This window comes from Mycetomoellerius zeteki, unplaced genomic scaffold (genome assembly GCF_001594055.1).
Source record: "Mycetomoellerius zeteki isolate Tzet28-1 unplaced genomic scaffold, Tzet1.0 scaffold58, whole genome shotgun sequence".
Lineage (NCBI taxonomy): Eukaryota > Metazoa > Arthropoda > Insecta > Hymenoptera > Formicidae > Mycetomoellerius > Mycetomoellerius zeteki.
The window spans coordinates 2,031,142-2,103,230 of record NW_017257588.1 but is presented as its reverse complement, the minus strand read 5'-3'; the positions used below and the strand labels follow the sequence as shown (position 1 = coordinate 2,103,230).

General features: G+C 30.6%; 5 protein-coding genes across 8 annotated transcripts; all 5 read left to right on the top strand.

Annotated features, from left to right (window-relative positions):
* Positions 1-10,572: 10,572 nt before the first annotated feature.
* LOC108728056 (uncharacterized) lies at positions 10,573-15,735 on the top strand (the record flags this gene model as incomplete). Its single annotated transcript, XM_018456405.1, has 9 exons — positions 10,573-11,892; positions 13,067-13,120; positions 13,196-13,423; positions 13,575-13,643; positions 13,730-13,795; positions 13,858-13,980; positions 14,873-14,932; positions 15,045-15,113; positions 15,598-15,735. Coding segments are annotated over exons 1-9 (2,127 nt in total), but the record flags the coding sequence as incomplete, so codon positions are not given.
* A 15,854-nt stretch (positions 15,736-31,589) lies between these two features.
* LOC108728167 (uncharacterized PE-PGRS family protein PE_PGRS10) lies at positions 31,590-39,653 on the top strand. Of its 4 annotated transcripts, XM_018456590.1 has the most exons (7): positions 31,609-31,701; positions 32,552-32,697; positions 34,507-34,620; positions 35,626-35,929; positions 36,199-36,443; positions 38,773-38,907; positions 39,215-39,653. In XM_018456590.1, exons 2-7 carry the CDS (start codon positions 32,590-32,592, stop codon positions 39,311-39,313), a joined length of 1,005 nt encoding a protein of 334 aa, XP_018312092.1. In that variant the 5' UTR covers positions 31,609-31,701; positions 32,552-32,589; the 3' UTR covers positions 39,314-39,653. The 4 variants fall into 4 exon arrangements, with proteins under 4 accessions (XP_018312091.1, XP_018312092.1, XP_018312089.1 ...); XM_018456589.1 differs by lacking the exons at positions 38,773-38,907; positions 39,215-39,653 and adding an exon at positions 37,474-38,242 and having other exon boundaries at positions 31,590-31,649; XM_018456587.1 differs by lacking the exons at positions 38,773-38,907; positions 39,215-39,653 and adding an exon at positions 37,474-38,242 and having other exon boundaries at positions 31,613-31,701.
* A 3,628-nt stretch (positions 39,654-43,281) lies between these two features.
* Positions 43,282-50,264, top strand: LOC108728083 (uncharacterized). Its single transcript, XM_073512047.1, is given in 5 exon segments — positions 43,282-43,418; positions 43,850-43,929; positions 48,186-48,812; positions 49,657-49,968; positions 50,084-50,264. Coding segments are annotated over 4 exon segments (1,095 nt in total). The 5' UTR covers positions 43,282-43,418; positions 43,850-43,860; the 3' UTR covers positions 50,171-50,264.
* A 342-nt stretch (positions 50,265-50,606) lies between these two features.
* On the top strand, positions 50,607-54,395 carry LOC108728092 (uncharacterized). Its single transcript, XM_018456449.1, has 5 exons — positions 50,607-51,158; positions 52,271-52,345; positions 52,585-52,671; positions 52,753-53,113; positions 54,014-54,395. The coding sequence occupies exons 1-5, from the start codon at positions 51,105-51,107 to the stop codon at positions 54,271-54,273; spliced, it is 837 nt and encodes a 278-aa protein (XP_018311951.1). The 5' UTR covers positions 50,607-51,104; the 3' UTR covers positions 54,274-54,395.
* Positions 54,396-58,388: 3,993 nt separating this feature from the next.
* Positions 58,389-63,205, top strand: LOC108728071 (elastin). Its single transcript, XM_018456427.1, has 7 exons — positions 58,389-58,511; positions 60,566-60,749; positions 60,958-61,319; positions 61,626-61,700; positions 62,220-62,391; positions 62,463-62,698; positions 62,790-63,205. The coding sequence occupies exons 1-7, from the start codon at positions 58,410-58,412 to the stop codon at positions 62,886-62,888; spliced, it is 1,230 nt and encodes a 409-aa protein (XP_018311929.1). The 5' UTR covers positions 58,389-58,409; the 3' UTR covers positions 62,889-63,205.
* The last annotated feature ends 8,884 nt before the right edge of the window (positions 63,206-72,089 follow it).

The following is a 72,089-nucleotide window of genomic DNA, read 5'->3' as shown; positions in this document are numbered from 1 at the left end:
CTATATATAATTAAATTTTTCTTTGTTGTATCGCGGAAGTACTAGAATAGTACAACCATTCTTCCACAATATAATCCGAATTCGATTTTCTATTTTCGAGTCATTGTTCGACGCCGTTTAGAATATTTTTATAGCTTAAATGACTTTAATATTTTTATTCTTTATCAAATTTATATATTGTTATCTCTATCTATTTTGGCTCTTTAATTATGTATTTATTAAATCGCATTTTACAACATAGCAATTTTCCGTTATTTTAAAGATTGCGAATTTGTTGACGAATTAATTTTTCCCTCTCGACATTTCCGTCCGTTTCTTGTCAGTAAGTTGGAATGACAGCAAGAAAGGACAGATGAAGCAATTATTTTTCCTTCATGATGAAAGAAAATGATTGTCTTGGATAGTACATATTTAATAGTATTATTGCTACATACACTGTGCATACTTATAATTAATTACTTATCGCGAATTAGGGAATTATTATATAATTATTATTCACCGTTTATTCTAATTAGCAAGCAGGAATCATTGCAATTTTTATGAAAGTCCATGAATTGATCCTTCTTTTTCATTCTGCCTCATTTATGACGGTTATAATTTCTATGGAATTGTACAGCTCATTTGTAGGTTCATTTTTCATTTTATCGAACTACACATATAGTGAGAGATATAATGCGAACGCATTTCCGATGACGATGTAACTTGTATCACGTAACACGGAAGTTTTAAAGATTGACATACATGAGATACCTAGGAAATTATATTTAGATCAAATAGCGGAGAAAATCAATGAAGAACAAGACGTAATGTTGACGTAACTTCTGCATCGATTAAAGACTTTTTATTTTTTCCGAAGTGTTACATAAAATGAGAATCGGAAAAAAAATTTATAATCAAAAGAAAGGGGTTATAAGTCATAATTATGACTTTGTAATGTAGATAAGAAATGCTTGAAATATTGCAGATTTAATTAGAGCGTACGTAACTTATTACGCATTAGTATTCGCAGTGTAATACAAAAATAATGAAATAAAAATATCGCGCATTTTTAAATATTAAACAACTGACTGTGTGCAAAGAAGTCTTTTTATAATTTTTTTTCTACAGCTAACACTTTTATATTAAATATTTTAGGTTCTTTCGGAGTATTGTAATTATCAACAAATATCTAAAGTAACTGTCATTACCTTATCTCTCTAGTCTTCTATTATATTTTTGCGTGTTAAAATGAATATATCTATGAAGGCAATCGTAGGTCGAAAGAAACGAAGCGATGATTTCGCGTTACCGTTTTTGAGGGATTTCTGAATGTTTTTGAGGGAGGCCAAGGCTCTCCTACAATATTCTTACAAAACCACATTCACTTTTGGTCATTACCTTGTGAGTCACCTTCGTATTTCTTTATTTCTTCCTCGCATTTATTTTGACGCATTTATTAAATTCGATGCGCATTAGCGAATCTTCAACAGTTTCAATTACATCTAAAATAAGACTTTGATTATTTCGAAGTAAACGATTTCACTGATTTTGTCAAACTGAGATAACTTGGACTATTTATTGTACATTATTTAGAATAAAAAAATTTACATAAAAATATATACAAAAATATATATAAGAATTACATTTGTGCATCACCTTGTAAGTCACTTTTATATTTTCTTATTTCTTTCATTTTTGATACAATGTGTTTAAATCAACACGCATTAACGAATCTTTGATAATTCTGATTATATTTACAATAAGACTTCGTCCAGAGCCACCGCAAGCATGTTGCGCAAGTTGTGCACTGTACAAAGACATATTAACAAGGGAGGCACCAAATTAAGTTTTAATTCTGTAATCGTATTTTTACTCTTTCCGTCTACAATCTGAATTTTTTGTCCAGCCCAATTTTTTTTAATGTTTTAGGCTTTCAAAAATGTGGAAAATTTCAGTGTTATTTGTTAATATTTTTTCCCCAACAAAAGATCCTTAATAACAAGATATTTTAGGAAGAGAAACCGGAATCCGCTTTCTTTTCTTTCAGAGAAATTTGAGAGTGAAATTTTACTTAAATATATGAACAAAGATTCAAATGGCAAAAGAAGAGTTTAAAATATGAATTTTCCATTTCTAACACCAATTGCGTGTGCACGTTTCTGTCAAATTTCATTTTTTTTGAAACTTGTACTGTATATTAATTTAGAGAACCCAAAATCTAATCGCAAAATTAAAAACCATCAGTCGGAATGGATAATTGTTTATTGCCGACGCTACTAAAATTTTTCAATATATATAGTGCCATATATGGTACATACGAGTACGTATAAAACCATAAAAGATATCGATTATTTCTCTAGAGCGGAAATGTGAAAAGTAAAAAGTTTTTCCATTAATTTCAATAGTAAAAATTATCACTTTTAACGTTTGTTCAGAAAAAATGAATTATTTAAAAACATATCTTATTTAAAAGATTGGTAAATAAAAATTAAGAGAGGCGACAAAATCCCCTTTGCCTATATAATAAGGTTAAAAACACTTTATGTGTCAGAGGCAATTCTGACTTTGCCTATTTCAAAATAAATGATTTCATCAATTTTAAACTGAATACTTTGGACAATCTGTCGCACATTATTTTGAATGCCAACACGAAAACAAAAATTACGCAATGATACATGCAAGAATATACATCAAAATTATATTTTAATATTAAAGAAAATAATTAATTATTACAAAATATTAAAAATATAAAAAAGTTTTAGATACAAAGTGGAAAATAACGTATTTAAGAAATGACATGAATAATTTGAAAGCGTAAATAATTTGATATATTTAATCATTTTGATAGAAACAGCCATCAATATTTCAGCGAAAGATATTTTGATCATTCCAAACGTCTTTCAATCGTTCTACATGTCTGTAGTAATGTTATTACATTCTTTGATAAATACTGAGTTACAAATATATACTTACAAGTATAAATGTCTGTAATCTCGTAGAAAGATAGCTTCTACATTTGTGAACATTTTATAGCTACTAATGCTCGTCTTAGATCAGCTAATATTAGATGTAACAAAATAAATAACAATCTCAATAGCTAAATGAATTTTTAATCATCACTTCTGATACGTTTCGTTGTGATTCTTAAGTATTAATTACGATTGGAAAGGCTCCCATACACATCCCTTTCATTACTTTACGGTATTGCACGTTTCACCTTTCGCATAATGCAATATAGTTTAACGAGCACTTTTATGATATTTTTGATTGTTGATCCGGAAACGGATTCTCCCTTCGCCAGTGAAAGTGTGACGTGGCACGATTTTGTTCTCTGCAAACCGGAGATTGTAATGGCAGGTAATTTCGAGCTTGGTACAATCAAGTGAACCTTCGCGATATATTTCATAAATCGTTTAACAAAAGCGAACATGGATAATAATGAATGAATGAATTTCTCTCTTTCCTGTCCCACGTCTTGCAAATGATTTTTGTCTCTTCTTTCCCACGTTGCAAAAGATAAATTCATAAGTGGAATCGAATAATATAATCCGTTTCGTCACATAGAAATTAGGAATTAAAGAGTAATTCTTTACAACTATAACATAGCTCATAAACGCGTAATAATGAAAAGTTATTACACTTTGATCTAAACTGGATCTAATTAATATTATCATAGATGCCCAAGTAGAACATAGTCATCATGAAGTCAAAATGTGCCATCAAAATGACTCCAAAACAATCATTAAAAGTCACTCTTCAATCATTTGCGATTCATTTTAACGTCATTTTGATGTTATTGTGACTCGTTCTACTTGAGTGCTTTCCTCTCAGCGTCTTTTCACGCGCTATCGTTTTTCTTTTACTTTGTGAACTCAAAATAACACGCAACTAATTATTCTGCAAAGAATTACCTATCTATGTTACTATCGTCGTCCGAAAGAATAGTCTATAGCACGAATGTTGTTAACCTTGCAGTTACTGAGATTTGCATGAAAGTGGGACCATTCGATCAAGAGGCCCGGGTACATGCAACGGTGTTCCATGCGCTACTTGATTGCATCTAAAATACAAGTTTCACGCATTATACGTGACATGCGTTCGTACGACGTTAGATGCCAGTTCAACGTTTTTTTTATCGTTCGGGGTAAAAGTGAAAATGATCATTGATTGGCACAGCGGTGCAAAGGTTTCTCTCTCGAACGGATGTTTCGACGTTGTTGCCGTTCGTTCGATCCTTCAAATCGATTACAGCCGCATTTGCGAAAGGGTGAAAAGAACGGTCATTGAGCTTTGCGTTTTTCACCTGTATTTCTGCAAGAATCGTTATTGCTGAAATGAGTAATGAGTCTGCATGATTACACAGGTTTAGAACAAAGTTATAGAAATTAACGTTATTGATCTACGTTTTTGGTCAGCTCACTTAACTTTATTCGCAGCCTCGACATACAGCGGTTATGCTTAGAATAGTAACAGGATACTCGAAAATATTATATTAATTTTACTTAAGGTTTGACGTCATCGAGACATATATGACAGACACATGTACGTTATTTAAATACATGATGCCGTAATGTAATTTACATTAGCCACACACTCATATATGTATACATACGCGCAAGCATGTACGTATTCCTACATGTTATATGTCAATTGTGTATTGACTTATCGCTAAAGTCGCAATAAATAAATAAATATTTCTTTCATCTCCATATTTTTTAGAATTTTTATCTTTTTTAGATGTGTAGATTTCGCATTCGCGCTGATTTGATTAACGCATAATAAATCTTTAATTATTATCATATTTTACTCAACGAAATTAAAGGATTATTTAAAATCAGCGCTAAAATGGCCGAATTTAAAGTTATTTTTGCAAAAATTAGTTGCAAAGCAATGTTTAAAAAAGTGTTTTAAAGCTTAAAATTTCAATTATTGTAGTTGAATAATAAAATAATCTACAACATATCATAAATCGCGCGAAATAATTAATAAATATTGTTCAAGGCATTACATACAGAAAGAATTGGACGTTTCGGCTCCGTTCAAGCTATCTTCATCGATGTCATAATGTAGATTCAAAAATCAAAAAATTAAAAAAAAATTAATCGTGTCTAGGTCTATTAATCGTGAATAGGTCTAAAGATCAGCTGAGGATTCTCTTCAATTCCATATTTGAGAAAACATCTCTATCAATTAGCTGTTTGGCAAAATGAGCGCAGCTGCTAATTATAATCAATATGTTAAAATATGAATTATTTTCAAAGGACGGATACAACAAACACGTTAGAGTACCTACTGGTTCGTATCGACTGAATTATTGAAATGAGAAACAGCTTTAAGATATTTCATAAAGAACTCTGAAAGATGTCTTAAAGTTGTCTTATTCGTCAATTTTAGATATTCTGCTCATTGAGTTGCGTAATCAAACAAATATTTTATCATGGCGTAGAACGACCGGTTTTTTCAGGATTAAAATGCGTTGATGAACTCAAAATCATTGGATGATGCCGGCGATTTTACCGACGGCTACGTACCTTATTAAGACAACCGTGAAACACAGACTTCGATTAGTGCTAAGGCTTTGGTGAACGTTCACCAGACGGAGACACCTTTATCTACATCAATACTAATTTAAATTTTAATTGCTGTCTGATAAATTTTAACGTACTTGCAATATTTTTCGTTTTTACTTGGTCCCCTCGATACACCCGTAAAATGTTACGCTAAAAGAAGCCAATTACTTTGTCCAAGTGTTATACAAACCTTACTTCTGATCTCTGCGATAAACGTTTTGTTAAATTAAATCGCTGTTAGATTTTTTGGCAAATTTAAGGATCTTTTTTAAGCGATGTTCTAGGCAGGCGACATGGTGGAGTTCTTCGAAGAGGCAACCGATGCATATTGGTTAGAAGCTAAGAACAGTCTGCTTGCAGTCTAGACTGAATAGATCATGTTAGTCGCAGCGATTGCTAGAGAATGAATGGTAGATGGTGATTGGCGAAAACTATATAGCGATGATAAATTTACGTAGACTTTATAGAGAAACCAGTTTTTAATTTATCGTTAACTGATCTCACTTCCTCTCCGAGTGTGGCGATTTACTTCTATCGTTCTCTAATAAGTTTATTTTTTCTTAACTTATTTACCAATAGTTCGTCACTAATAAATGACAGTAGAAGCAAAATGTAGCGCATAAAAATGGTCTTTTTGTTTCATGTTCCATTTTTTTCAAAGCATTAATGTCTACGTTGATTTGCATAAATATTAATGCTTTAAATAAAAGTAAACATACCAAATAAAACACAACTATGAAACTATTTTACGTCTGTAGTCATTTATTGTGAATTTTCTTAACTTACTTATCAATAGTGAACTATTGATAAATAAGTTAAGAAAATCTGAACTTTAAGTTAATAAACTAAATTTTAAATTAACAAACTTAGTTAATAAATTATTTTTATACTTCCCAATTGAAAAATTATATAATTTAATATTAAAAAGCGATTATGAAATCATCTTCACTCATTTACAATTTTTTAATACATATGTTTTATTCATATTTCATATTTTAATTACTCTTATAACCTTTTTCTAATTATTTGTACAATTGTGTTCAGACAAATATCTTTGTTTCTCTTTCTAAAATTGTAAAAATTGTTGTAGTTTTACCAGAACTGGGCGGAAGAACACATTGCGAACACGATATTGCGAATCGCGCGTTCGACAGCACAGTGCACACTGATCGTGCATTTGTGCAATGGAAAGTCCATCGATCTCGTGTGTTCTTTTTTCCGCGTCGATTTTATCGCGCTCGATTGAACAACTTCGAGTCCTGCTATTAGTTCATACAGTTAATTAAATATTGCTAGGAAATGTTTTGCTAAAAATACAAATTTCATAATTCGCAGATAATTAATGCAATCTTCTAAAAATAAGATAATAATTTTTTTTTAATTAAAAAGAATCTACATGTAATAGACATGTACACACAAAAAAATATTCTGCCATTTAGCGGTTCCGTGTTAATGTCAAAGGATTTTCCATTTATATGCGACCTCAAGGGGATACTCTACAAGTTATAAATTCAGTTTCTAAGAAATTTGTTTTATAACTAAAATAAGAAGTTAATGTATACAAAAATGTATACTCGTTTTATTGAATTGCCCACATATATATAACTACAAAATAAAAATAATTATAATTTAGAAATGTCCACTTCTGCTTTCACAAATTTTTTTAAACGGTCGGGCGAAAGGCGAAACTTCAATTAGTATATTGATGCTGCTTTCATTAAATTAATCTTTAGAAATTTAATATATATTTTGTTGATATTTAAAACAAGTCTTTTTAACTAAAATATAAAATAGGTCCTCAACTTTAAATATCAAGGTTCTTAGAATTGATTTGGTAAAGCATCAAGACTCTGTGTGCTGCAAGAGTTTGAAGGCCCATTTATATTTAAAGAAACTTATTATTTTAAGTTCATCAGAAAATGGACATTTTTAATTATGATTATTTCTGTATTATAATAGATCAATTCAATAAAACATGTATATATTTCATACCGCTTTTTATTTTAATAAAATAAATCCATTTCTTTAAAAAACAATTTATGGCATTTGTATACTATTTTTCTTAATACTATAGACGTATATACGAGTATTATAATCCTTACAATAGTGTTTATCCCAAATAATGGACCTCTTTGTGTACTTTTTTTTACGTGTCGAGTACAATTATGATCCAATTACAGATTGTGATACTTGGAAGCTTTATATAAACCTTTCTTCTTCGAAAAAGTGAAAGGTTACCGAATGTAACCGGATGACCTTCTCATTGCTAAAGAAATATCTCGAATTGACATTTTAAATTCGCTTTTTTATTGCATATCGTATTCTCATATTTCACAAATAATTTCTACAAGTCAAAGTATCGTGACTAACTTTAAATATTTTACTCATTAATTTATTTCTTAAACAATCAAATTTTTTTATGAAAATGTTTATAAATGATTATAAATTCAATTTTGATATTTTCAAAATATTTTATTTTTATGTGAGCGCTTATTATTCTGATGTTCATACTTATAAATAACAATTTATCATTTAAATGAATTAAAATCTATATAATACATCCTCGAATCAAAATTTAAATGAAATATATTAAGACTGATCAGTAAGTAATGATTTGACAGCGACTGTTATGAAATATTTTAACTAACTATATAACGTAAATTGTTTAAAGAGAGCTCGTAAAGTAGATTCTGTGATTTGGGTTTTTACTGACTTTCTACCTTGTATACCCTAAGTTAAATCAGCCACTTTCAACTTGACTCGGTCGTGAGAGCCGTCATTAGCGTGAGCGGGTGTAAACGCGTCCTTGCTTTGTGCTTATAAGAAATGGGATGCCATCGCTCATTATAGAGACTCGTTCTTATTGTTACCAGTTAGAACCCAAGATCACGTTCACGGTCGTGATATACTTCCAAGATATACTTCTGAATATATTACTGTTACAGTTTTATTTTAATTGATTCTGCTTCGTAAAGAGGTAAAGAAAAATTGAGAGATGTGGTTTTTCCCATAAAATCGAAAACAAATGTGGATCTTAAGATTACATTTTTCTTCAAAAATTAAGTTATCTTTCATTTATAATAAAACTGCTATGTTTATATAAGAAAACTGCTTTAACAAATTCTTATTACAACACACACTGACAATGGAAGTGTTCCTCACTGATTTCCATAAAATTTGATAGTATTATAGAGTGTGTTCTCTTGAATATAATTATACCCCTATTTGGGCGTAGACGGTTAACTGTTTCCGATATATATAATATATATATATATATGTACCTATTTTGATATTAAATTTAGTAGCGGCAGTTCATTAGACTTTATTATGCTCTAGTTCATGATATTTTAAATATTTATGTTTTATTTATTTTTATCAAAACGTTTATATATTAAAATTTGTAAAGTTAGTAATCCGTAATAAAAATCTAATAAAAATAATTAATTTTTTATATTAATAGTTATTCTTATCATGAAACATAATTATCATTATAGAAAAAATTTAATTGCGTGTGAGATTTAAACTCGAGTCTTTAAGTTAAGGTTAATAAAATTAATAAATCAAAACAAATTTGATATTTGTGACTACTATAATGTAAAAAAATACTGTTAGTAGCTCCATTTTTATAGTTATTACTGCTATAATGTTAGTAATAATAATTATTTTTATAGTTTAAATATACTAAAGAATACATAGAACTATAACTATTATTATTACCAACATATTATAGCAGTAATAACTATAAAAATGGAGCTTTTAATTATGATTATTTTATCATGCAGTTAAAGCCACAAGTACCAGAAGCTTTTCTCTCAGTGCATAATACAATTGCTAACGATACAAATTAGTAAATGACTAGTCTGAAGTTATGTCTAGTTTAACAATTGGTTTAATAAAGCTAAGTATTATGAAATAACATTCGATATTGATGAGGTTGCTGCACCCGGAAGAAAAGGATGCATAAACGGTGAACTCATAAACTCGTTTCAACGCTCAATCGTTTAATCACGCGATAATCAATCCAATGTGCGGTCATTCATCATCTATGTTGTCATCTAACGTAATGTCCATCTACTCCAAATAAGCAATTTCGCCATTTACTACGTTACAAAATTGCTACGCGTTCTTACAAGATTAAGCACTTCGCATCCCTTACGAAAGTCACTCTGGCCTGTCATCACATACGTTTCGCATTACATACTCGCTCGCCAGTGCGCGTAATTATTCAAATGCTGGAGAGAGGAAGACCTCGTCGGTAGAAACGTAACGACGGAAGTAAGCGTGACCGCCCCCGATTCGACGTACTATGATTAGCGGAGCCGATATCCTGATGGTGCATGGAAAAAAGTGCATGCTTCCGCGACCAGGGAAAAAACAGACCTCTGATTAGGCCCAGCCTATAAAGCAACCATTTTCCTATTCAACTGTCCAGTTCCTCAAGTACGATTCTCGTGTCCTATGAGCTCTTTCTTTCAAGAATGACACGCGTCTAGCTTTTTTTCAGTAAAATCGAATGATAGTTTATATTAATTAATCTGACATGTAAATTGTTATTTGTAAATAATAAGTAATTGTTCGTGATAGTGAGTGAAGTGTGAGATCAAGAGTACAAGTGCTCTATTATATTGAAACTACATAACTTAATTCAATTGTATTTAACCGTTAAACATCCTCGACTATAGCTGCCTTCTCGCTGTAGATTCCTCAACATCACTTCGCACATCGAGGTACTCGAATAATGCAAAAGAAGAGTAACCAGGATTAACAATTAATTCCGACAAAAAATTTCTTCTTTACTTATTTTTTTTTAATAATTTAGTCACGTTATTTCAAAGTTTGTATTATCAAGTTTGTCAGACGAATCGATAAAATTTGTCAAGAATTCAAGAAATATAAGAAAGAAAATGTGACGTTAACTTCTATCGAAAATCATGATATCACAATCATCTGCCAATTGTATTTAAGTCTTTAAAGCCTTTCGAACGAAATAATAACTTTCGAAGTAGAAATATTGATTTTCAAGATGTTCCTCATGTTATCGAGGATACTGTCTCGTTCGAACTGCATCCTGATTTTGATAATATTTAACCTTGCATCCTCGGCGCCTTTGAAATCTCAAAGAAACTCGCCGTTCCAAAATGAACAAGGTTTCTCGGCTTCCCCAAAAATCTTGGAGATCCAGCTGCCGCTTAAAATCACTTCGAAAGAAGATTTAGTAGCTTGGTCTAAATACGTAATGAGTTTAATGACGTCAAAGATAAATTTACCATCTATCTTCAAGAATTCGCCATCAATCGAGAAACGGTTTCCCTTTACGAGCAATTCGGGCTCGAAATCAAAGGAGATAATGAAGAAGGCATCTCTCAATGAGAAACGACAGGGCCTGAACTATCCGGCGCGAAGACTTAAGGAGCCTCCTGTTCAAAGACCGGATGATAAAGTGGTCGCTTATCCTTTGCCCATGGGAGCGATGCAAACGACATCGTCCGATTCACAGGACCCGTCTAGTCTTTCTACTTCGAATATCAATGGACCAACTGATTTTGGACAATACATGGATTTCAACATCGGGAATCCTTTTCAGCAAAGTGAAATTGATACCTTCGGAAATTTTAATGCTTTCTTGCAGCCGCCCGCCAACACGTATCTTCCATTATCCCCAATCAATATCGCTCAATCATATCAGAACGTTATCGATAAAAATGTTTCTGACTTCGAGGAACCGTTGAAGCTTCAGACTACGAGGAATTCCTTGAATCTTCACATCCACAATAATGAGCTACAGCAGACATTACCGACTGCCGTGAATAATGGGTTAACTAGGTTGAATTTGTCGCATAATATAGGTGAACCTCTGTTGACTTTTCCATTCCAAGCAGTAATTACAATCGCTAAAGAACTTCCGCTAGCTACTATGATTCCGAAGATAGAACCGAAAGATTACACCGCAGTTAGAGATTTTCCGAATGAGTTTCTGCCATACTTCGAAAATGACTATACACTTACGAATAATTCCGAACGAGTAAACGTCGTCTTCAATGATTTCGTCACAGAAACGAGTGAAACAAAAACAGAAGGAAAAGTAAAAAAGGGGAAACAGAAAGAAGAACAGAAACAGCAGAATATGAATGAGCAAAAAAAGCAAAACCAGAAGAAAATGAAAAGTACGAAGAAGCAGAAATCGTCTATAAAGCGACAATCGGTAATACTCGGGGATTTGCTGAGGATGTTTGGTATTCTGAGGAAACTGCCGAAAAATAGCACTGAGATTAACATCGCGAAGCCTGTACTTTCTATTTTGAAAGGAACAAACACACAGAAGATACAAGTAGCCTTCGAGGAGGTGAGTAGATAATCGCAAGTAACATAATTTTGAATGCACATAAATCTAATATTAATTTAAACAACTTATGCTCTTATTAGGCGAATATTACATAAAAGATGCTCTGTGAAATAAATTTATTGTATTTAAAAAAAAGAACTATATGTCGCTGAATTAAAAAAAGTAGTAGTTACATAATGATTATAAAAAATTATAGTTGTCGCAATGATAAAAGATTTGCTTTTTGTCTTCATTTAAGAGACAATTACAAACAATTCTTACATTATTTATTTGCAATTTTAATTTTAAGATAATACTTTTAATTTTATTATTTATACTTTTCTCTTATACTTAAAGATTTTTTTATATTTTACGTTAACATACAATTTAGATAATTGCTTTACACGGAAAAAATAGAAATATTATACATAGACAAAACGATAATTGTAAAAATAAAAATTTGAAATTACAGTAAATGCACTTAATATTAAAAAGATATAAGTAGAGAGAAGAGAACGACGACTACCATAAATAAAAATTGTGAAATTTGAAATTTACAATCAATAATTTCATTGACCGCAATATTGTCAACCTGTGACGACACGTTCTAACTCATAAATATGTATAAAAGTGTCACGTTGGTGACCCATTACACAAATGGGGGCCAATGATGAATTCTCTCTTGTTCAATCTATCTTAGATAGATTTAATGACGAAATGGATGGAACGGCCTTTGCATGTCAATAAGAATGCAATACTCACGTGCTAAATTAATGATTGTGACTTTTTTGCACTTATAATACCAACAGTATTATGAATAATTACATTTATATCTCGCCTATCACACGCTTACAAAATAATTGATGTAACAATATTTATTTGCGAAGAACGTCGCTAATTAATTACCTAAATGTATTTCAAATAAGTTACGCGATTTATGGGTTATCTCCGTGTCTTATTAAATACCAACGTTTCGTGGATATTGTAGTTCAATTTATCATGGCGAAAAACAACTTGATATTATATCAAGTAACATCTCGTCCGGATGAAGTAAACTGCAATGTTCACGAAACATTGATATTTAACGACGTATCAAGACGTGGGGATAACCCGTAAACTGCATAACTTCCTTGAAGGAAATACCCGTGGAAGCCTTAAAAAGCCTTATAATTAAATGTAATTGTTTATTTATTAGACGCCGCCTAATCGTGGGAGACCCAATGAAACATTTCAAGCGCAGCAACTGAGCGTATGCAGTTCATAATTTTTTATTTATTACAAAAACACGCTTTCTATAATTATTATAATGTAAAGTGTCACATAGGAAGACGATGATGAGAACGACGATAATGGGAACGGCGCTAATGGAAACGGCGATAACGGAAACGGTGATAATGAGAACGACGATATTGAAAATAACGATGATGATGATAATGGACCTCAAACAGAAGCACAGGAGGAAGATGAAGATGAAGAAGAAAAGGGTGGATCTATACAAGCTCTGATCGAATTATTACCATTAGCTGCGCCGATTCTCGAAGAACTTAGTGATGTAAGAAAACACAAACTTGTACACATTGACAAGTGTATAGCTGAAACATTTATAGCTTTTTCATATTTGTGTTCTATATTCTGATTGCACAACATTTTATGGTATCAATATTAGAGATAAAATCAGCATGAAAAACAATGATTATTTTTAGCCGGAGTCGGATGTTGATATAGCAGAGGTGCTTCAAGGTGCAATTCCTCTTCTCGAAGGACTCTCTGATGTAAGATTAAAATACTTTTCTCTGCTCTTTCTAAATTATTCTTAGAGATTTAGTTATATAATGATAAAATATGCTTTGTCTTCTAGCCAGAGGAGGAGGACGGAGTCGATATTCCAGCAGTCCTACTGCCACTCTCTCAAAAGCTCAGTGAGGTAAATTTGTCGAGTAATACTTTCCAAAATTTATACAGTAAACGTCAAAACAATCTCTTCAGGGCCCAGAAGGACAAGGCAGCGATTCTGGAGCTATTTTAGGACCTATTATACAGCTGATAGCGCCGTTGAGCGGACCTCTTTCAGGCCCCCTGATCGGTCCGCTGAGTCGTAGCAGTAGTGGCGTAAGAATTTTACTTATAAAATTGTACACAGTAAAAAACATTCTGTATTTTTATTAAAACTGGTCCTTGTTAAAATTTTTTTGTTGAATTTTTAACATGTAAAGTGTAAATTTATATAATATATAATATGATTTTTTATTATTTAAATATTTAATTATTTAAATATTTTGTATTGAATTGATATTTAACATTTCTTAGTATTAAACTCTCTCTCTCTCTCTCTCTCTCTCTCTCTCTCTCTCTCTCTCTCTCTCTCTAATACAATTTATGATTTATTAAGTGAACAAATTATAATACATAAAATAGTATAGTTTTATAACATAACATTCTGAATAAATGAATAGAAAGTAAATATAGTATTAATTTAACATATTATAAATGTTAATTTTATTGAAAGAATTCCACATAATTTGTTTTCAACTTGTGTCAAAGTGTTTTGTGTTAATTTTTACATAACGTTTGTGTTATTTTATGTTATATTTATTTTGCGTTAAATTAGCACAAAAATTCAGGTGAATAGTGAAAAAAATTTAGGACACGTGAAATGTATTAAATTTAACATGAATTCTCTAAGTATGTAGAACTATAAACAAACTTTCTAACTATGTAGATATGTAGATCATGAATAGAAAGAAGAATTGTATGATTATGCGAATATAAAAGTAGATATAAACGAATAGTACGAGTATATGGAAAGAAATGATGTTGTATTAACAGCAGTTTAATTGGAAATAATTTTGTTAATTCAATAACAGTATACTAATGAAACAAACGTCATGCTCTTGTTTTAATGAAATGTTATTTGTTTCTTTAATATTGCTATACAAGTTTATTTTCGATTAGTCTAATGCTATTAATACATAACATTTTTTAATATTAATTTGATTTTCAGCCTGAAGGCGTACAGGGATCAGCGTCCGTATTTGCGGCATCGGGTGAACCTTTAAGCAAGGTAAGTCTTTTTAATTTTTATGTACGTATATTTATACTGCAATTGTAATTTTGTATTATTGTTTTATTATCGCCTTAATGCTTTGTATTATCTATTCATGCATTGATTTTAGCCACAAGGGCCATATGGACAATCAGTGTTATCGAGCTTTATCGCCGGTATTACCGCTAAGCTAAGTAAAGTACGCATCATGGAACTATCCTCTATACAATTATTTAACAATCTTTATTAATGATAATAGTAATATTAATAACTTTATTAATGTGCATTAATTAAAAAGAATGTGAACACAGCAAAAGTATAAGACACAATACATATAACGCTGTAGAAACAATGCAAAATGGACGAAGTATATATTTGCAATAATGCTGCCTTGAAATTAGTTTTTAGATTCAGATTAAAAACTAAAAGCTAAAAACTAATTACAGTTTGCAAGTTAAAGATTATATTTTAAAATGAAAGTACATAATAAGCTAACAAAATGAATATAGATAATATACATAAAAGGAATAATGGTAATAATAACACAAAAATTTGATAAAGCTTAAGAGTAAAGTAATTAAGAGTAAAGTTATTAAAGTAATCTTGATTAATTTCTTCTTTTTCTTATTTATTCTATTTTACAAAACTAAATTAACGCTTTTTTTATTATTTTTAAATTTCAGGAAAGCGCCGCTTCAGCAAGTGAATCGGATGTGAAATCTCTAGTAAGTTCGATTGTATCAGGCGTGCTCGCTGGTGCTAGCGCAGGTTCCAAAGGTCACAAAAGTGGCTATGGTCAAAATCAATATGGTCAATATGGTAACACTGGAAATCGTCAGAATGGTTACAGTGGTAACAGAGACACGTCCCACGCATCCACAACTTATGGCGGTTATAATTCTTACGGCAAACCCGTAAGCAATTTTCCTCTTACATACACATACGTTCACAATTTTGGATTTAAGATAATTATGAATTTAATTTGCACTCGTTGAATAATTGTGAAAAAAATTTGAATTAAGATTAAAAATAGTGTTTCCTATTTTATTTTTATTGTTGTTGTGTAAAAAAAATAGCTTTTCCCCAATTTTCCTCTCAGATATTTGAGATTTCTCAATCGGCTTTACAGGAAGCTCCGAGTGGTAGCGATCTAACCGGACCGCTGAAGGAAGTCCTCGGCGCTTTCTTGAAATTATCGGCTACGTCGGCGACTTCCAGCGCAAATCTGTCCGGCACATCATCGAGCTCTAGCACTGGTCTGTCAGCCAGTTCTTCACAGTCGTCAGAGGAACCGGAAAAACCCACATATGGTCCACCCACAGATTCGCCTTATCCACCGTCGTCCAGACCTTCTTACGCTGCACCTCCATCTACGAACTCTCCTTATGTGTCATTCACGCGAAGACAAGCCTTGCGGCAGCCAATAAAGAAATTTTAAATTACACATTTTGCCTGCAATTTATTACTTTATTGTTTCTTAAAGGATTACTTTCATGATGAATCGTATTTCTGTTCGATATAACTATAAACGTTATTAATATTATTCCTTGATTTTTCTTATATATAATTTCTCTTTGGAAAGACTTTGTTCAACGCAAATGTCATGGCCATAGAATCGGCTCATGACCTCTTTGATAAATCTTAGTAGTCATTTTGCAACAACAAACTCATTACAATTAAAATTATGTGGGTATACTACCTTCTATGTAATAATTACAGGATAATCTAGTCGCGCAAGGACAGGTATTACGTCATTGTTTAAACTTTCATTTTTGCTTCATTTAAATTATTATTTCCTGTAAACAATCTTATGGATAAACTGTGAGTAATTCTGCGCAAAAAGCATGAATACATCATCGCTTGTACTTTTGACGATAGAATATTGTAAGAACATCGATTATAAATTATTATTATTCAATCAAAATTTTTTGCAACTATTTTTTACTATTGTTAGTAATTATTATCAATACAAAAATTTTAGATTTGATTTCGTTTTAACTGAATTTAAAATGTATTCAATTAGAAAACACTGCGACGATGTACTCGTAATATTTTATATTCATTGAGAAGGAAATCGCAGCTCTTTTATGCGGAAAGAGACTCTGTATTTATTTCATTCGGAGCATATACAAGGTATCTATAAAAGCATATAAAAGAGCACTTAAAAAACTTATTGCTTGCAAATACGAGCGGTATTTACGCATTACTCGGATCTATCGCATATCAGGATCTACGCATGTCTGGATCATATGCACAAGAGCTGGATATCCGAAAGAAAGGGACAAAAAGGAGCATCTTGCAATCTTGAATTTTAATATCGCAATATCTCAATTTTATGATATCTTGCAGGACTAACAAAGGAAGGGCCAAGGAGTAGATATATCAGATAGCACAGAGAGTTCAAAAAGCATTTAAAAAGAATTCAGTTGTTATGTCATTAATTTAGAATTCGGACACAAAAAGAATTCTTTTTCTAAATAATTCTGAAAAGAATTTTTTTGCATCTAAAAATGAACTCAGAATTGACACACTACTGAATTCTTTTTGTGCTATCTGGGTAGCTTACTCTTTATCTGTTTTTAGTTCTAAAGATTAGAAAAAGATGAAGAGTAAGTTGAACCGATTAGAATTAATCTACACACTGATAAAACGTGTATTAACGAGTATTAATCTCACATATTGTAGAAATAAGCATAAAGAAAAGATACGAGTAACTTTCGATACAATTTCTCGCGAATACTTGAATATTGCGTTGTGCTACTTGCTCATGAATTAGGGGAGGGGGGGGGACGGAATAAGTACTAAACATTTAAAAAATAGGTGAAATCTGTGTATACAGAAAAGTCGTCGATACCGACATACTTTCGTTTTTGAACAATATTTTTTAATCAAAAATTAAAAATAAAATTTTAGAAACATAAATAAAACTAGAAAGTGTCTTCTATCATTAAATAATATAGTTTTTATTTATAATTCTGTTTACAATTTTACAACAATTAACTTTTTCGTATACAAGATGAGTAAAAATGAGCGTCTGACAAAATTGATCCCAAAACAGTAAATAGTAATATCACGTATTCCTATTCTTTTTCCTTCACGGGAGTCATCTGTAAAAATACCTACACACAAGTGAACATATATAAGATTTTCTAGAATTTTTTTACTTTGATATAAAACCTTTTTTTGTTGATTTATATGTATACTTTATGTTGTTCTGCAATCATGTTACGCAACAGTTTTGTTTTTTGCCATAAGTACACAATTCCAGTTCCGATATTTGATTACTATAACGCAGCACTATAAAGATTAAGTTAGCTCATGGTCTATCTTACAGACATACGTCAATTTACGTTGAACCCTGATTTTATATTTATAACCGTATTATATGAATAAAAGAAGAGAAAAAATGTATAAATAAAACTGATTTAGGGAACTACAAACATATAAAACGCTGCAATATTATGAATAATATAGCTACTATTATTTAAACTACACAAAAGAAAATTGTAAGAATTTTTTTCGCATTTGTAGAATTCGTTTTTTGCTGATTTTGTACAGAAACAAGTCATAAATATAATATATGAATTATGAGTTTTTACTTTTCTAATCATTTAAACAAATTATGTTTCTTTATTATTGTTTATAAAATGCAATAGTTTCTGAGAACTGAGAACTAAGAGAATATTTATTTAGGAAACCTATGCCAGTATCGGCAACTTTTTTTTCTACAATACTTGACCCCTTGTAATACTTGATTAAGCAACGTACACGTATAGCTAATGGAGAAAAAATTAGACCAAACCTGTATGAAGCATGATTATATAGTGAGATTATATAGGCAGGCTTTATGACGAATCGATAAGCATTAAATATATCCATCCCGGATATACGATGAATTACGTGATTGCTTTAAACGATGTCATTAACAATTTATTTTTACTAGGAAGCCATGTTCATAGTTTGTACTTGCATCCCTTTCACATTGTTGACATGGCCATTAATCGTAACCGAGACAATAATTTGGCGATCCCTGTAAGCGACTCGAACTCTATATTGCGCAGGAGATCAATTTCGCGAAAACATCGATCTTCAGAATTTTACTCGTTCTCATAAAAAGCCTGTCGAGAAACTAATAATTTGCATAATCCGAGACACTTTCAACGAGGCGTTTTACGACATTAGAACACGATTTCTTCAAGATTGTCTACTCTTTTTCGTTTCCTGGCTCTGTCTTTGTCATCTCTAAAATATAACCAACAGGTCAAACATCTCCCTGGCGTTATTATGAATGGACAAGTTTACATAATTCGCTTAAACTCAGTATTCTGTTCTCCTATTTGTCCACCTTATTTTCTCTATAACTCTACTTTACATTCCTTTAACGATTCAACGAGTCATATGAGAAAATAGCATAATAGCTGTTTTAATGGTTCGTGAAATTCACTAATAGTATATAGCATATCATGCAGCCGAGATGCGGACCTGTGCTCGTAACATTGCGTAAATGGCGTTTTAATTGCTTGCAGCTAGTAACAAATCGACACTTGACTTTTTCGAAATGGCCGGTGAAAGTCTTCGTGTGTGATACTAAAATCTCTCGCTCATCACATTCAAAAGATTCGGCCTTTGTCCCTCAAATCAACCTCTCGATCAGGGTCCCTAAAGCCGACACGCTTCCAACAGAAGTTTCGCAACATTTCTTTTGATCTGCATAGAATCATATTTGCATCATGCAATAATCGCGCAAATTCTGCTAATCGATACGTCTGCGTCCGACGATTTCACTTCAATACTGGTTGTATGTAAATTATAAAATGCAAGATCCGACCGAAGCCGTTATATCAACGGAAGTGAAAATTCTTAATCAGCCTATTCGTTTCCTGAATATTACGTATATCATTAACATATATTTGGAAAATCGTAAACAGGATGATGCGATAAGCTCAAGGTAGTTCGTTAGCTGTTTAATAATTCTTTTAATAAAATAATTCTCCATCATTTATTTTATATAATATTTAAATAATTTTTTCTTTTATTGATGTACGTATACTATAATCTTGTAGAGACTTTCGTTATCAAGACATAGTTTGTTTCAATTGCGCAATTTAATAATGCACTGAAAAAAATTTATTAAATCTTAATGTATATTTCTTTAAATATTAATAATAACTAAAAAAAACACTAAATAAATATTTACTCGATAAAAAAATTTATGGTTAAATCAAATTAATAATTCTTAATGTAATAAAAAAATATATGTTTACAAAAATATATGTTTAATAAATATTTACTGAAAATTATTTCAACAAATTTAATACTTAAATTTTAATAAAAGTATTTATTAAAATTTAATACACTTTTCTTAGTGTATAAGTGGAAAAAGATAAGCCACGCTCGCAGTAACTTGAGACGTATTTTACAAGCACATCACAATTAACGAGTGAAAAAAGTCGCGATTCTAGAAAAAGAGAGATCTATTATTGCCTTTAATTTTATTAAGCTTTCATTTTGTTCCGAAAGATCGTGTCGCATTAATTCTCTCGATTGCTGCTTCAAGTGAAAGCACGTTTCACTTTATCTGACCTATGAATCCTTCCAGGATTATACGGAAGATCATTTTCTTCCGGCAATGCCAAAGAGTTCGAGGCTGTCATGCTTCTTCGCTATGGTAATATTATTGTAACATTGACAAATGATCATAAAAATCTCAGCTTTCAATGAAACGGCAGCTTTTAGGAAATGTAATGTAGCAATGAACTGAATACCAACGCATATGAATTATAACAATCAAGATACAAATTGGAAACTGTAAAATTTTTATGTATTCACATAAAAATTATTAAATATCACGACCTGCTTTGCTCGAATAAAATCTTTACTACTTCGCTTTTGTATATATAGAACAAGATTTAAAAAAAGAAGGCGCAAGAAAGAAATTTAAATAAATTAATTTGTGAAAATAGTAGAAAAAAAGCATAAGTAAGGATATAAAATAATTTTCTAGTTTTCTATTAGTTTGCAAAAATATGTTAAATATGTAAAGTTCAGCAGTCAGCTGAGGATTGCAAGATAGCGCCGAAGGCCATAGCCACTTTCTATCGTCAAAGAAAGTGAAACTTTTCGTAGACTCGAGGTCGTTAGTTGACCCTCGATGCTTTGTTAAAATATGGCAGACAAGTAATATGCAGACGTGCTCATTTACATTATGCAATACTCAATAGATTTCGTTTAATCAATTACTTCAATAAAGTTCTTATTTAAATAAAACATTTAACACAACATTATAAAAAAATCTGTTTTCTATACAAATATATATATATATATTTATTCTATTTTATATATATATATTTTTTTAATTATTGTATTTATTTAAATTGTTCGTTTTTATTTCAATTTTGAATTGTGTAATCAATTGTATAATAAATCATAAAAAAAATTGCATGTGGTTTCCATTTCGATGCAATTTCCTTTTCGCAAGTGCAAATAATTAGGTATAAACGTCAGTCAATAGAATTAGGTCATATATTTCTATCGAGTTAAGATTGAGCTTACATCATGCTGCCGTTTCACATATAAAATCAAAATGGGAACCACTTTCATCGTCATTAGAGGTCGTTGACACGACGTGTGATCAACAGCTAAGCTTGATTAATAGCTAGTGGCTATCGACCAAAAACCTGATGCTGCTTTTGTGCTGGTAGATATACGTTGCTGAATAATTCGCAGTAACTAGAACACAATTTATTGCTCTGGAGAAACGTTAAATTAAGCGATTATACGCTGAGCACGTTCAACGTTCAATTAAGTAGCTAGAATATCGATATATTCTAACTTGCATTAAATATATTATTAATATAAAAAATAGATGCTGAATAGCGTCATTATTCTAAACATTCTGTTCATTATGATTGATGAGCATGACATTTACGCTTGCAATTTGTAGTATCACGTTAATTTACGTTATGATAATTTATAGCTTATGTGATTGTCTATCTAGGGTAAATCTGGATTACAAAGAGATCGTGATCTCTATTCTGACGCCGCGAAGCTTCCAAGATCATCCGATCTTTCCTAAGAGTCCTTCAAGTAGATCACCGTGCTCTAGAATGTTAGGATTGTAAAAAAAAGAAAAAAAACGATCCCGATATCGTCCCGTGTATTCATTAATAATCAGAAATGAAATACCATAGAATACCTAATGACGACGGCAGAGGTATTATGTATATATCAGCGCGATTTACGTTTAATTTATATCTGTATATGCAATCACCTTTTGCACTTTCTCCAACGAAAATTCTTAATTAATATTTCTTAACAAGAAGTCGATCGATCTGTATCTTTGCCCGATGATTTTTATTTACTAATCGTTCGCAATTGAGAATGATAGGCACTTGGCGAGTGAACCTTCGGGGCAATCGGTGAGAAATCTCGTCACGTCTTGAAACGATCCGACGCGACAGGTTACGAATAGCCGCGTTTGCGAAACTGCGAACTGGAACAAATACAGTTCAATAGATGCACCTCGTTGCAATGGGGCATTCCGGGTCGCCCCGAGACACGAATGTGTGTCTGCGCGCGCGTAATTGCACGTGGCGCAATTTCGCCATATGAAATTAACTCGGTATAGTGTCAACTGTCACGGTTAAAACGATTCTTTTTAATAATAATTACAGGTAGGTCTTACAACGTCGTGATTCGCTTTGCAACGTCTGTTACAATAATTATACAGACAAGCAACTCGCGTAATATACATGCTTTATGACTTGTGATAAAGATTTAAATCGCATAAAAGCATGTCATGAAAACGGCAAATGTTCCATTAAACATTTTATAAAATATTTCTCTGATTCATAAACAAAAGAGCACTAATGTCTGTTTAAGTCTGCTCTCTCTCTCTCTCTCTCTCTCTCTCTCTCTCTCTCTCTCTCTCTCTAAAGCCTGTTTTTTTATAGAATACTATCAGTTTGATGCGTTATTAAAATTTATCACATGCGATTAACTTATTTGTTTATATTATATTGATAAGTAAAATATAAATTGATAAGAATAAATCAAATAATAGAAATAAATCAATTTTCAGTCAAAATAGATTTTGGTGTTTGATAATGTTCTACAAATTTGCATTATACACATTTCTCAGTTTTATGAACTGCGTGTGCTGATTCGGTTTGTAGGACTTGAAACGCAATCATAAACTGAAGCTTGAAATAACATCACAAATTACATTGATCGTTAATTGAATAATGCTAATAAACATCTTAAAACACTATAAAGAACTTATTGCAAAGAATATTATTTGAGCTAGGATTCGAATATGGGTCTCCTTCATTCCGCACATCTTATTAATTCCTTTACCGAGGAATATGGAGATATTTGTCGTCATTCGATAATTTGATAGATGCATAGTTTATAGAACCGAAAATTGTGTTTGCAAATTTGATTATGAATATTATCAAATACTAATTGTAAGATCCACTTTAACCCCGAAAATATATGATTATTTCTCTTATTTGATCTATTTATATGTTTTGATCTATTGATCTATTATATTTATATGTAATTGTATATAAATTTCTAAACATACAAATTTGAGAATTTTAAAGAAAAACATATTAATAGATACATTAATTACATTTATTGACCGGTCACAGAAAGATTGCAACACTTTTTTTTCGAAGGGTTTCGGAATGCTTGCTCACCGAGTTTGGTTCTTACTTATGGATCTAACCATTTACGTTCTGTGAATATTTTGTTATATTCAATAACTATAAAATTACATTATGGATAAAATTATTTCTAATATCATGTGATTTTTCAAATTATATCATTTAAAAAATCACGTACTGATTTGGAACAAACCGTTACGTGATTTATATGTTTCAATTACATGATTTCATCATGTAACGTTGTGACATGATTTTTTTCAGTAGGGACGCCTTTTCCATTCGTCTGCTGGTCCAATACTTTAACCACAGTGATAAGATCATTTGTCGAAACATTAATTATTGAAAACCTTGTTCACATTAAAGCTCTTGTCATTTTAAACCTTCATGTATGTAGATTCCTCGATAATGCTCTTTCTGAGGAACGCATATGTTGTACAAACATTTTGACTTACTTCGCATTTGTAAATTGCATCACTATCACTACTGGAAAGTTATCCGAGGTCTATCGGCATAACGTACAATCAGCTTAAATATGTATATGCAACAATTGCTTGGCTTATCACATAATCACCTTGTTCTGGAAAAATATATTCTACGAAGGAAACGTTCTGATCGATATAAGTTCATCACAAGGTATTTAGACAACTTTTCTTGGTTTTTTAACTTTTCGTATATACACACGCACACGCACACGCACACAATGTTTTGTAAATTATAAGATGTATAAAGAAAATTGTTAAAATGTGATGAAATTAAAATTGAAATTTGATTTGGAATAAAAAAATCAAGTTTAGTAAATATTGCTTTGATTAATCAAATCCCAATCCAATCTCAATTTTAATTTATAGTCTGATATAAGTTCTATCACATCATCCAACCTTTTGGCTTTATATGTTTTTCTCCGGCACATAATGATACATTCCAGTATTGATCGCCGCAGTAACTAACAATATTTTTCGACTCGCTAATGTCTTTCTGATGCAGAACTACATTAGCTTTACGATAATTCACGGAAATTGTGTGTTGCATATCGAAAATATGTTAAAATTATCACCTCTGTTACGAAATAGTAATAGGTAACATATCTTGCTAACGTATAGATTACGCAAATCTAGTAGATTTCTACAACGGTACGATGATCTAAATTTGATTAAAGCCTACTATTATTTGCATTGCATGTTTCGATTAATATCTTTCTTTATCCCTATTAGCTGCATATCTAGTTTATTGCGGACTATATACACTCGTTTCTTGCACAAAGTAGAAAATGTTCAAGATTGAATCTCCGTTATGCACTCTCACCTCGCTTAATATACGCGCTTGTTCAAACATAGTTATGAAATGAACTTCCGGAGCAAAACATGCGACACAGACTCTCTCCTCGGCGTATCCATATTATTTGATGCGAATAGATTTAATCTACGTTCTTACGTTAAAACTTATTATGTATTGACAATGATTATTGTGTCATTAATCGCCAAAGATAAGTAATCGATCGAGTTTCTATTGAGAAAGTTGACGCTGACGGAAGAATAAAGACAGGCGCATTGCAAGATAGATGCGATCGACTTTTACTCTCGTTTACGTGAAGACTGCTCGAGACACGTCACGTCCATTATAATAAATTTCTCAGTGCATGCCCGATACGGCTGGCGACGACAGTAGAGGAAGTTTCGTAGGCACAGTCGGTCGGAGAAAGTAAAGAACGATATTTATTCGGGTTGCACGACCGGGATTAAACAACGGATGTCGCGTCATCGGACGCGCGTTCATGTCAAACGCACGAACGATCCGGACACGTGCTACCGGCGCCATTACGTAAAACCGAAGAAATAAATTCACGCGGCTTTAAATAAAACACCGCAATAATGTTGCAATGCAATAGCGTATTCTTTCGATGTATTTGAAAATAACAAATCCATAATAAAGGAGGAAATATTCCCTGAAATGATAAAACATATGTTTGTTGAAAATTTATGTGACATATGTTTGTTAAAAATTGCATAATGTGACAGTATTGCGTAAGCACGAAGATACAATTATCTACTTATTATAATTTGCTCGTTATATCATCTTATTAGCACTTCATAGAATAGAATAATAAGCGCGCTCTTTAAGAACATAACGTTTTTACGTAACGCTTTTACTTTCTTCTCTCTGCATTTCACTCTCGCGGGGCGTCTACAAAATTTCTATAAAATAAAATATCAGAACAAAAGGATAAATGAGAATCAAGCTGTAGTTGGTACGTATAAGTTAGCAAACTCAATATAGTGTCATTGTTAAAATAAATTACAAGTAAATTTTATTCGAGAATAAATTATAAGTAAAATGTGTCACAATATACATAGAAAAAAATTTTGTCGAAGTATTTAAATATTTAGTTATAGATACAAATCTGAAAATAATTTTGTTGGACAAAGTAATTATATAGGACGCTCAAACTGGTTGTTAGAATATAAAATATTTTGCAGCATTATTCATCATGCTTGAAATTCTAATTATTATCCAACAAAATTATGTTTTGCATGTGGCTACGTTTTTAGATGCTTCAGAAAAATTGATTCTTCCTTGTACTTTCATTCGGTATTCCCCAAGTATAATATCCATTTCGTCATATATAATTTCTAAGAAACATACCCACATACGTCAGAGGTACAAGATTGTCGTATGGAAAATCGCTCGGATAATCGCTACCTCGCGTCGCATCGTTACTTCCGGTCGATGAGCCAATTGATCCAGCAATCCTATCATCGATCTGTCAACGTGTGACAGGTCTGTCACACGTGCGTGTCATGCGACGTAGAAATCTCTTCGTCGTAAATCTTCTCGCCCACCTCGTCATCGTCATTCGCGTCGCCACGGTGACGCGTTCGTTTCGTGCGGCCAATTTCCCCATTGCAACTTTCTTCGCGAACGGCGAACGCATGACCGCTCCTCGCCTTCGTTCCGGCGGATAGTCGCAGCCGTGTATCAAAGTCCCGATCGATCGGCCGCGTTGCGAATAACGGCTTCTTCATTTGTTTCGTTTCGGGAGTTTCTCCCACGAGACGTCCACTTCGCCCACCTTCGTATCGCGATCGATGATCGAGAGGACGTTCGTGGTAAAGGTCGCGATTGCGCGAGTGAACGATCGCTTGGAACGATCACAGGTGACACCATCGAGTGGTGCACGTCACCAGTGAATCATTGCGACAGTTTCTTCACGAGTGTATCTTGCGGTTTTGGATCCGGCAGAACCGAAAATTGCTGTCTGCGAGAAGAAACTGACTTTGTGAGACGAAGGTATGTGGAATTGCGGAGATAGACGTAAAGCGAAATGAATGAATAAACAATTATTGCAAGGAAATTAATGTGTAAAGTTAATTAGACAGCTCGATGTGCTTCTGTGACAATAATGGTGCTAAATGCTGGGTAATAAATGCACCTAAACATTTTTATAAGCGGTACTACTGATGAAATCTACGTTAATGTCATCCTTGTGATGTGCATTTAAATTCAATTTTGCAAGAAATGTTTTATTTACATATTTCAATTGGTCTTATAACAATTTTCGTTAATTGATTAGTTAAATACTAATGTAAATTATTCTTGTTGATTTGTATATAAAGTAAGTGAAAATTAGAAATCGCTGATCGGTTAAATTCCTCGATTGAATTGCAAGAAAAATTAGGTACGTGAGCCGAGTTAATCAAACACGAAACTTAGTCACGTCTTGACATATTTATTGCGAGAAATATTGTAAATTTATACTTAATTAAGAAGAAGCTTGATAAACGTGAAGCTTGACAAAAAGGATATCGTGAAAGTCGACATCCAAGTGCATTTGAGTCTCGTGTTTTCGTAACTCGTAACTGTGAATAGATTATTCTTAGAACAATTTGAAATTATTGCACTCTTCTGCCAGCAAAGTGCAGAGGATGATCACAAAGTTAAATAAATGTATAGATAAATAGTTACAATATATTAGCATTACTTTTGAAATATGTGCATTGTTGTTGAAAGCGCGTGTATGGCGCAAGTTACTTTGTCTCATTCGTATGCGACATCACTAGAACGTTCTCGATGCAATGTTTAACACGTATCTGACACTCTCATAATCATATCCTGGATCTCATAGATTAATTACGTACAAAAAATAATTGCGTACACAAGGATTGCTATATTATCTCCTTTTACTTCTTGGCAATTGACCTCGTTTGAACTTTTTCTTAAGGAATTGTTGCACGGTGCGTTACGAGAGAAATTCTATTATAGAAATAAAATTTCAAAGAAAGAAGAATCGCGCATATGACAATTCATATTGGCAGCGCTTCCGACAAGATTTCGATTCTACTTTTAGAAAATGAGTTGTACACATGTAACTTTTTATGTAAGCCGAAACGTGAATAACGCGTGGGATTTTCTGCTCCCCTTTTTACTTTCCTCCTGCAGGATTATCGAGGTGCATTACTCTCTCTTCCATTGGAAAGTCATTCGATGTTTCTTCGGTTGCGGTTGAGATGCCGTATTCGTCTGAGCGCGTGTTCGCCGCGTGGCGCCACTTCATGATCGGCTGGACAGTCTGACCACAGAATAGTCTTACTACTTAGGCAACTAATAAAGCTCCATCGTACATCCAAAATAATTGATTTCAATCGAATACTCTCTCGAACTCTCGAATAAAATATTACAGTAGGAAAATGATTTAATGCTTTTCTCTCGATTATTATCGACTATATCTGATATTCGTGTATTTTATAAGATAAACAATTTTATTATAACTTAATCTAATACAAATTTTTAGTGACAATCTTTTATTTTGAAGTTAAATTGTTATACTATTAGATAGTTGATTGTATCACGACGCGAAAAACTATAGTGTTCTAGTCCATTTTTGGCGACCTGATTTCATCATATAGCGCATATAAATGGCGATTTTAAATGGCGACGAAAGGAATTCATTGAGCAATTGTCCTAAAAAAGTAACGGCTAATCGATACAGAACGTGTGTTTAGAATAGATTATCGCTGTTTTAAATTATATTTATAAACGCATTCTAAAGATGCGTTATCCAAATTCTTCATGTTAAGAATAGGTACTTGATGTTTTCTCGACAAATTTGTGCACAGAATTTCGATACTTTGGAATTGTGCTGTGTACTGCACTCAGGAAATAAAAATATATCAAGATAATATTGTCAATCTATTTAAATTTAAATGTGGAGTGTCGGAAACAATTAAATTTAAATACATAATTACGTTTTATTGAGATATTTAAGTCTAAAATTAAAAAATTCTTTTTCCAATTAAGAGCGTCAGTTAATTTATAAGGATTATTACTGCGAATTACATATGAACAAATCTATATTTTTTCCCGTCCGCTCCAAAAGAATATCCGCAAGAAACGTAAGAGGCATCTGATGATTAATTTTAATCAATTACTACATGCTGTGTTTCTTAAAATGCATTTGAAATTGAAATGCTGTCTTTTAAATTTTGGTCAAGGTAAAAGGAGAGTTTATTTTGGTTAGCAGCTCTTAGGATCAAACCAGTGAGCACGATAATTGCGAATAAAATCTACTGCGTATAACGATAATTACTTATAGCAATTAAGAAGATTGAAATAATTAATATGATGTTAAAGTGAGATTTCCTTAAGTAATTGTTACAGTTTCCCAACTTTTTGTTGACAGATTGTTAAAGATTATAACATGATATAAATATCGTAATGCATCATATCTTTTATTCGCATTTTCTAGAACGACGTCGAGCATATTTTTGCAATATGCAAAATAACGAAGATAAATGGTCCAACTTAAAGAAACTATTTCTTACATAAACTATATTCTCCAATTTCATATGTAAGATAAAAGCTTGAGAAAGAAAGTTTGAACATAAATCATGAAGTTTTAAAATCATGCAATAATAGCATTAATATTTGTGCATATTATACATATGCAAATTTTTGTAGACATTCACATAACTGAATAAAAGTTCTAATATTAAAGGTTTTTTTAGCTCTTTTTAATGCAGCTATTATCTTAAACTGTGTGTTACGGAATACGCATTCTATTGAGTTACATAGCACCTGTTGTAAATACGTTGAACTAAAAGTTATGTAGTACCTATATTACTTAATGCTATGTCTCTTCTTTTACTACTTTGAGAAAAATATGATATGAGAAAAATCAATAATATCTTTTCTGATTTTTCAGATTTTATTGTTGCTTATACACGAGCGTGATGCTTATTGTAAGATTGGCTATTAAATTATTGATTACTATTGCCATAACAAAAGAAATAAGTCCAAAAGTAGAGTGACTTTGAAACTGATTCATCCTTATAATTCTGCGCTGTAAAAAGAATATATGTAAAATTATGTACGTAAATAATGTTTCAAAATTATACAATACTTATAATAGAAATATATAAAATTGTGCGTTTTTATACAAATTAGTACTTTTATCTGTGTGTAAATATATTTTTATATTCTTAAATGGAAAATTACTATAACAATGTAGTTTATTTTATAGTAATATAAAATTTTTTATGATATTTTACAATATTTTATAGTATTTTTTATGTACAATAAATATACACATTTTTGTAATATTATATAACATAATGGTAGATAACATCAAACATTATATTTGCACTTTTACGTTTGTACATATGAATAATAACTTTAAAAAACTGCACACAATTTATTGGCAAATTATTATTTAAATATTTTTATAAACATAACTTTAGTTGTAAATTTACTCCTTTGTAAATTATTTAATTACTTTAAAGGAAAATAATTTTATTTGTAACTTTACTTATATATACGTGTGTAAATATTAGGGTTCTGATTTTATTCCGTTTTTCGAAGATACGTGTAAACGTGAACTGTTTATCCGTGTTTATATTTATTTTCAGAAAAACGTTTATTTAGAGGTGAATGTTTACATGTATAATTAATTAGCATATTCATTTATTATAATTAGCATATTCGTTTATTAGAAACGTTTTTCCGAATATACCTGTTTTAAGTCAGGGCCTGGTATTATATGTTTAAACGAAAATACATTTACACGTACATTTAGCACATCCATCTATAAATAACGTCTTGTCGAATATATATTTTAACATTTTTTTTTATAAAATTAAAAATCGATTTTACTTTTTCACATTTTATAGTTTAATTTAAAGTACACTTTAAAGCCGTTATACACAAGTCGAAAAAAAATACGTAAAGATTTATTCATAGAGAATCAGCATATTATTAGTTTATTAGAAACGTTTGTTCGAATACACTGTTTTAATGTTATTTTATATACATGTTTTTTCCGTTTCTACTACATTCAAACGTCTTTTTTACATCATAAAAAAATTTTCGATTTTTTCAACCCGTCACACTAGGAAGACTCCTTAATGAAGAGGTAAACGTTTATTAAAAAAAACGTGAAAATATTCAAAAAGACTTTTTCATAGATGGATGTGCTAAATATACGTGTAAATGTATTTTCATTTAAACGTATAATAGCGAGTCCTACTTAAAACACGTATATTTGGAAAAACGTTTCTAATAAATGAATATGCTAATTATACGTGTAAACATGTTTTCGTTTAAACGTATAATAGCAAGCCCTAGTATAAATATACACCTTTAGTAATGAGTCCAAAAATTACTCACAATAATTGTTGTAATTTTACATGAAATCTTTTACATTGTGTACGATGATTGTATCTAAAAGCGATTTTTTTGAATCGGACTTTGATCTTTGTCAAAGTAGCGGTAACTTGCGAACTTGTCAATTTGCAACTGTGTAATTCAGCGCTTCACAAGCTGAAGTGTTAGCCAAGTGAGGACGACAGAAGGAGGAGGGTGTTTCATTGGCGAGCGCTGTAGATGATGTTGGCTGCTGAGCGGATTTCGCGAATAGAGTGAATTGGTGGGCGCCCCACCTGCGGGAGGCGAGGCTCGCACGGTGCACGATTCTTGATTCTCGAAGGGGCACACATGCTCGCCTTCGTTTCCCCTTCGGCTCCGTAAGACATCGGGACCTCCTTCACCGTGGTCCTCAAACGAGCCTCGCACTCCGCCAGGTACACAACTCACGCATTCGCTCGCTCGTACGCACTCGCCGCACCGGCACTCGTAAGTCCACGTAATCCCTTCACGTACGTTCTGCTTTGACTGCCACGTGACTGATGCGCTCGCTAAGATCTTATTGATTTTCCTTATTATTCTATTTAACGAAGGAATCTATTTGATTTCAACAAACTGGTATAAACATGTGTTAAGCATTGTTCTCTTTCTCCTACAATTTTACTCACATTTTTTTCTCTCTTATTATATATTTAAGCGATTATTTTACAAGCTGATCACTTAACCGTTATTTATCAATTACATCCTATTACTTCACCAATCATTTTGTAATTTGACAGTCGGATTGAAAGCTGCTTATTACTAACAAGCTAATTTCTTTGAAATTGCGGTGTACTTGACTGACTATTTTACATCTATAACAGTCTATAACAGTCAATTAATTGACAGCTGTCAATGTTTATTATCAAACATTTTCATATATAAACAATTTTCTTTCTCTCTTATTATAATTGTAATTTCTCAAAAAAGATCATCTTTATTTTTCACAATCTCTTTTCTTTGGTATTGCAAAACACAAATCTTTTCTAGTAATTGTTGTTATGTTTTGAACGGGTTTTTGAGAAAATGTTTATCAAAGTTTCATAAAATTTCAATTTGCGTACATGTATTTACCTAACACGATTTGTCTGCATTTAATTTTCTTCATTTCATGGAAATCTTATCAGTAATTAACTGATAAATAATTACAAAAATCATCTAGCTAAAAATCAATGTTTAAATACTTCCAAGCTCGCTCAGACACCCTTTCACTTGAACAGTTAAGATTTACTTTCGATTTTATTACGTATACTACCGGGAATCCTGCCGCCTTGTCAGACAGCTTTTTTTATTCATGCAGACTAAATCGCAACCAATCTACCAAGTGAAGAAGATACAATGCGGATGTTATGTGCACTGTGTGGATTGTTTCTGGTCATCACCATTGTCAATTGCAATCCTGTTGATAAGAAAGATGTGGAAGAAGATCTCAATCCGCTGAACGAAGTAAGTTGCTTACGTTAGTCTTTCACTAGAAAAAAACTTCTCAAAAGTTATGTTAATTGGAATTTTGACTGAAAATACACAAATCAGAATTTTCTGATTAAATCTATTATAATTTTAATTGAGATAATCAGACTTCTGATGTGATTAGAATCTTCTGGTTCGTTCATTTTCAATCAGAAATTTTTCTCAGTGTCCCATTTAAAGTACTGAAACGACCAAAATGTTATACATCAAGATATTAAATGTTCTCTGATTTCTAGTCGTGTATATATCCAGAAAGATATCAAAAGGGGACGAATTGTACTTCAAATCTTATTTAGAAAGTAAGAGAATGAAATGGAAGGAGAGCTGCGATCGCGCATTTCGCTCTAATGAAACGATTTGAATGCTGAAGTACTTGCAGAAAGCTATTGTCGATCTCTTATGTCGAAAGCGGAGTTTTACGATGCCACCGCATCGCGCTTCCTTAGAGGTTCTTGAGAAGTCAAGACACGGAAGGTGTAATTGAATTATCGATATGAGCGACTTACTTTCGGAAATTAAACGGACGAGAATTTGACGATCTACGTTGCGAGATGTTGCGTCCTTCCTTTCCTTTCGAAGCGTAACGCATCGATTAAATACGCTGTACATACCTTCATTCGATGTAGAATGAAACACATTCCAGAGAAACAAAAAAACAAGTTTAACTTTTAGCAACGAGAGTGAAAGTAAACCTTGCAAAAATTGTCCATTTGATAATTTCATTTTAACTGTTTAGGAAGTATGCAATCGATAGGAGAAGTATCTGGGTCAATACCAAATCTCGTAGTTTATATAAATATTTATCTTGTAGATTAATCCAAGGGAAAGTATACTTTTCATTTTACGCTACGGCTTTTTTTTTATAGCAAGATATTACATTTAATTTTGGAATAGAGCTGTGTATATTTATACACACATTCATATTTAATTTATATTTACATATTATTTATATCTACATATTTTAATATTTAATCAAAAATTGGTTGAGTAAACATGAGCATCATAAGAAAAAAATTCATTCGTCGTTGTAGAAAGAGTCGAATGGAAGACTAAAGGAAGTCATCCCATAACATAACTGAACGCATTACGTTACCTAAATCCGTTGTAAATGATACAGAAATGAGAGAAAAAGAGAGAAAAGAGACAGAGGACAAGGGGATATACGAAAAAGCGAGAAACATGATCTCGGAGAACGAGTCAAGAGTGAAAGTAGTCGGCGCTACCTGTACGAGTTTGAACACGCTAGAGACGGATGAACGCTTGTAACGAAATTCTTTGAAACGTGCCACGCGCATCGATTAACGAATATGTAATGTTGTACATCATCGTCGTTATCGCCATTCTCGATCACGCGTTAATATAACCGCAATGTGATTCCGCTCGAGGATTATCCGCAACACAGATCGACCTCGAGTCTAGAACGAAAGCAGCATTGCATAATGGGGTTGCATGCACGTACGAAATTACAATTTAGAAAACTACATAAATATTGCGCGAAGTGCGATTGTAATAATTTTTCATTTTCCTTGCCAGACATTGTAAATATTCCGTGTAAATATTTATGAAACAAGTTATCTCAATAGTATGTAATGAAATACATAATACTTGACTAATAAATAAAACGCATTTGATAAAGTCTAAATGAAGGAAACTTCTTCCTGTAATAATGTGTTTCATTATCGTTTCTTTTTTCCCTTGATTATGAATTTTAGCTTTAATTTGTTACTTTATACTATTTTTTTAAATTGATAATCTTAAAGTAGCTTAATTTTACGATCTGCATAGGTCTACGTAATCGAAGCTGATGAGGCGGCCGATGGCGAAAGGGGCGATAGGGACAAGAGAAAGATTGGCATCAAGCTTGGAATATCGAACGGCATCATTAACTTTGTGTTTGACGTAAGAATAATTAATTTTTTTGTAAAATCTCTACTGTTCTTACATATATACGTCAATCTTGTGAAGGCATTAATGTAGTAATTAATAATTGAATATGTAATTAAAATCGTATTTAAAATGTAATATATCTTCAGAACTGGGAAGTAATGCATTACTTGTAACGCTTTTTGTTACTTTTTTCTATCTAGCAGTAACGATTATTATTTTTTTCTATCTGTAACGGTAACAAATTCAGCTGTTACTTTTATCGTTAATTTCTTATTATCTTTATAAATATTCAATAGCATTATTTTTAATTAAAGAAATATTTCAAAAATATAAAATTAAATATTGAAAAGTGTTTTATACTTCATATATTAGACTGCATTCCGATAGTGCCAATACTGGAAATCTGTAGTATATATGTAATAGTACATATGTAATGTAAACAATAAATTTTCAATATTGACAGTAAATATTAGAATGTACTCTTAATAACGATATTAATGTTATAAATACATTATAATTAATAAAAATTTTTAATAAAATCTTTTATTTATAAATTACAACTTGATTTTCTGAAAATAAACGTATATTAAAGAATAAATATGTTAATATAAAAAATTATCAAAAATTTAATAGATGTAAGTTTAACAAAAAAATAGCTAGCTTAAAAAAGTCTTAATATTGATTTTTACAATTAATATTAATTATTAAATAATGTAACTTTTAAATTTATTATCTTACTTTAATATTATAAAAAAGTAAATCGGTACTTACTAAGTAACAGTAACACATTATTTTTTAAATTTAGTAACGAATAACGGTAATGAGTTACTTTCTACAAAAAGTAACAATAACGGTAACGCGTTACTTTTATGAAGTAACGTTCTCAAACCTGACATCTCTTCTAAATTTTGAACATTTGTTTTTATTACTGCTACTTTAAAAATCTTCATACATAATGATAGATACAAATAATAAATTGTTACTATTAATTTCTTTAACAAGTATATATTTTTGTAGAAAGTGGATTCCTTCTTAGATTCAAAAACGAAAGCGCTCGCAGTTCTCGATGAATCTAACAAAGAGAAAAATGCTGTTTTCGGAATCGACAACAAACATTCGGCTACGTCAGAGTTCCTCAACAAATTAGTGTCTCAGAAGCTTCAGGCTGCCACGGGCAGCATTGGGCCCCTCATAAACAGCGCGACGACATTATTCTCAGGTGCTTCGGCTGGCATCTCGAAGGCTCTGGTTTCGAAAATCGCGCCATTAAGCTCGCTTTCTGGCGGTCTTTCCGGTGGTGCGGGTGGAACTGGTGGTACAGGTGCGTGAGATTGTAAGATACTTTCCAATTTGTTTATTCAATCAGCAGATATTTCTTAAGTAAATATTTTTCATATATGGATAAAAAAATTTCAAATCCAATAAAAGAAAAATCCTGTGATCATATTTCTGGTGAGAAGAAATTATTTGTAAGACGCGCAATTAATATTTCAATTTGATATATTATACATCCTTTTAAGATAGCGTTTATTTTTATATATATTGTCACCATTTTATATCATTTTTAATTGTTTCGCCTATAAAATATAGAACATGCAGATGGTAGCGCAGGATCTTCCGGATCGGCCATCCTTGGCAATCTCTTGTCTCAAAAGATCGGCTCTTTGTCGAGTCTGAGCCAAGGTAGCGGCGGTTTAGGCAGTTTAAGCGGCGGTTTAAGTGGTGGTAGCAGTGGTAACGGTGGGAGCTCCGGAAGCGACTCTCATAGCGGAAGCAATGGCGGTACGGGCGCTGGCGCTGGGATCAATCTCGGAGCCTTCGCCAATCTGGCAGGGGTAGGGTCGCAATGAGTTAATTTTACTTTTATCTCTGTGAACTATTTTTTTTTTATACTTTGGAGTCCCTTTACATGTCGCCTGTTCTATATCTGGTACGTAACGCAAGCTGTCTCTGCTGGAATATGTGTCTTCGTAAGAAAGCGGTATACGTATATTACTTCGAAAATATGGATAACGTGACAGTTTTTTCCTAGAAATTGATCGGTGAACAGTCTTTACTTAACAAACTCGGACGAGGGTGACTGATGGCGACGTTGCATGTAAGGCTTTGCAAGGATAATAATTCAGTGCCATATCATAAGTAAATAAGTTCTTAGTAGACGCAAATGTTTTTTTGAAGTATTCCTATTTTAATTAGCACTATATATATACTATATAAAATCCTTGACTATTTTTATCAGTCTTTTCTTTTATATATTTTTTCGTTCATTTACATTTTTTGCATTCATACATTTGGTCATTATTGATTACTTTTTTCAATATACCGTAGTTATTAATTTTTTATTTTATTAGAAAAATGTGATACATTTAATAAAATTGTTAATCCTGTGTGGTAAAGCTTCAGTTTTTATATAATAATTAAATTTAATTGCGTTCAATAGACAACAGTTCAGTGAGCGCTTAGTGATTTTTATTACGATCGGTTTCTATACTTAGCGAAGAATTAAAGATAAGAACCAATTACACACATATTAAATCACTGGGCATTCTCTTTCTCTCTCACTGAGCTATTTTGTTTTTTGAATGCGGTTATTAACGTTGAAAGCATGCTATTTCTATGTTTTATCATTGCTTCGATACCTTTCTCTGTTCCTTGAAGTGCTACTATTATATATAAATAATATAATTAAATACAATAAAGAACCTGCTTTGCCAATCCTATCGATACGCTTCATTAAACCTTTGGCTATACGGCTAATCGATGTTGTAAAGATATATCCCTTTTAACCTTGGAAGGCACCTTCACGAGAACGAAGCCTTCCGATAAATCATGTGCGTCATTAAAACAAGTATTGTACACAAACAGTACGATTATACACCACCACAAGCGGCGTATTAAGCGGCTTAAAGGCAGGTGGGATAACACGGGATACGGAAAGGGAACGTTTGACTGCGGACTTTAGCACCTGGACCAACGGAGCAGCATTGCGTGAAAGAAGAAACCTCTTTGGAGGAAGAAAAGCGACAGACAACAAACGAACGTTAAACGTACCACGAGAAAATGGGACGGACAGTCAATGGATTTTCGATGGAATATGTTGGCGATTTCACTTTCATTGGAATACATGGACATTCCATATAACACGGAATGTGAATTTTTGTTTCTAGCTGGGCTGATAATTGGCAGAACCTCCTTTGTCTCCTCAGATGCCCTTCTCTTTCATAAAAAGTTCGTATTTAAAGAATCCAAGTGAAAAATTAAAGAAAGAGAGAGAAACGAAATTCTCCAGAAAACTCTTCTCCTGATGAATCAACACTTCTGGCCGAATCGTGTGGACTGCGCTATGTCTAATATAAATTATAGAAGAACTAGCGGCGTCAATCGATTTGCCATTGTGAAAGTTGTAAATAATTTAAGAGTAGCCTTTAAGGGCGCGATAAACTCGTATTCGAGGACTATTAGCTATGTGTAAGCGATGTAAATAGTACATTCAAATGCTCCATAATACGCAAAGAAAAATTAATATAAAAGATGGTGATGATGGTGTGATATAATGTTGATGTCAAATAAACGTACAATTATATTTTTGTCTACTATATGATGTGAATTTCAGAGTATCGTTAAGTTCCTAATGTATCCCCCTTCCTCCATATCTCTCTCTTTATTATATTTTAGAATTTATATGCTTTCATTCATTTTGATAATTTTTTAATCTATGTTTTTTATATTAATTGAATATTAATCTTGCTATTGAAATAAAGAATTAAATTAAAACTTTTTATTGATGGTTTTTAAAATATTTACCTTTCTGTAAAAAAATAGTTTTGTAAATATATAAATGGTACCTATAATTATAAAAAATTTTATTTTACTTATATCTTAACAAATATATTAAAATTATAAATCTAAACATAATTATGAAACTATGAATTCAATAAATACATATGAAATCATAGCACTAGCAATTCACGTTTATTTTTTCTTTATATTCATTGGAATTACAAATAAAAACGATCATGAAAAAACATAATTACCTGCACAAATGGAATTTACATATACTTTCACTCCTACATTTTTCCACGTGATACTCTATCATTTCTATTCTAATAAATGATAAGATATACCATAAAGCAAACAGAAAAATTTGATTATATGTATTTGCAGAAAAGGATTACTACTACGGAGGATACACCCGTGTTTGACAGAACTAGGGTGTCCTTGGAAATACCATCAAGTACATTCGGCACTGGCTTCACTTTAATAACTAATGTTAGCAAAATTCTCAATAGCGTAATTCTAGTAAGTACAATGTACATATATCACTATTAAGACAACACATACTAATACAATATACAACGTTAATGAATATTTTTCGCTGACGCGCGTATTTAATTATACATATGTTCCTTTTCCGTTATTATGATGCAACATTTTTCTAATATAGCTAATTGATTAGGATTATGTTCGAATCACTTTTCTAGATCTTTTTCATTCACTTCGCTAGATCTATATCTGCTAAAAACGAGAAGCAGTTTCTCTACTCTCAATAGAGACAGAACTATCAATCTTCATACCGTTGTCTTTAATGATCATTTACATTTTTCAGAACTCAGCCCGTCGGACGCAAACGTTGCTGGAAATTTTCAAGCCGTTCTTTCGTGGTAGTTTCGCCATAAAGGGTCTACCATCGGATAACCACAAATAAAGAGTCCGGTTTTTATTTCATATTAGTGCTACGAATTAATTGCTCAATAATCATCGTTTCTCGTTAGGAAATGTTCCACAATTTCCGGTCATGTTTCTTGGATAGATATATATCATTGATCAGAGTTTGTGAAGACTATTCCAAAGTTTTGTTGATCATAGAATGTCTTAGATCCTAGATTTAGTTAAGATATCCCGATAGACAAATTGTGAAAATATTGCACAATTATGGCATCATGAATGAAAAATTTCGCAATAAGTGCGTTAAAATGATTCACTATAACGCAATAGTTTTGTCAGAATAAAATTTCTAAATAATACTTGTTAAAAATTAGACAAATTCAATTTGAGATGTAAATATTTCAGAATTCATTTTCTTTCAAAAATATAATGAATGAGACAGCTGGCAGTATATTGAAGAAGCAAATCAAGACTAATATTATCTAATTATTTTCAAATACTCAAAGAACACTCTTGAAAGATTAGTTCATATGCTATGCATTTCAAAAGCCGTTTTATTTTAAAATTTCAAATTTCAATTAGTTTACTGAATATATGATACTTTATGTTGCAATATTTTTACATTATGATTTAGAAATAATTTTGCATTTTTATGACTACAATTATATTTTTAAACATAGCTAAAATAATTTTTTTAATTATTGGATAATTCCTTTTCAAATTTAATTTGGCAATGCCACTAAAAGAAAACAGACCCAACTATCCCTTTTTGATTTTAATGTACTTTTAGTATGTTATTTTCCAGACAAAAATAAACGACGCGTATTTTTTTATATGTGCCCATACGCATTTTTAAAGGATAAAACTCCTTGGAAAAAAATTAATTTTTCTCTTTCGAAGCGAATATCGCCGGAACTGTAAAAAATAGAAAAAAATTTTCACAATGAAAATTGAATGGCATTAAGAGTATTTTAAAAATATAATAAAAAATTTTTTTTTTTTATAAATAAATAATTTTTATTATAAATAAATAATTAAAAAAATTTTTTTATTATAGTTCTAAAGTACTTTTGAAGCCATTTAATTTTCATTATGAAAATTTTTTTGTATCTCTTACAGTTCCGGCGATATTCGTTTCGAAAGAAAAAAAACTAATTTTTTTCTAAAGGATGTTTCATCCCCTAAAAGTACGTATAGGCACGTATAAAAAAAATACGTGTCGCTTATTTTTGTCTGCAGAATGACATACTAAAAGCTCATTAAAATCGGAGGGAGATAGTTGGGTCTCTTTCCTTGTAAGACAATTCGCCATATAGTTATTCTTTTGCCGAAATACTATGTCGAAATTAAAATTAAGCAAACAATTATTAATATTTGAGAAAAGATCAAGGTTTCTATCTGTTTTTATAAATTGCAGATTACAAATTGTATGATTTGATCATATAATTTCATGAATGTCCTATCGGGGATAAGATCATAATATTTGCAGAAATTTCTTCGCTGTTGTTATTAAATAACTGTTACTTATGACGCCACATTTTTGCCTCATATTTTATTCATTATTTTTGCACTCGTTATATACAGTATAGATATATTTCCTGTTTTATTATTTTTTAAAATGACTCGAAAATTGGCGTCGTAAGTCAGAGATACGTTTTTAACGATAGAAAGCGTATATTATTATAAAAAAACAGATATTTATATAATTATGTACGTGTAGAAATATGTAGATAATAATGTTACTTTAGGAACAATTTAGTCAAATTTCAATTAATTTGTGTGATATATAAAATATGATAAAATAAAGAAAAAAAGAGCATCAATCAAACAAATTTACATCTAAAAAATTAATTTACTTTATCTTATGTAAACAAATATAAAAAGATCTTTAGAATTTATTTTTTGTATGTAACTTAAAACTTTGTATAAAACTTTTTTGTTATATCCTTTACTTATTAGTAACTTAATATACTACCATAATATGTAATTCACATAAATAAAAAAATATTATCACGCAGCTTTTTTATTTTATGATATGTTATCTGGAAGTTATTGTACGATGAGATGACAACTTATATGTTATCAATACTAGTTTGTTACACAATAAGCAGATTACATAAAAATTTTTGCGTCAATAATGTGTATTGCATGTGATGTTACTTAAAGATTTATTATCTAGATAACAGCACGTATTATACAAGACCAAGTGGTCAGGGTGTCGCATCTAGCTAGAACTCGACCATGTAACGTTTTGCCGTTCACATAACGAGGACACCTGAAGTAGATGTAACGCTTTGCAACACATGCATTCCTCGTATGTGTTAAGCAATAAACAATCTAATGTTATCGAGAAAATAAATAATTTATTTCTTTAGATTAAATTATATACAGGGTGTATCTTAAGTAACGCCCACTAATCATATAGTGCTGTTCCTGATAAAAAACTGAGTCCTCGAAAAGTCCTCTACCATTTTGCAATTTTCGTAATATTCTTTTCTTAGTTATCCATTGAGTAAAATATTTCAAATCAACGCATAATAGGCTTTCTACAATAAACCATTACCTAAGCTTTAAATCTTAAGCTATAAGAAATTGACCGTAAGGAATGAAATCATAGTTGATTATTCTTCCCATATTCAACTATGACTGATCAATTTCTTACGGCTTAAGACTTAAAGCTTAAGTAACGGCTTATTGCAGAATGTATGTAAGACAACTTTAAGATATTTTTAAGAGTTCTTTAAGAAACATTTTCAAAATATTTCACAAAGAACATTGAAAGATATCTTGTCTTATGCATCGATTTTATCCGTTTATTCAGCAATCTTTAGAAATTAATATCTCGTTAACTATATTGCGAAAATTACAAAATGGTACACGACTTTTCGGCTCAGTTTTTTATTACGAATAGCACTATATGATTAGTGGACATTATTTAAGATACACCTTGTATATATAACGTTAATTGAAATATTACTTGTATTAAATTGTTGTGAAGTATTAGAAAATTAATTATTAGGTATTCATTAATAAAATAGTAAATTAGAAGAAAGCCTGCATTTAATGATCATTTAACTTTAGATCTTTATACCTATGTACATATCATATTGTATATGTCGACATCAGACTGGAAGCAGAAACATTTTACGTAATTCTAGGATCAGCGGCTTATTGCAGTATCCTTTTGAAAAGAAAAATTAATGAGAGCCGTGTAGCATTATGCAAAAATAAATCGCACGTGCAAAGTTCGAGAAAAAATTGCGACATGTACTGTGAGGAACGTAGATAAAAATAGGAGGATTCAACAAGCGACGATAGTGTGACGCATTTAAATAATTCATCCATTTAAATAAATAATCAATGTTATGTAATTTACACGTGCTACACGAAAATCGTGTCACACATATTTCACATGCAAATGTCAAACTAATAAAAACCAAACTAGTAAAAATAAAATTAATCACGAATCTGAGATTTCCACAAAATCATTATTTCTTTTTGCATTCTCATACATAAATGCTTTTTTAAATAATAAAAATAGCACATACAATATAATTTTAGCAAAATTAAAGTATGAAACAAATAAATATAGATATGTATTTGATTAGAAAGTAACATTATTTTTAAATTTACATGAAGCATTGTTGATTCGCATTTACGATATTTAAAGATACATAACAAATTTGATAAATAATAAATGAATAATTACAGACACAATATTTAATTATAATTATGTAATCATAATAATTACATATCAAAATGACGGCATTAAAAACGCGTATCATTTCTTGTATCGAAAAGTCTCTGTGGTAGTTTGCTCGCACAATAGCGGAACCAGCGGAGAATTTTGTCAATTTGTTCTGTTTACACGGAGAACACGTAAGAAGTATCATAAAAATGCTGACGACCTTCGAGGCCGATTCGAGATGTCGTGAGGCGGAGAGAAATCATCTCTAGCTAGTACTGGCTCTGTCGTCTTGCAAGATGCACTTGTTTTCACTTCATTTACTACGCTTATATATACCAACGTGATAGATGATGCGAAAGAACACGTGATACAATCATATACCAGTGTGATATAATTAAAATAATAGCACGAAAAAAATAATAATCTCTTAACAGAAATATCTCTGTTTAATAGAAAGGTAAGATAGATTTAACTATATATCATACATATAAATATGCATTACATATATTATATGCAATCGTCAGTATCATTATTGGATTGATGATTAATATCATTTGTAGTATTTTTTCTACTTCAGTGTTTATGTGATTCGGATGTTCTAACCGAATTGGTGCACGGTACAGAACTCAAAGTATATTTGAAACTTACGTAGGGTAGAGCGGGGCTATTCTATCAGTTTCAACTTTAAAAAGTAATACGAAAATTTACAGCAAACAATATCTCTTTGCATTGAAGTACATGCTTATAATTATATAATTATACAATCATGATTGCTCCTTGAAAGTACAAGCACAATCTTTAAATAATCAACATGTATATGAAACCGCGTTTGCGTATGAAACAAATTGCCATGTTTTTTATTTATTTTTTTATTTCTATATGATATAGCTATAGGAAGCATGAGCAATCAGTTAACGATTAACTTCGTGAAGTTTGCATCTCTGAAGTTTGCTCTTGGAAACAAAAACGTAAGTTTACTTAAAAAAGATCTAAAATCTAATTCTTTTTAACGAAGATTTTATAAGTGATAACATTCGATCGTGTAGTGATATCATCTAATGATTTATTCAAATATCAGCATTACATACTGTGCCGCCATATGTAGAAGAGAATCATTATTGTAATAATGCAACGTAACAATAATTTTGCAGAACATCTTATATTATGCAAGCTTTTATAAGCTTAATCAATGATGAAAATTTTGTCAAGAAAATATAAGATAAAAATTCAGAGTGAAAAATTTTAAAATAAAACAATGAACGAGTTTTTTTTTAATTTATAAATAAAATTATTTAAAATTGATTAAGTTAAAGTTAATTCTAAAATTAATAAAATTACTTGTAGTTATTGTAGAAGAATAAATATTTTTTAGGATACATTATTTTAATTTCAAATTTCAATTAAAAATTTTTTTTCCTTTTTAAATGTACACACATAATCCAATTTAGTATCTTGTATTATTTTGTAATATTTTTTTAAATCCTGTTGTCTACCATAATTATAATCTTTAATAAAATACAATTGTAAGCTATAGTTAATGAGCGTTCGGTCAAGGCCTTGCTTTGTAGAGAGGTCTTTACCACGTAGGCGCAGCTTACATACAATTGTGACTTACAATGTAGCAATTCATCAAGATATATAACGGCATCTTCACATATCTCGCGTGCGCATAATTAGTAGTTACAATTATAGCTGCGATATTTATCTTCAGAGGTTATTTTCTTCCGCTACGGTCAGTGACTCGCTACTCTTTACCTATCTATATTTTAAATTTATAATTTTATGTTGTGATTTTAAGCAACACTTAATATACAGTAAGGACGATTCTTAAGAAAGTGTTTTTATATTATAAATGATTATTTAATTATTATTAAGTACGTAACAAGGAAATAGAAATAATTTAACAGCGAACAATTGCTTAGCCAATGTTCACCTTGTCTTATTCCATGTTAGACCAAAATTGCTCTACAAATGCAGACAGTAAATAAGTAGAGACGTGCGTAGACACGTAAAGCGATAGATAAGTATTGACATATATAGACATCAGGTAAGTAAGTACTGACATCTTATATAAGACAAGCGTATACAAAAAGAAGTATATTTTACGTAGGTATATGAACCTCGTCAAACTTTATGTCTATAAGTTTTTAAACTGAATTTTGTGTTACACTGAACAAATTCGCAGTGGTAAGATGACGCTAAGAGCCGATATTTAAATACTACTATTTTCTTATTGCATTGAACGGTATATTTTATTGACTGTTAAATGTAAGTAACAATTTTCGCGACTTTTGCAATACTTTGCCTCTACGCTATGCGAAAGAAAATTTTATACAAGAATTCATTATCATCATTAAATTTTTATATAATAATTTGAATAGCAAACTAACTTTTCAGTGCAAACAAATTTGTGTCTTTTGTATATATACCTTTCACAGCAATGTAATTAACGGTAAGTGACCTTAGTAATCAGAGCGTGTTACGAAAATTTGATATTTCAACGAAACCGGATTAAATATAAAATTGCTGAAATTGTAAGGCGTATGCTATTTTTTATTTGCGCATTTTGCTAAAAGAGCTTAATAATTTTTTTAAATGTTTTAACTAATTTGACAAATATATTTTTTTTGTTTCTCAAGATATTTAACATTAAATGTTAAAACCTAAATTATTCAATATTTTTTTGTAATTAATACTTATGGAAGAAATCGCAAAAAAAGATTATTGTCATGACAATGATGCATATTGCTATGATCTTTACCTAAACCATATCATTACAAAAAAGTATACTGGAACGCGTATAACGGAACCGATCTCGATTACGTGTGTGATTACGAAGAGTGAAAGTGAAAGATGGAAGTCGTTTCGCACTGTAGTCCACGTGGATCTGAACCTCAGGCAGATTTTCGAAGGCAAGGACGGTTAAGTACCGCGGTTGCTGATCTCCAGAACGGATGCCGAGGCCAATAATCATTTATCGTGAAAATTAGTGTCTTAATATTGTGTAACTGTGATAAAAAAGAAATATATCTAATTTTATGGTTTAAACATGTGCTAAAAAAATGGAAGTTGATGATAAAAAACTGAAATGATCGAATCAGTGTTCTATAACAATTTTTTAATTTTAATTACAAATTTTATAATAAATTTGCAATAGTTTTTTCATTGATAAAAGTGTTTATATATATATATATATATAAAAATAACTTTTCGACTTATTTTTTGTAAATAGAATTTTATAAAGATAAAAACAAGACTGTGTTTTTTGATTAATTTCCGGTAAATTTTATTTTAATAAAAGTTCTCGTTTCATAAAGTTTAATATTATAATATTGATAAAAAGTTAAGATTATTTAAACTTAAGATTATTGATTGTGAAACACCATTAGTTTTAATGAACTTTAAAATCTCTTGATAAAAATTTTTTTGATAAAAATCATGTTCTTTAGTTTCTATACTTCGTTTCTTCATATAAAGAATATTATAAAATGCAAGAAGGTGAAATTTATATCTAAAAATAGTTCGGGGTCCATCAAAATTCGATTGTGTCCAGTAAGATGTCCATTTGAGCACGATTCAAGTGTTTCACTTAAATCGTTTCACGTATGCCCGCATTTTCGCAATCGATAGAAATCTTCGCTCGATATATTATACTTCGTGGAAGTAGAAAGTCTTATGACTTTACGTGGGCTTGTGCATGGCATGTGCAGTTCAGGCTACTACAGTACGCTTCAGAAATTACCGCGACGTAATCAGTCACTAAAACTCTTGACTAATATTATTCAATAATCACTAATATTAAACATTATGCAACTATATGACTCGCAAATTTTCTTATGAGTGAGCCGCTATATTAGTTATCTAAAATAATTAACTAGCTATAATATTTTGCAAATATTTTATACATTTAGCAACTTCTTGCTGTCAAAACGTCGATCATCTATAATTTCGTAAAGTGAAACGTAGGGAGTCTGAATTTTGGAAAATCAATTATTCATTAGGCTCTATTATTTCGCAATATGCACGATTAAGTTTATATCATTAATTCACGCGTTACACGTTCGCGTCACGTATTGTGAAGAGGTCGAAATGGATTGTCGAAATCTTCGAATGACCAGGAGCGAATCACTGGTATTGGCCGATAGTCAGGCTCGATCAGCGACGTGGGCCATCGACCAGCAACAGTCAGACACTGCAATCGCCGTGTTAGGTCGAAGGGAAACAATTTTTCGAACAATCGTGTGTGAAGAAAGGATAGAAACTACCGTTTTGTTACCACAAACCATGAGTGACGCATAAACTTCCCAGCGGAAAAGGTTTCGGAATCGAGACTCTCTTGCGTAAAGATTTGAAATTAATACCGCTTCGAGATGCACTATAAAACAGTGTGCTTATAAATGTTGAAGAAGGTAGCATGCTAAGTGATTGAATAATTTTTGAAGAAATGTATGTGGGCTTAAAGAGAAGAAATGTTTTAGAACGTGTATCTGGATTTAAAAGCTATTGCTGTTAATGTAAGTCAACAAATATAAATTTATTGCTTAAAGGCATAAATTATTTTAATTTAATAAGTTATTTAATAAATTGTGAAAAGTTAAATAAAATCCTTATTTAAAAATTAAAAAAAATTTTAAGTTTTTAAAATCACACACACACACACACACACACACACACACCAAATTATGTCTCTTCAAGAAATATCGCATGTAATTGATACTAAGTAATGGATCGTATTACGTACTAGCGTTTTGTTCCTCGAACTGCAATCGGTAATTTTCTTGTTGCGATTTTACTTTGGCGGATACTTTCCTTATTTCACTAAATGATGACAGTCAACTTATGTAATAACTGCTGAATCTTTTTTGTGCAGTCATCGTTCAACTCTCACTGCGTGATATTTCTTCGGTCCTATGAAATGTAATTTTACGAACTACTGTCTGTTATGAGACATTCTTTATACGTAATATACATAATACTTAACATACGTAATATCTTATATTTTTGTTATAATGTATTAAAGTTCAAAAAATGGTTATATTATTCAATGTCATTGAATAATGCAACTATCACCTATTCTTAAAGACATTTTAATAAATGTAATATATTCTTTTAAAGATTTCGTTTTACAAATTTAAATATATCTTAGTTCTTTTATTAAAACCGTGTTTTTCATTAATCTTCTCTGCAGACACATATTCTTAATCCAACGAATATTTTTTTGCAGATGTATATGTCATCAATCAATTCCTTTGCAGCCAACTGCTTGCTTCTTTGCTTGATCAGTCCATTTTATAACAAAGCTGAAAAGTCAGACTGGATCCCTTATGAGATCAATGATTCTGCGCATTACAAATTTCGATCGATACAGCCAGAATCAGTTCCCTTGGAAGAACAGTTCTGGCCCAATGTCCCAAAACATCCACAATACGATGTTTATCATCCTAAGCATAATTCAATGCACCCTGGGATACTTTTCAAGGCTCGCTACTCTGAAGACAATGTAAAGAAAAATATAGCAAGATTTATGCCAGAATATGAGTTAGGAAAAATCTACAGACCGTACTATGATTCTCAATTTGTTAGAAATCAAGGAATTCCTAAAAAAGAAAGCACTGCACGATTGGAGCGCGAAAAGACTCGAAAAATCGACGAAGAAATAATGAAAAAAATGAGCTTGTTAGACAAAGTGTTATCCGAAGATACCAACAAGAATGACATCGAGATGATGAACACCATTGAAGACGAAATCATTACGGAAATGAACATCTCTGAAGAAACGAAAAGAGTTGTTAGACAAGTTCGTAAGGAGCGGCCCGGATTCTTTTGGACCTTGGCGAGGCTTGCCTTCCAGGTACGAATTTTAATATGTTTCGAAAATAATTTCCTCTGAAACTTCTGAAACGTAACATAATATTTAAAAAAGAATACAAATTAGTAATATTTATATTTTACCAATTCAGCTTCTCTTAAAAAAAAGTTTTTTATGTAAAAAAATATATAACATTTAAAAAAAATCTTTTACAATATTTTGTGTGTATACATATATATAAATAATATCTTTTTTAAGTGTCATATATACGAGAGAGAGAGAGAGAGAGAGAGAGAGGGAGGAAGAAAGTATTACTACTTTTTATTATATATATATGATGTGTAAATCATATTTTATTATGTATATGATAAAATTCTATGATGCGTATTAATTGCAAAATTTAATTGTAGACATAGTTACAATTATCTGTCAGAATAGTAGAAGTATCTATAGAATATCTCAAATACAGCAAGCAATTTATTTTCAACAAATGTTGATTACCATTCAGATCTAATTTTATTGGAACTAAAAATTTATTGTAAAAAAAATTTTTTTTAATTTAATTCATGTGTACTTTAATAAATAATTCAAACTAAAAAAATTAATGATTTTCAAAATTCAGCTATTATTCCAACATATACATTATTATTATGTACATCAAATTTCAGATGATGTAGATAAAATTTATTTATTATTTAAAATAATTTCAGCGAATAATATCTTCAAATTTGATGTACATTACAATGTAAGCAGGGTCTGAAGGGATTAATTTGATTTCTTCTTATTGATAACATTGGAAACATACATATTTTGTTCTCCATCGAGCTTTAAGCTGAAAGAGAAAGTGGAAGTTTCTCTTCGGTCGATTGATGACATTTTATTTCAGACGTTCAATGATACACGATCGGCGATTAAACAAATTAGTAGTATCATTAATCAAAATATCGAACCGGATCCAACTACACGATGACCAGTCAATAGTCATTCGTTGGTAGTCGCCAATACAACAACAGTTGCACCGACGAATGAACAGAATAATACGTCTAGCGATATGGAAGGCGTTAACGCAACGACGACAACAACTTCGACCACACAAGCACCTTTCAGACTCACACCAACCAATCTGCAAAATTTGATTAGAAGAAATTTGCGTGGTTTAGTGAGACTTTTCAATATTGAGTGGCAGGAGGCCCTAAATGTGAGTTTTTACTATATTCCCTTTCTTTGCTAATTTTTCTTTAAATATATCTTCTACATATTGAATTGTTTAATAATGGTATTACAATCTTACAATAAATTATTTGATCTTTCAGCAATCAGACATAACTGTAAAGGAGTTTCAAAAGGATCTTGGGAATCAAGTAAGCGGTTTCCTACAAGACAACCCAAACGCTTTTTAAAAGCAACGAAGATAACATCACGAAGAAGAATTAAATAGATAAAATAAACATCAAATCAAAAAGTTCTGAACTGTAAACAATATAGTAATCCATTTATAACAAACTGATCCATAATTTAGCTGAAGACTTTTGTCTGAAAATTTCTAATGATATTTATATTTTTAATAATATATTTGCATTTTGTTGAATATTTTATACAATAGCTCAATTTTTAAATAGAAGAAATAGATCTAAGCACACAAAGACAGTTATATCTCCCTTCATTAAAATTCATCGTATAGTTCATTATAAATGAACTGTATTAGATATAATACGTAGATAAAATGCATTTATTAGATATAATACGTAGATAAAATGCACATTTAATATTTCTTCATTTCTTTATTACATTATCATTCAAATTAAATGAATCCTTTATAAATGTACCAAAGTAATAATAATGACATAGTTCCTACTATTTTCGACTCAGCCATTTTAAGACTTTTCAAATTAATCTGTTCACCAAATTACAACGTTGAATAGCCGAAATTATGCTCTAGCTCTGCGGACGATTTCATCATAGGTTAACGTTCGTTTTATGTCTGCGGTATATATCAACTTACACAATCATTTTTGGCACTTAACCCACGCCTGAATTTCGTAAGTGTAAGATAAAAAAAGGAGTGGATAATTTATTCGAATGATTGGTCAGTGTGAAAGAGAATCCGGAGATTGCGACTGGTGTGGCATGATTGCAGTAAGTAGAAAGCACCTTCTTCGTTCGAAGAAACCAATGCGAATTTGCAAATCCTTAAGCCGGATTGGTCGACGATTCGTGTGGGATTCAGCGACAACCCTTATAGATCGATGAAGCAGATCCATGAGTCAATCGTACCTGTGTCGACTTGAGTTGAACTCGTAGAAGCCAGTCTTGCGCGCAATTTACTTCGAAAGGATGTTTTGGTGCTACAGCTTTCTGACATTTCTTCTATTGGGCAACACATATGGTGTAAGTTGTTTTGATAAAAAATACTATAAATAAGAGAAAATAAAATTAACATGCCAAAGGTTTAAAATTTAAGTCATGCAGTTTGAAAGATTAGAGATGACAAGCTTAACTACATCTTTTCTATATCTCTCTGATTTTAAATTTCACAAATATGATTTTAATTATTGTTTCTGATATATTATTATATTAGTTTACAAATTTTAAATAACATTTAGTACAAAGAAAGGAAGTAATGTTTTTAAAAGTATTTGGACGCTGAATTCAAAACCATCATCAGAAAAATTCCATTTGATCTAATATTTAAAATGTAGTAGCAATTTTTAAGATATAGCACTTCTTTCCGAATAATTTGGGTCCGATAAATGATGAGCAAGGCGGATCTTTTCATCAAGATTTGATATAAAAATTGAAGCTGGACTCTAACACGTGAAATCAATTTGAAGTCACATAAAAAATAAAAATTAAACACTCAGCACTTATAATTTATTTTCTAATTTTAATAAAACTGCGTTATATGTCAGAAATAAATATTTTTTTTTAATACTTTCTCAAAAATCGGATCTAATGGAAATAATTTGATGACAGATATTTTGATGGCTCAGCATCAAAATTATCCCAGAAAAAGTCTTCACGCTCTTGCAAAAATCTTGTGAACTAATGCTATTACAGTCATTTATTTTAATTATTTTTTGCTTATTTTCAAAATTTACTAAAATCTCACATACAAGACCTTTACAAAAAGATTTCTCGTGTTTTAATAGATTATTATAATATAAAATTATTTCATTCTTAAGACTGAGTGAGGAAGATCACGGTAGAGTGAATTAACCTTTCCAATAATTGATGAAGATTATTTAACATTTTTAATTTGTAAAAAGTGAAAGCTGCGATAAATATTCTAACCCGCATTGGTACGTGTAGCGATCTACCTATCATGACAGGTTTAAGCGTGCGCCGTACTTATCATACATAGTATCTCATGGAAGAAATTTCTATGCATTCTCTGCTTCATAGTTTTCACTTTATAAACAGAAACTCGAGGAATAACTTATCAGGAATATTTTCACGTTGTCACATAAGCAAGAATGATTAACGTCTTGTATGTATTTCAGGACATGTTGAAGAGCAGAGTGCGACGCCAAGATTCATCCTCACAAAGTGGTCAGCTGATAGACAGCATCTTCAACGTAAGTATTATAGTAAGGCTTTTCTATTCAATAAATATGTATACCAGTTAATCAATTAATCAATTATTAAACAAATGGAGAAACGTTAAATAGTAAAATATAAAATCTTTTTATTTTAAAAGCACTTTGATAAATTTTAAAAATGAAGAAAGAAAGAAATATTTGTTGTTAATAAATTAATTTGTTTTAGAGAGAGAGAGAGAGAGAGAGAGAGAAATTATAGAATTTTTGTCTTACAGATTCCAATCACAGCGATTAGACAAACCGCCTCAGCCATCCAAATTATTTCGCCAGGGAACACGCAGAGAATTGACAGTATTGTTAAGGTCATATATGTAAAAAAATTCCTTGCACTTATATTTAAAGTGTGTTTAATTATTTTCTATAATGAACAAAATTATTTACAGATCCCTGTCTCAACTTTACAAGCTGTTGGCACACTCGTAAAAACTACAAGGGAGCAGGGGCAACAAATTCCGGACAATATTCAAGCTCGTCAAGAGAGGAGAGAACGGATCTTGGCTCTAAAGGAACAAAAAAGAAAGCGAAAAGAAGAAATTCAAAATCAGCGATTGCTGCAGCAGCAATTGAAGAGAACTGTTAGGCATCACAAGGACCCACTTGGATTAAACGCATTGAGTGATCTTTTGGTTGGACATCATGTTGGTGGACTTTTAGGGCATCATTCTGGATTGGGTGGAATCCACAGAGGTCATAAAATTGGTCACGGCCTTCACAAACCTCAATTCATTCACCATGGCATTCATGGTAAGTAATGTAAGTATTTGAGAGAGATCCAATAGCGCACATCACTAATTGGCCAATTTAAAATAAAATATTCTTATTAGTAAAGCAATGAAAAATTAAATACTACCAGATACCAGCCTATGTGAGTGAATGTGTGGTATCGGGATGTGTGCTAACGGGATTCTCTCAAGTATGTTCGCTGTTTTCTTCTTCTTTTTCTTCATCTTCTTCTTCTTCTCACGTTAAACCAATGGCCTGTGTTATACTTCTCTCGTATGATTGTGGTGCGCATGTTGATTATTCAATTGCCACAAGCATATGGGACCTACAGTTTTAATGCCGATTCCGAATGGTAGATTTTTCGAATGTTTCTGTGGGCAAGGATACTTTCGGGAGGTTACCGGCCTTTTCCGAGAGGAGATACGAGAAATATTTTGGTTATTCCTACCGAGATCGAACTGTTTTCTTAAAGGAAATAAATATAATATATTATTTCTGAAGCGCTATTGTATGTAATTAGTACTCTTTTTTATATTATCTATATTCTATATAGATAATGTAGATTATATAGATAATATAAATAATAAATAGAATAAATAGATAATATATAGAAAGAACGATTTTATTAAATTATCTAAAAATTAGTTAGATACAAATTTGACAATAATTTTATTAAACTATTAAAATAATTAGGATCCTTAAGCTGGTTGCTGAAGAACGTCAAAATTTTTTGCAACATTTTCATCTTGGTTAAGTGTCCTACATAATTATTATGATGGTCCAACAAAGTTATTTTTATATATGTATATCTAATTAAATTTTTACTTTGGCAAAATCGTTCTTTCCGAGTAGATGTAAATGTTAGGAACATTATAATTATAAATATATATAAACATATTGTTTGCATATTGTTTGTCAAAGATGGACATCTGGGAAATCGTCCGCAACATACCTACGAGGTACATGAGGATATTAATGAAGATACATCTTTCTCTTGGCACGGTTTGACCGCAGGGTTTGGCACTTTTACTGGAATTCGACCTTCTAGTACTTCTATCAAAATCGAAAATAAAGTCGCTCCTAAGGAGAAGATTAAAAATAAACTGGCGCACGGCGAATATGACGATCCGTTGGAAAATAAAATTGCTCCTAGAAATGGAAGAGTAGCATTTGTGCAATAATGATGTAAATACGTAATAATGAAAATATCAGATGTAAACTTATTCTTACGATAGTTACAAATACTCGCCAAATTTACATTGCTCACATTCATTATTTTCTGTACTTATTCTCATTATAAGAATTTAAAAAAAATGTATCTTAGTAAACATATCAAATTAACGTAAGAAATATTTTATATTAGTTAAAATGATAATATATATAATGATCAATATAACATTATGCAAATATAAGTAATTATCTTTTCAAGCTTAAAATATTACGATGTTCTGATATTATAACCGTAAAAGTCTTTATTTTTAACTTTAAGGTTTTTATATGTATTTTATTGATTTAAATTAATAAATTATCACATACGTTAATACTAATTTTCTGTGGGAATTAGATCTTAAGATGATATTTAGTGTGCCTACTGATAAAAACAGATCTTCATTTATTTATCAAAGTAGAGATTGATATAGGGGTTGATATATTGTACAATATGAATGATTGAATTATTTGAAGGATTGGGACGTTATTTTATGAAAATAATGCGTTACCGTTACCATTACTTATTAGATAATAACGATGTCTTATTTTTTTGTACTATTAAGTAAGATAATAAATTTTAAAATTACATTATTTAATATATAATCAATATTAAAACTCTGAACTATAGCATCTATATGACAAACTTTTCTTTATGGAGGATGCGTTTCATATTGCGTTTACACCGTTTGTGAACATCATTTGTCTTTGTTTAATATTTGAACTACAACAAGGCTGAACTGACGCTTACAGCGTGTGAGCGTGATGACAGAATGCACTCTATATTAACACTTTGAAGCATTTCTTTATTTTTTCTTATAAACGATATCAAAATTTTTTCTTATACTACATCAAAGATACAAAAATTGATTCAATTACTTAAAACCAGATATTCGGTCGTTTTTAGGATCGCTGATGACTACTGTAAAATGAAAATAAAAAACTAAAAGTAACAGATCTAATATGGCAAGTCCAATATATGCCAAAAAATTGACTAATTTGTATAAAACGAAAGCAACAGTTCATGATTTTGAATTTGATAATGTTTGGCTTCAGATTTAGATCGGTAGTCCCAAAAACGAATATCAACTTTTGTGTAAATCGGTCTATTTCTTGCAATGTTGTTCCGCCTGTTAAATCAGCTATTTAGATTGTAATTCACAAAAACAAATTTTATTGCGTTAGAAGAAAAGTTCTATGGTATTTTGTTAGCTCAAAATTATATATATAATATCTTGATTAAAAATGATCAAAATTTAAATTTAAAAAAAGGGTTTTAAAACTTGAAATCTCTATTTTCGAATGATTACTGTATTTTTTGAATTTATGTGAGTTTTGTAATTTTTATGAATAGAAAACTACGCGTTGAAGAAAAGGGAAATTTTTCTTCTCACTTTGTAGATCTGTCATGTGCCAAAAAAGATTTACGAAAATTTTCGACTATCTATACCGTGAAAGTTTGGAGTTTTTTTTACTTTTACAAAATTTTTATCTTACAAAATCGTTTTTTAAAAATGTTTCTACGATTTTTTGTTCTTGAGTTATTCGCGAGTTAAGTAAAAAGGAGCATTCTGACTTTGATTGCTCATAACTCCATTAAAAATCATCATCTTAATATCACATTTTTAGGTCAAATGTACATATATTCTATTTTTTTTTAAATTGGCAATTGCACCACTTGATAGAGCAACATTTCAACTTTAAGAATCTGTTTTTATTAATTACGATGATTTTTAATGAAGTTATGAACAATCAAAGTCAGAATGCTTTTTTATTTAATTCGCATGTAACTTGGTAACAAAAAATCGTAGGAATATTTTTTAAAAGCAAACTTTTAGGAAAAACTTTAAGCTTTCAAACATCAGATAGTTAAAAATTTCGCAACAAATATATTCTGTATATAATTTTGAGCTAACAAAATTCCGCAAACTTTTTCTCCAGCCCAATATCAAAAATTCTTATTAATCATTATTAAGAGTGCATCTAATATTCACTACAAGAGTATTAAAAGCCTATACTTCATCTTACATATACATACATATATGATAAACTTTCTATTACTGGCAGTGACTACTTCAATGTACAGCCTAAGATATAAAAACTCTATATAAAATATAAAATATTTTTCAATATTTAAATTTCTATTTAAAGAAAATATTTCTATCAAACAGAAACAACGCGATCTATTGAACAATTATAAAGATAAGCAACTAAAGTAACTGAATCCGTTACTGTAAAAATATAAAAACATTATTGTTAAAAAATATACATAGAAAAAGGCAACAATCGTTATCACAAAAAGTTATAGTAAACTTATAGAACGTTACAAATATAACGCGTTAATTCCCAATCCTAATTATAAATAATTTATTTCTAAATAATTATAAGTAATGATTTATATGTAATATCATAAATGTGTAAAGCTTATCTTCTTTAACAATCGGATGACAGTTTTTATATGAATGCAGCAAAAATAAGCAAAAAACGCTATTATAATTCTACTAATCGCGATTGCAAGAATTTCTTCAAGAGTTTATGAGATAAACGCGAATAAACTTGGATGATATGTACACATAACATAATATATTCGGCGTATATATAGGCATTGATGCAATCTCAAATTTAATTTTGTTTACTGTCGCGACAAAACAATGTCTCATTAAAAATCCTAATTGATATAGCACGACGTAGTATGGAATATACATATACGCAGCATGTAAAATCAATTCTTGACCTTCGAGCACTCACTTTACTTTTTTCGCATCGTAATGCAAGACTTGTATGTTACACGTGTTCACGAATATCATGGATTAAGGACATGCGTAGTTTTTTCCACATTTATTTTATTCTTTGTCTTTTCAAAGGATATAGCATATAAATTTCATATTTCTAAAAATGTAGCAGTTTACTTGAATAAATTTTAATTACTACAACAATGCTACAATGGTATAATATTAAATACGATGTACAAAATGAGTATAAAATTAATGTTATTGTTAAACGCAATTTATTGTAGCACTTTATGTTTTAAATATTCATTTTTTATAAAAATTGTATTAGATGTATAAAAATTTAATATCAAAATCATTAAATCAATTAAATGTTTTAAATTACGACTCAAACTTATTCAAATATCACTCAAACAGTTGATACTTAAACATTTCAAAGTAAATATTGCATTTAATCAAAAGATCAATGCGTACTATTATAAAATACTACGAAGACATTTTTTTATATTTCAATCAATTATTTTATTGATAAAGAGAAAAACTCTGTGTGTATATAATTAAACACACACATTATAAAATTTTAACTGTGCATAAATTGTAAAATTAAGTTAATTTCTTCCAATCAAGGATTCCATCGAACAAAGTTTTATATTAAATTGATTAAGACTTTATTTCTGCTATTTTACTAATATATCATTAGTATTAATTACAGTAGAATAAAGTTGTAACATTCTTATAAAAACTCAAAATTAATTAATAACAGCTTTTATTTTAATACGATTTAATAAATTAAATATTCGCTCAAATTTTGTGTCGTAATAGCAATTCTAATTTCCGACATCATACATATGTCTGCAAACAAAGATAAAGGTATATTTTTTTAGATATAAAAACAAAATGTACACACTATAACAAATTACATTCTTTTTTTATAACTTGCATTCTAACTATATAGAATATTCTTGAATATAAATGATAACAAATAAAGATGTTAAGATAAAATGACCGAAAAAGAACATTCTGGAATAAAACTACTTTTAAAATAAAATCTTTTATTTTAGATGTGTGTGCACAATAACTTCTAAACAAGTTTTTCTTCCAAAAATTTGCATTTATTATTCACTTTTATAAAAACAAACTCATTAAATTACTCATCTTAAACGTTCGCATTAAATTAGTTATCGTAAATGTTTACAGAATAAATTATTTGAACTTTGTACTATTTTTATATTATACTACATGTGAATTCGCAGTTCACCGAACGAATACGGATCTCATCGAGCTTATCCCTTCCAGTGGCAAGTGACTAAGAAATATCCTCCGGTGAGTCTGAGAAATCACTACCTGCGTACAGTCTCATTCCTCCGCCAGTAAACCCGAAGATGTCGTTTGGTGTGGTAGCTAACTGCCTACTTATCATTTTCATAACTCTAGTTAATGGAATGCCACAGAGAGATGATACAGCACAGGAAAAGTCTGAATCAGTGAGTAGAACATTTTTGCCTTGTTACACCATTGTTATCTTTCACAGTGTCCTAATTTTCTTTAATACATGGGAGTTAAATATTTAAGTCTCATCTATTAAAAAAAGTTATTTGTAACATATATCGTTTATATATAATAATATTATCAGTACAAATATTACTATTCATTAGGATAGAGCGTATTACTTATCTTAGATTAGAATAGGAAATTCTAAATTAAGTTTATATCTTATATTGAAGTACTTATAAAGTAAAATCAACTTTGTATAAAAATGAAATGGTATAACAAGATCAAGATAAGATCTGATGCTCACAATTGATTATTATATACAGTACCGGTCAAAATTATATCACCTTTCGATTTTTTGAGCATAACTTTTGTCAAAGTGAATCGAATGCGCTCAAATTTATACAGTAGACATTTGGTGGCAGGTGTACATATCTTGTACGTAAAGTATAATGAGATTTGACAATGTACACCATGATTTTTTAATTTTTTACTAATTTTTCACTTTGACAAAAGTTATGCTCAAAAAATCGAAAGATGATATAATTTTGACCGGTACTGTATGAAAAATTGTATGTATTTCGAAAATGTTAGAGTAACCTAGAGAGTGGAATGAGAAAGGTATTGTTACGCCGCTTCTAGCTACAGATGATGAAATGAGAAACTGAATGTGAGCATATATTCCCTACATCCAGTCAATTACGTAAAATATGCTTGAGCTACTACAAAATGAAATATCACCACAATGAAAAAACGACAAACAATGACGCACAACTCAATCTTCCATTAATATAAGTGTTTTCATGTATTTAGTGCAAAGTAATGACAAATTTGCAAAGTTATATGAGAAATTTTTAGAATAACGCATATCAATACTATATCTTGATTCAACAGACTTATTTAATTACAAGCCTATAATTACGAACATAATCTCGATTCTGCGTAATACCTATCTTAGACGTCACACGAATAATTATTAGACTTACTAAGAAACGCATTGATGCCTTACTTCTGAAGAACTGATTCCATGTAGTCGATTGCTTTGAGAGGAAAAGTTACACCTTAAGTTGGTTAGATAATCAGACTCTCTTGTAGAGAGAAAGGTTTGCGGAAGGTTGTGATAGAAGGTTGCATAAAACATAATTGTTGTGTTGTTTAATTAAAAAAATAAATAGTCTATTGTTAAACAAAAATATTATTCTAAGAAGCTATAAATCAATAACAATTATTTATTAAAGCAAAAAGAATACGTTGATTAAAACTGCTAATAAGAAACCACGGAATATGAGAAACAAAATTACGTTCTTTATTCATAAAATTGAAAGGAAAAAAACCAAGATAAACAAGTTTTAAGTTCATATCGCTAATAAAGGAAGCAATAAAAATAAAGGAAGTACAGAGTTCAAATATAATTATAGTGCTTATCATAAATCTTTAGCATGCTGCAAATGTAAATCTTTTTTGATAATATCACCACAGTCATTAAAAATATTCCATGCTATCTGGAAGTAGTGCGGTATCCGCTTGTCATTATCGTATTCATTGCATATCTTAACATGTCTTGCCTACCTTGGAATAATCTTTAAAACGTCAAAAGCGAACGGTAAATTCGGTTAATGCTCGCTACACGAATTCCAGAGTTAACGCAAAAAAATTTGTACTTAATTTGGAATTCGTATACCATTCCTTTCGAGCCTAGTAGATATTCAACGCGAAAAAAAATAATTGAGGGAAATTGTTGTATCGCGCGCGCGCTCGCGCAACAGTCACGGTCACTAGTTTCGAAATTATCCGGAACGTCTGCAATTAATGAAACTCGCATGCACACTCTTGGAAAGATCCGGCTTTTATATCTTACAGTAGAGAAGAGACAGGATTATAATTGCAATTGCATTATCACCTACAATTTAAATATAGAATAGAGATAACAATGAAGAAATTTATATAAATTAACATAAACTTCTATCTACATAACGTCATGTTTCTCAAAGGCCAAGCGTTTTTAGTTCAATAAGCAAATATAATTTTCCATATTTGCTTGATGTAGCTTCCATTTATTCAATTTACTGATGGAGGAATCCGAGTGAACTTTGGAGGGTATCATGCTGAAGCTGGACTCGGCGGTCTTTTACGAGGTACGGGTGGTGGACTTTTTGCGAGTGCGGGAACTCCATGGGGTGCACATGCTGGCGCGGGATTAGGCGGGAAATTGGGTACAGATGGCAAGCTTGGTTAGTATTAAACGAAAATAAAAAAGATACGTACACTATATTGGTGTCAAAATTTTGTCAAATAAAAATAGTGCAAACTTAAAAAAATCTAGTAAAAAAATGACATTCTGCACCAATCCAATAAGATCTTAGTAATTTCATTAAAAATAGAAGTATATTAAACAAACATTAAATGAGGCCACACAAATACGAGCAAAAATTACTTCAGGCGGTGGTCTTTATGCTCGAGCTGGAGCCAGCCGTGGAGGACCAGAAGCGGCTGCTGGCCTCGGTGGGAAATTGGATGGCAGTGGACGGTCGGTGAACCCGGTTGCGGGTGGCTTGTACGCAGGGGCAACACCAGGCGGTGGTCCAGGTCCGGGCGTGTTTCTCGGCGGTGGTTTTGACCAACCCGGATTTGATGGAATTATAAGTGGCAGCGCAATCGACGAAACTAATTTGAATCCACCTGCGGCTGCTGCGGGAACATCTAACATCCCAGCGAGTGCGGATACGACTGCAAGTGGAAAAAAACCGAAAGGTCGCACAAATATACAAATCATACCTTCGAAGGCGCACAAAGAGAAAGAGGTTTCAATCATGATTTCCTAGCTTATATTTTTATTCTGTAAATAATATGGAATATATCATTCTGATTTTCTAGGTCTCAAATATGATACGTAAACGACAAATTGAGACACGCGTGGAAGAAAATTGACAATCTTCTAACGCATCTTCAGTAGAATAGTCGTAGTTTAGTATCTAATCCTAATAAGTCGTATAAGCAATTTTAAGTTCATATTGGATTCTGGGATACATATTTTAACCGGTCGATCGTCTTTGCATAAATATATTCATGATGAGATATCATCTTTAAACTAAATCTATCGAACGCAGAAGGTGTTACAAGCTGACGCGATGCTACGAGCTGATGCACCCGCAGGTGAGAAAGCCGAGTCGCAAAATAAGGAGGTAAGAAGCAGATTGCATATCGATCAAACATCTTGATTGTCGAATATTTGAAAAAGGAAAGAACAATTTTTCTGAAATATCTAAAAAGAGTTGGTGCATTTTAGGCGATTTGGAGAGCACGCAGAGATTGTTGTATTCACTTTTTTTCTTACTTAATTTTACTTGCTGATTGGCATATCTTAACTGTTATCACAACCAAATGTATTGATGGGCGAAAATTATCATTATTTCCCGTTGTGGCAATATTTTTTCTGCGTAGGAAACTCAAGCATAATGAGCTGCAAAAAATTTGAATATTCTAGCAATCAACTTGAGTGTCCTACATAATTATTTTGATAGTTTATCAAAATTATTTTTAAATCTGTATTTAGATAAAATTTCGGGCACTACAGCAAAATCGTTCTTTCAACAGATTTAAAAATAATTTTGATGAACTATGTCAAAATAATTAGGACACTCAAGGTGATTGCTAGAATATTTAAATTTTATAATTTTAGAGAAATCTTTTTTGCGATATAGACACGACGTGCAGTGCCAGTCGTGGCACCCACGGCAGAAGTGGACTTAGTCAAATCGGTTTACGTTGGAGCAGCGCCAGCAGTGAAAACCGTCGTTCTGGCACCTGCAGCTGCTGCACCCACACAAGGCGCAGGCCAAGCTACTGCCACCGTCGATACAGTTACAACAGTCGGTGAGTAATTATTACTATTCTTCTCTGCACTTGTTCGAATGTCAATCCGTGAGAAATCCTTTCTCTTTCAGATAATCCGAGTGTAGTCATTGCAAAGCCCGCGTATCCACGCTGGTACCTTAGAAAAAGATTCTGGACCCGTCCTAGGAAAACAGTTTATGTTGCTCCAACAGCAACGGCTGATACTCAAAGTTCTCCTTCGGATATAGTCGGCAGACTTTTCGTCAACGCAGTGGGAGACGGTGGCGTAGTTGCTACAGGCAAAACATCTTATACCAGCGGATCTTTCATCGATAGTATTTTTAACGTAAGTCGGTTCTTCTATATTTATGTCTTACGAACATCATGATCTGTATAAAAAATTACGTAGCTTTTAATGAATCAAACCTTATCTTCAGATTCCGATTTCTACATTGTCTGCTGTTAACAACGCTGTTAATCAACTACTGGGAAATAACGTCGTTAAGACCGTTGCTGTGGCTAAGATTTCACCGTAGACCACATTATTAAACACACTTAAATTGTTATTATAATTGACGATTACGTAACATTGTAATTGTCATCGCAATATACACAAACAAAGCCTGAAGATTACAATCCTTCAAATATATTTAGCAACTTCATTTCTCATGTATTCAGCCTCTTTTGACAAGAGATGTTGATCTGCCTGCTTAAGAATGCTATACACATACTATGTCCATCTCCTGGTTCCCTGTACGTGATTAGATTATATCAGCGATCCTGTATATACTACGATATTTCTTTGCCTGCGAATTTAGAAAAGAAGATACATGTACTAATAAAGTTTTATACAGACAAAAAAATTCATGAATTATTTATGATACATTATTTTATTTTATTGCTTTACAGCTTACATTATTTATTCAGAATATATACCATTCGAAATACATACTCCTCTCTCTCTTATTCCTTTATTTAATATGTAGATAGTATACGAAAATATCACGATACACGCTCCAAGAATATTTCAACGCGCTGCCAAGAAAGGAAGAAATATTTCTGATTATTGTTTAGTGTTCATCTTTGTTTAATATTAGCAAACAACAAAGATATATTATGATTCACTGTGTTACACTGTGTCATCTGTCTCTTGCTGAAAAGCACCCAAGGGTACTATTCTTTAATTAACATTCATTTCTCTCTTAACAATAAAGGCCAGGCTGTACATTGCGCTTAAATAAGTTCGGCGCTCATGAGGATTTCTGGAAAATCTGTTTCTGTACTCTCTTTTTGAGATCTTTCTTGAGATCTATTTTATTCGATTTCGAACGAGCAAATATTGTGATTACGAATAACTTTGCTAATAATTATAATTATAATAAGCAGTACTTTAAATAGTTCAAAATTCGAAAGAAAGAAGATAAAATAAGTTTTAGACTTATCAATTATTTTATAACATATACTTTGACTTATATACCTATTAATTACAATTTTAAATAAATCATTTTAATAAATTATATTCTCTCTCTATATGGAACAATCCTCAAAAAATTATAATATCGGATCAAATTGTTGAGTCTGCAACTGACATTAAAGAGTTATCGGTTGTAATACCAATTTCATGTTCCACTATAATAATAATAATGACATCGGATAATCATACAAGATGGACGAATAATTAAAAAAATGAATTAACAACAATTGCATTGATATATGTATAATAAAATGAATATTTTAAATGCTTTGCAAACGGAAAAGGTTGAAATGGCATAAGCTATGAAACCGCCAGAAATTACGCAGTCACTAAAATCCGAATAATGAGACAACTGACAAACACAAACCCAAATTTTAAAATATGACAGGACAGTTTTTGATAAAAAAAAAACGGGAGAGCTGTTACAAATTCTTTAACTAAATGCGAAACGTCAAACACAAACACATGCGAAGAAAAAAAATGTTATAAGATAGCAAGAAGCACCGTCCTGAGGAACTAATTAATGATAAAAGAAAAGTTAGTGGTGAAGAATTACAAGATAAAGAAAAATAATGCGAATGAGTCAGGTATTGAAAAAAATAGATAATAATATATTGAAAAAGAAGTAGAAAGATGACTAACAAAAGAAATATGAAAAACCTAAAACGAAAATTGATAAAAAAAAGACAATAAACAATCGGAAAATAAAGAAGAAATTATATTATAAAATATAAAGAATAGTAATAACTTATTGAAACATAAAGACATAATGATAAAAACAAAAAGTAAAAGGGTCCAGCACTTTAGAAAAAAATTATAGGAAATAAAGCAAAGGAAAACCATACGGTAAAATCAAAGGTAAAGAATGTAAAGGTGAAGAAGGAAAAAAGAAATCAGAAGACAAAGAAGAATACGAAAAATACGAAAAAGTAAAATCACATCTTTTCTTGTTATTTTAGCATTCAGAAAATAAGATGGTAAGTCTGTATTTTTAATTTATTTGTTTAAAGTTGCATACGTTATTAAAGTATGTTATTATGTGCGTCTTTTGAGCTGTTATTTATTAAGTTTGGTTAAGAAATGTTGAAATGATCGTATTTTATATCAAGTCAAGTCGCGGCGGGCAACTGTGCACAAGCGTTTCGAAATTCGTACACTTACCCATTCTTCATATACTATATGACTAGCATTAATTTTTTCGTTTTTCCTTTGCATTATTATTTTACTTTGCCATTTTATTTTGCCAAAGTCTATGTGCATTATTATTATATTAGTTTTATATTTTTGCTTAATATGCATAATATATGTTTAAAATATACTTAATATATATTTATATTACAATATAATAAATATATTTTTTGATTTCTTTATCAACATTCCATAATTCATTCATTTCCTACGACTTTTGCTTTGCGCACAATTACCCAACCCTTGCGCATAATTATCCGACGCGCGAGAAACTTTTTCGCTTTTCCGTTTTTTCCTTTTTGCTAAATACAGCCTTATTGAATGAAAATCTATTCATCTGTTATGAGGATACGTAATGGTAGAAAAATGTTTATAGTTTCTATTTCCATACTTATATCGCTTTGAACTTGGAAAACTATTCCAGGACAATAAATTTCCTTTAGGTGTGCACAATTCATCCACTTTCCCCTATAACAGAGCAAGAAATGTACGTAACGTTTTACTTAATGATTTACTTAATGTACGTAATGTTTTAATTAATGTATGTAATGTTTTTTTGATGTACGTATATTTCATTTGGAATTAAAAAATCTGTTTTATCGGCATCGATCAAGCTCGACCGTTGCTATAGCATCCCCGAAATGAAAAAAATAAGATAGAAGATGTATAAAAAAAGAAGTGATACTAAACTACTAAAGACTTATTAATCGATCAAGAATTGTTGAAAATGAACATCATGGAAAATAAAAACGTTGATAAAGATTTAAATAATACAAATGCGATGTATAAATGATGACAAGAAGAATTTGACGATGATCTCAATAAAAAATGGCAGACAAATTACGTCCTCTAGTCCAACTGTTATTAAGATATGTCAGATAATTATCTTTTTCATTTAAAATAATTGAGTGAGCTTGTCCTTGGTATAATATCATTTTTGTAGTATTATTATAACAATTACTATAATTATCGTAATATTGTCTTTCTTTCAAGTGGCTACACGTGGTCTTACGATGAATAATACGTAAGCTATTTGGACATAGTAGCGATTATGCGTTAAATATGAGTCCAAAGTTTACAGTCGATGTAACAAGTTTTGAAGATTCTGTTACTTTAAAATATTTTTTAAATGACACATTACAATGTTCTAATGTCTAAAACTAAATGCATTCTTATTTTCAATGTAACTTCTCAAATAATCGAACCGAGAAAGTTTATATGGCTATATATCCTCAGTAAAAAATTTTTCATGCACGAAGATATATATATTATATATACACAAATATACAGGATGAATTATTTTAATGGTTCATAAGTATCTTTTTTCCTATGCCTTTTAACAAAAAATGTTTTAGATAGAAATTTTAAGATTTTAAGGGACACATTAGATAGCAGTATTGTGACCTTGGGTGGCGTCGCCAAGATCAGGTCAAGATCACATCGATTTTGTAAATTAGAAACTGCTATCTTTTTTTATTGCATATTCTTGTAGTTTATCTTGAGAGCTCTTCAAAACACGATAACAAAATATTTTTTCATTAAGTACTTTTCGAATTATGACTGTTATGAGACTTGAAAGTTATTTATATATATATAGTTAGATCGGACACCTTGGGTAATGCTAACGTCGACGGCACTGTAACTTACAATACATGCCCCATAATTAAAAAGTACTTAATGAATAAATATTTTATTATATAATGTTTTGAAGAGCTGTCAAGATAAATATAATGATAAGAATATGCAATGAAAAATGGAGGTTTCCATTTAAAAAAGTCGATGTGATTTTGATCTAACCTTGGTGAGACCACTCATGGTGAAACCGGAAAAACCGGTAGATAAATCTTTTTGAGAATGTATGGGCATTTTTACAAATGTGTTAATATTTATATCTTAAGCAAACTCTATATGTAAAAATTGTGTTCAAAACATTCTGTTTTTTTAAACACATTTTTACAGTTTATTTATTTTATTTGTTATTATTTTTATTGTAATAAACTAAAATTTTTTAAATAATAACAAAAATCAAAAATTTTTTATAAGTACTTTAAGTATTCAAAATAACTTATGCAAAGTTTTATTGCGATTGACTGATTAATTACAAAGATATAGAATAAATAAATATTTTGTTTATTTACTGGATAACTAGTTCATGCATCGCAATACAATTTTATATAAATAATTTTGAATACATAATGTACTTACAGACAGGGTTAAGAAGTAACGCGTTACATTTTCGTTACTTTTTTTGGTAACGATTTGATAACGCCGTTTTTTTATTATTAACGAAAAAGTAACGACGTTACATTTTTTTTAGTAACGAGTAACGAAATTGATCCCGTTACTCTTGTATCGTTACTTTTTTATAGGTCACAGCCGTCATAGATAATAAGAATATAGGTACTAAATAAACAATAAATTTTTTGCCTATTTTTATTTCATTCACTATTCTCGCTTTAGAATAAGAACACTAAAAACTAAAACATCTATTATATAATAAAATACCATAAAATTAAACATAAGTATGTAAAATATTAATAAAAGATAAAAATGTTCTAAGATAAATATCTTTCTAAATATCTTATATTTAATTTATATTTTGTCTTAGCATTCTGTCTTAGAAGCCTATTTTAACATTTAAAAATAGTGTAATTATGCAGGAGACAGGCTTATTCATCGATTTTGATGAAATTGCCGTCATTCGACGCGTTTTTGCACGAAATGAATCTGACAGATTTTTTTACCTCAATAGTCATCAACGTTAACCATTAATATCTCGGTTCGCCGGGCAGAGCGACACTTATTTTTTTGCTAGATTCGTTTATTTCGTGTAAAAATAATTTTATCAAAAGTGAGTAAGCCCGTTTCCTGCATAATTACAAAAAGAAGTAACAAAAAGTAACGATTTTTTATCGTTACTTTTAAGTAACGGTAACGCATTGCTTTTTAAGTATCGGTAACGAGTAACGGTAATGAGTTACTTTTTCCCACAAATAACGGTAACGGTAACGCGTTACTTTTAAAAAGTAACTTTCCCAACCTTGTTTATAGATATTAAAAAGTTGAGATTTTTGTCATTTATTTTATATAATACATTTCCATACATTTTTATTAGAGCGCAAATATTAAAAATATACTACTATTTATTAAAATAACTTATGATCCAAATAGTAAACCGGGGGGAGGAAGGGAGGGAGCAGAATCCTTCCTCCGACATCATAAAGTTAATGCATGTACGAAGAATTTTCATCCCCCTCCCCTCGTAAACCTAAGTCTAATTTTTTAAAAATTAAATCTCACTTTGCGTGCAAAGTTGGAAACCTACACGGGAAAAAAAGATATAGTTTACATAACTAAAAATATATTGTGAGCAATATAGAAACATCCTAATTATCTTTATGTGATAGGAATGTATATGGTTGATACGATTTATTTACTTTGATGATCAACTATATCAATGTAGTTAGGCGCGATCTGCTTGTAACAACTAAAATATGGTTGGGGGATCATTTACTATAGATAATCTATATCTGTATAGTTGCGTCAATCGTAACATTATAAAGCATGATATATAATAATAAGACTTACAAAAACTAATAGTGTTGGAGTGTAATCAAAGGAGGAACACATGATTCGTAATTTTAAATTAAATATTGCATTCGCTGAAGATGGCTAGAAGTTAATCGAAACGTTCGAATAAATTCAACAGATATCAAGTTTGAAGAATATATTTATATATCAATTCTTGCGCACTCATTACAGAGTCGATTCTAAACGCCCTATTCTTAACTTTTATTTGTGATAATAATAAGAATTAAATTATTAATAAGAATTAATTTCTTGTTACATCATGCTATAAAGTTGCAATTTCAAAAAGCAAAAGCGAGTCACCACGCTTACAATTAAAAATATGCACGGAAAAAACAGTTGTTGGTCTACACAGAAATCTGGTGATGTGTGCCAACCAAATTAAATAGTAAAATATGGAACTATTTATGTGTATGTGTGTGTTAGTTATAAATACTATAAATAAGTATCAAAGATTCATAGAATAATGAAAATAAAATGCTAAATCTAATACGCATAAATAAAACGTGCATGTATAATGTAGATGCTTAAGTATATACTTTACTTTTATATTACGCATAAACATAAAGGTGCACATCTGACCATATACATATAAGTACAAGTAATAGACAGAGAATGAAAGAGTTATTAATTGTAAGCCAGTACTTTTACCGTTACTTCTTACAATAACAGTTTGATAATAACGTTGCAATTTTTTGTGACTATAATGATAACTAACTAAACACTGAGGTTGCGCTAAGGTTAGGAAAATCACTTTGAAAAGTAACTTGTCACGATTACGCATTATTTAATGAAAAAAGTAATAAGTAACTTGTAACGCATCGATGAGTCACTTTCCGTCATAATTAAGTAACGAATAAAAGTAACCAGTTACAAATAAAAAATTACTTTTTTTAATAATATAAATGACTTTTCTAACCCGTTACAAACCAGTGAACACAAGTTATATATAACGTACCTGTTAGTTGTAATTTCCCACTCAACAATATAACTGTAATATAACACACGTGTTACATATATTACCTACAGTTAACTTTGTGTTCACTGAGAAGTAATGTTTGATTTTTCCAACTCTGAAGCTACCATTACCGTCATAAAAAATTTGCATTGTTATTACCAAATTGTTATTATGGTACCGAGTACGTCACAATTTTGAGAAAAGTGGCATCAAAGAGGTAAAAAGCGATGATTTTGAGTCTTTATAATGTTGAACATCAGTAGGACATTTTTTTCTAAATTTCATTAATGTCATACATCAACTTTTAGTTTTAAAAGGCGTTTTGTTTCGTTTCAGTAAGTTCTTTTATTTTCGTAATGTAGGAATTTAAAAACGGTTTTCTCATGCAATAGTCTGTAATATATAGGAAAGCATTATATATTTTATTTTATTATCATTACGTGGAAAGTTAATGTTTTTTGTACTTACATAATATAATCGAATTATTTTCAATCAAAAAACAATCTTCAATGGTTTAAAACTACAATTGTTTTGTTATACTATGTTTTGTCAATTTCATATTCTTTTTTAATTTTGGTATGCTCTCATTATATTGTGTAAGTACAAAAGCACTTTCTACATAATGCAACATTAAGACGGAATACAATGCCTTTTCCATGTAGTATAAAAAGAACTTTATTCAAATTGCTATATATATTTCAAAAACGGAACAAAATGCAATTTTAAAGCTAAAAGTTAATATATTTGTACGGCATTAACAAAATTTAAAACAAAAATTTCCTGTCGCTATTACAACATTATGAAGACATTCAAAATCGTCATTTTTTTACTCCATTTCTCTCAAAACTGTGATGTGGTAGCCAAAGAATGAATTTGTGGACATAAAAAGAACACTAATATTGCAAAAAAAGGTAAAATTTAGTTGAATAATGTAACTTTTATTTTTATTACTATGGTATTTCAGTATCTTTATTGGTGCGAAAAAATATGTAAATATCAACTGCATGCAATAGTCTGGAAACAAATTAATTTTATCAGTTTTATCTTTCTCGTTATATCTTTGAATCGTTACGTCCAACCTGTTTTTAAATAATTTATAAGAGAATAAAAGTATAGTACAATTTAATGTCAACTAGTCAATTCGTATATTTTTTACATAGTTAAGTTTAAGCAAAAAAGAATAGCGTCATCATGACATTTAAGACATTGTTATTTGTGCAAATGACCAGTGAGATACCGATCGTTTGCGTTATCAAGAGATTGCAAAATAAACTGTGACCTTAGTCATACTCCATTATTACTTCAAAATTATTCAAATTATCCTTGCAATATTTGCAAAAATGAATGTAAGCGAATATTACAACAGTGCCTACAAAATTACGAAAATTTACCGAACATGACTCATTTTTTATCTACACTAAGAAAAAATATAGTCAGTTTTAATAAATATTTAATTAAATACTACCAACTAAACATTTATTAAATATAAAGATACATTTATTTGATATAAGAACTATTAATTTGATTTAACAATTATTTTTTTATTTATTATATTATACAAAGTAAATATAAGTAAGGGAAACCGGGGCACCATGGGTTATGGGGTACCATGGGTCATCGATTGTTTAACATAATCTAGAATGTTTAAATTAATACTACTGGTACAATAATTCATGTTTAAGGAGTGAAATACCTCTTTGAAAAAAAAAACGGTATTTCTATTTCGAGCCGTCGGAAGTATAAAAGATGGAAAAAATTTTTTTAACAAAAATTGTAAAATTTCAAGAGTACTTCAATGTTGTGAAGAAAAAAATAAAAAAAAATTTTTTGTTAACAATTGTTCCTGTTAACTTTTTTTCCATCTTTTATAATTCCGACGGTATTCGGCTCGAAATAGAAATATTTTTTTTCAAAGAGGTGTTTCACTCCTTAAACATAAGTTAGCGAACGTATAAAAAAAATACGTGTCTCTTAGATTTTCGTGTTTAACAACATATTTCATGGAGAATCAAATCGGTTCCGGACAATTGTGAAACTTCCCTTGTAAATTAATATTATAATACATATATATGAAAAAAGCTGCCTTCAAATTGACGTGTTACAAAAACAAGAATATTGAAATTAACTAAAATGCATTTTAAAGATAAAAAAATTACTTTTTCATTTAACATGAATACGATTTAGTATCGGTGCTACAATGTCACGAAAATCCTCAAGATTATTGGTTTTTCCTTTTTTTTCTCAAAATTGTGATGTGATAACCATATTTTGTTAACAGATTTGTGTTTAGCAGGTAACAATACATCAGAAATGACCAGTCATATTCATATTGCATAATGGTGTTGAGTGTAATTAAGGTTTATTATGATTTTATTAATAGAAATAAAATAATTGCTTTCATTGATTATATCTGATAATATTATTTAAATAATATTTATTTTGTGGCATTAAATATTATCTATACATAATAAATTGATAATAGTTGCGTAATCATTAGAAACGTTAGATTTATATAAGTATCAGAAAAAT

Excerpts from the sequence above, each read along its gene's own strand:
- LOC108728167 (XM_018456590.1), top strand. The coding sequence starts at position 32,590 with ATGCGGATGTTATGTGCACTGTGTGGATTGTTTCTGGTCATCACCATT. Across the intron at positions 34,621-35,625 it reads TCATTAACTTTGTGTTTGAC|AAAGTGGATTCCTTCTTAGA; the intron begins GTAAGAATAATT and ends ATATTTTTGTAG. Across the intron at positions 38,908-39,214 it reads TTCTCAATAGCGTAATTCTA|AACTCAGCCCGTCGGACGCA; the intron begins GTAAGTACAATG and ends TACATTTTTCAG.
- LOC108728092 (XM_018456449.1), top strand. The coding sequence starts at position 51,105 with ATGTTTTGGTGCTACAGCTTTCTGACATTTCTTCTATTGGGCAACACA. Across the intron at positions 52,346-52,584 it reads TGATAGACAGCATCTTCAAC|ATTCCAATCACAGCGATTAG; the intron begins GTAAGTATTATA and ends TTTGTCTTACAG. Across the intron at positions 53,114-54,013 it reads CATTCACCATGGCATTCATG|ATGGACATCTGGGAAATCGT; the intron begins GTAAGTAATGTA and ends TGTTTGTCAAAG.
- LOC108728071 (XM_018456427.1), top strand. The coding sequence starts at position 58,410 with ATGTCGTTTGGTGTGGTAGCTAACTGCCTACTTATCATTTTCATAACT. Across the intron at positions 62,392-62,462 it reads CGATACAGTTACAACAGTCG|ATAATCCGAGTGTAGTCATT; the intron begins GTGAGTAATTAT and ends TTTCTCTTTCAG. Across the intron at positions 62,699-62,789 it reads TCATCGATAGTATTTTTAAC|ATTCCGATTTCTACATTGTC; the intron begins GTAAGTCGGTTC and ends CCTTATCTTCAG.